This window comes from Xenopus laevis, chromosome 2L (genome assembly GCF_017654675.1).
Source record: "Xenopus laevis strain J_2021 chromosome 2L, Xenopus_laevis_v10.1, whole genome shotgun sequence".
Taxonomy (NCBI): Eukaryota; Metazoa; Chordata; class Amphibia; order Anura; family Pipidae; genus Xenopus; species Xenopus laevis.
The window spans coordinates 3,865,493-3,937,581 of NC_054373.1; the positions used below are offsets into that span (position 1 = coordinate 3,865,493).

A 72,089-nucleotide genomic window follows, 5' to 3' on the forward strand; every position below is an offset into this window, starting at 1 on the left:
AGTCTCTTATTCAAATCGATGCATGGTTGCTGGGGTCATTTGGACCCTAGCAACCAGATTGTTGAAATTGCAAACTGGAGAGCTGCTGAATAAAAAGCTAAATAAGTCAAAAAACACAAATGATAAAAAATGAACACCATTTGCAAATTATCTCAGAATATCACTGTCTACATCCTACTAACAGTTAACTCAAAGGTGAACAATCCCTTTAAATCTGAAGAATGGTAAAACTGGAGAAAACTCCCTAAAGAGTTGAGGGCTATTCCCACAAGCCTTGCTCTTATTATCTATTGCTATAATGCTGACGTACCTTGTCTTGTGTCAACCACTAACAATTTCAGCTAAACCTTCTGTACTACTACAGTACAAGTCCTCTATACATGTATATACTGACCACTATAAGCCAGTTGGACTAGTTGCTATTCCAAAAGCCCCTGTAATCAATACATATTTAATATTTTACCTGTTGAAATAGACAAATATTGACAGTTTAACACTGCGGGAGGTCTGTGCGAGCACTTTAGTATCACAGTTCAAGCAGAATGGATGTAAATCTATTAGCCACAGCCTCGAGGGACAAGGAATGGAAGGGGCTGCCCCAATCACTAAATACTCCAGCTAATTGCAATTAGCACTTGCTTTCTGGTCATTGTGAATATCTATTTGGTATTGTGGGGACACGAGTTAAGAAGTGGCATTGATTTATTGCTCCCCCCCCCCCACAAGTTTATATGAGGGGGTTTTCCAGACAATAGTCAGTGACTTAGTCTAAATTGCCCCTGGCAGATTGCTCTGACTCAGGAAAAAGGGCCCCAGGCAACAGAGGGACCAAGGGGCCCAAATGAGATCTAAACCTGTATGGACTGGCATGATAATTAGCAGTAATTACTGTAGATCTGACCCGGGAGAACACAAGAGTTATAAACCCTCACTGGTCAGTGATCCTCTCTGAGAGCAGCTTTCAGGGACCTCAAAAAGCCCATTAATGAGAAAGTCCACCGAGCCTAAAAGCCCAATTGGCCGTTATGTCCTATACCCACTAATAGAATATTGTCCCTGCTTATGGGGCTCCCAGTTTCCCTCACTAACCATAGTCAGAATTACTGTACCTTCCCCTTGGATCTTTTTGCACATCCAGGTGTGAGGCAGACACATAATTATACATTTTCATCTTCCCTAAGCTCCTATTTAGTAATTTACTTTCTCCTGCCAACTGCCCTCTCCCCATGTCATTCTACTGTACGGACATCCCACCAACTCCTTCATCCACGGACAGATTTCACATTTTCATGTGTGAGCGATAAGAGGCCGTCTTGCTCCTGTCTGGGAGAAATGGACAGACAGACAAATAGATGGATTAGCTAGATAGAAGTTAGATGATAGATAGATAGAGAGATAGATAGATAGATCGATAGATAGATAGATAGAGAGATAGATGATAGATAGATAAATAGATAGATATATAGATAGATAGATAGATAGATAGATAGATAGATAGATAGATAGATAGATAGATAGATAGATAGATAGATTTGATGATAGATAGATGATAGTGACAAACATATATATAAGTTAGTCGATAGATAGATCGGTTAGATGATAGACATAGACAGACAGACATATTTTATATCTAAAAGATTTATCTATCTATCTATCCGTCCGTCCGTCCGTCCGTCTGTCTGTCTGTCTGTCTATCTATCTATCTATCTGTCATCTATCTATCATCTAACAATTATCTCTCTATCTATTGATCTATCATCTATCTATCTATCTATCTATCTATTATCTATCTATCTATCTATCTATCTATCTATCTATCTATCATCTATCTATCTATCTATCTATCTATCTATCTATCTATCTATCTATCTATCTATCTATCTATCATCTATCTATCAATTATCTATCTATCTATCTATCTATCTATCTATCTATCATCTATCTATCAATTATCTATCTATCTATCTATCTATCTATCTATCTATCTATCTATCTATCTATCTATCTATCTATCTATCTATCTATCTATCTATCTATCTATCTATCATCTATCTATCAATTATCTATCTATCTATCTATCTATCTATCTATCTATCTATCTATCTATCTATCTATCTATCTATCATCTATCTATCTAATATATCTGTCTGTCTGTATCATTTTCCTTTCAGATATAGGTCTGTAGTAAGAGAATGAGCTAATGCTTCAGATGTATTGAGGTGCCCAGGGGAATTGATTGGGATGAGGTGGGGTGGGGGGATTTTGTCACCAGCAGCAGCAACGTCTGATCTCTCTCTGTGTGATCTCACTCTCCCGGGCCAGTGTAAGTCTCTATCACCTGAACAATCCATTCCAGGGGCGACCATAGAGCTTCTCTGTGCAGCTGAATATTCCTGGGGGCTATGGGGGGGGGGAATAAATGAAATAAAAATGTAAAAGAAATGTCAAAATTGAGATAAAAATGCCCCTTCCATTTGATCCAGGGAAAGTCGTGGGTAATTGGGTACAGATTGTTGGTGTTTAAATATTCATGAGTGTGACACAGGGGACTGGGAGGAGGAGGAGGAGGAGGAGGAGGAAGATGGTGTGTGTGGGGGGGAGTCATTGAGAGGTAGTGTAAGTGAGGGGAAGATCCTGGCAGAGAGACAGGGCGTGCATATGTGTGTGATGAGCAGCACAGACACAGCTCAGCGTTAGCCCCCCTAGTCTATGAGGCTGAGTGTGTGACTGTGAGTGAGAGAGAGAGGGAGCAGCAAGAAGAGCCGAGAGGGGGGCACCGCACAGAAAGAGGAGGAAGAAAAGAAAAAGAGTGAGAGGAAAAAGAAGAATAAAGAAGAGAAACGGAGAGAAGCAACAATGCTGTGCTGTATGAGAAGAACAAAACAGGTAACGCCGCTCCCAGTCCCCCCCACCTCCTCTCTGGGGTTTGCTTTACATTTATTTGTGGGGTTTGATTTACATTTATTTGTGGGGTTTGCTTTATATTTATTTGTGGGGTTTGCTTTATATTTATTTGTGGGGTTTGCTGGTGGACTTTGGATGCTTGGCTGGGGGTCCCACTGTCCTTTGTGCATTGATGTGACTTGTTCTTGGTGCAGCCTTTGGGGAGACCCAGATGTGGGCAGCAGTTGGGCAGACTCCTCAGTGCGGTGGGGGGGGGAGGTATAATACCATTTGGATGTGATGTAGAATCCTCCTGATCCCAGGCTGAGCCCCCCAAGCCTCTCCTGCTTATGACTGAAATCCTTGCCTTATAGACACATTCATATATTAATGAGGAACTAAACTCTCTTGCAATTAACTGTGCAGAATGAATCCCAATTTTCAGCCATAGGAAAGAGCTGATGGGTATAGAGGGTACCCCGCCCCTGCCCCCGCTGCTTGGAATTCAGGACCTGTTGGATCGCAACCTCCCTGATACCAAAGGCCGCTGCTAGGGGTGTCGCCGGAACCCAAGGGGTGCACCCACTTTCCTAATACTACATTTCATTGAAATCGTCTCTTACAGAAAGGATTCCAATGAGCGTGGAGCAATTCCATTGGGATTGAGTTCTGTGCACTAATTATATAGTAACACGGCAGCTTAGAGGGGAATTTATATACATGCATCATTTTTCACCCTAGAAATGCCCAATAATTTGAGAAAATAATTAATTCCTTCCTATAGCATTGGGCACCACCAGCCTTTTTGTAACCCATCAGATCTGGTTTTAAGCATATATACTGAATCAACCATTTCCACCCCAAATACTGTGAATATGCAGCTAAAAAGGGTGTGACTCGGCACATGTGTGATTGGGCTGATGTGTCCGTGTGTAATTCCTCCCCATATGTGATAATACTGGAAATGGTAAAGCTCAGGGGGTGCCTATGGGTTGGTATAGGGCAGATGGTGCCATGCTTTATTAGTAGGAAAAAGTACTAGGGAAAATGATGAGCTAGACAAGCAATGCTGGTGCTGATTCCTTGGATCAGTCCCATGGCACCGGAGAGGGGGGGCAGGTGCATGTCTTCATAATCTTTTTCCCCCCATTGCAATACCCCAGTGAGATTTCTGGAAAGGAAGGGGTTAAAGGTGCGGTTGGCCGTGTGCTGCACTTGTAGAATGGTGGATGATCATTTTTTGGGTGGGGTTCAGGAGAATGAAAGGGTTAAGAAGCCGGTAATAAAGAACACAAAGCTGACAGTGAGGATTGTGCTGATGTACATGGAGAATTATACAACAGAATTAGGCAAATGTTCCTGCTTGATTTGTGTAATCCGCGACTGTAGATCTTGAAACGTTATCTCAACCCGTCCTGTTCCATATGTCCGTGCCGGATTAGTGGGTCAGGAGAATGCAAATCAACTTCTATTGAGTCAATAATAATTAAAAAATCATTTCATTTAAATTATTTAAAATTCATTTAAATTGTTGAATTTTATTATCTGCCGTATTATTAACCACTGGGAATGACGACTGCTGACCCGTAAAATATTGGGCTTTTCCAATTAACCTATTTGCCTGCTCTTGCTGTTCATGAATATGTTAATAGCATGTCAATAGGCGTGCGTGCATTCAAATAGTGTGGTGTTACACTTGTAAAGAGCAGAATAGGAGGGGAGAAAAAGCAGCGGAATAAAAAAAACCATTATTATCCTGGTCTGTGAGGCTGGAAAGGAAGCAGCTGCCTTATTGAGATGGCAGATAAACCGGTTAAGGGAGAGAATAGAATTAAACATTGGCTGCAGGAAAGCTGACAGCGCCCAGACGCCATGCGGACGCTCTTTGCTGGGGGCGACTGCTGTAGAAAAAGAGTTGACTGGAACAGTATAGACTCCCTTGGGTGGACTCCATGGAATATGATACTGTAGGCACTTCCCAAGACTCTAAAGAGGCAGCTAAGCCTTCGAAGCATGTGTTGCAGAGTTAGGCGCCCAAATCCAACATATCCAATGGCAACCTGTAGCTTTATAGATTTGACTAAACTACAGATCCCAGCATACTCAGATCAGCAGTAGGGTTGGGGGACTCTAAACAGCTGAAGAGCTGCAGGTTGACATCCACCGGTCTACCAATACCGACCCATTCATTCCATGTTCTAAGATGCATGAGTCATGTCTGCCAGTGGCTGGATAAGAATGCTAGATGGCGGCAACCAGCCAAAGGAATGAATGGTTTGCTGATTTCAATGCCATTGCCATTAGGGATCCAGTGTAGACGCCATTGAGACTGGAAAGCTTCAAAAGCAACTCATTGATACCTTAGAATCTGCTATAGATGCCAAAATCGATCACAGGCCAAGTTCAACTTAAGGATAGACATTTATCTCCAAACTGAAATGTTCTTAGCCCCCCCGTCTGTCACCCCCCACCACTGTAAATGTTCAAGCAATGTATCAGATGTTACCCACCAAAGATATGGCATGATGCCACGCCCATGGTTTGCTATGTAAAAGGGCACAGTTGTGCTCCATGAGTGTTTTTGTAAGGCGAGGCTCTACAGAATAGATTAAATTGACTTGTTCTGATATATAGTTTCCCCCATAGCCGTCCCTTGTTTCATCCTTTGTAGAAGAACTCAAAAAACCCAAGTGGTGGAGACTGCGACAGTCTCAATGGAGACCTTTTCTTGTCTTGTGCCATTAAGGATAGGGGAGGAAACTTATATTTGGTTCTTGCTTCATCCCATTGAGTCCTAGAAATGACAACCGTGTCATAGCTAAATGGAACAACCTGCCTGTGGTACACGTGTATGAAAGACAGATTGGGCTCTCGGATCTGTGCATCTTTGTGCAATAGGGAGGCATCATGTGAGTGGGAGCGTCTAGAAGATGGAAAATTTCCCTCAGGATAAAAAGCTCTTTCCTGCTGAGTAGGAGACAGACCCAGAGACAAGAATGAAGATAAATGAGCGCGTAAGAGAGATTATTTTAAGATGTAAAATGACTTTTGGCTCATTGGGAATACAGCAATAATATCATTACTAGTGGCCTCCATACAACTCCAAGCTGGAGGATATGTCTGGGGCTTCTCTTGCCGTGTGAGAGATTTAATGGTCTCAATTGATTATGCTCATGTTTTTATGATTTAAATTCCAGTTTCCTGATTCTCAAATCTCTCTTTGTGCCATGAGAAATTTTGGATAGATATAAAAAAATATTCAACAAAATTAAAATCTGCCCAAGGGCAAGTTGTAGTAGAGCAAGCCAAGATGGCTACCCAGATGGCTTCACCAAAAAGTATCTATCACAAAGGAGAACTTGTTATAACTTTAACCTGAAGATGAATAAATGGTTGACATTTTTGGGTTGAACCTGACTACTTGGGATAGTTCTGGTCACCATCAGTGTTTAGGAACATGCAGTGGCTGGTCTTATCTGGAAACCTAAATGGATGCAAAAAGAAGTATCTATTACAAAGAAGAACTTGAGGAATCCACTGTACCCTCAAAATTACAAAAGAAATGGATGAATAAAGGTGGGTGTTGCATGGGAATATTGCCCATCCATTGAATGTCCTGGGTAGGATAAGTGCAGCCAACAGAAATCCATGTTACCATGAGTCATCAAGTTCACATTATGCCTTTAAGGCCAGTTTGGTCCATTGGTGGAGTAGAGTTATAAGTGTCTGGCGTAGCCTAGGATATCTCTTTGAGATAACTCCAGCTACACTCAGTAAGGCTGGCCAAGAAAGACATTTAGCACAAATGAGGCCAGATTAAACTTTTCACAAAAAAATCATTCCAGAATTTTCCAAAAACCCAGATTTAAGGTTTTTTCATCTGGACCATGATCTGGTGGTCGGATTTGGACTGGGAACCAACAAGAATCAATTAGAAGAAAGGACAACTTGTATATTAAGATTATATAAAGGTCTATAAAGACCCTGGGGAAGTGGAGAAGAGTGATGCCTCGAGTTTGGATTGAGTGTAAATGATTAAAGCCCATGGATTTACTGATATTCCAAAGGGATTTCCAGTGTGTGGGACAGTCTGTGTTACTTTGGAATAATTCTGGTTGCATCTATAGGTTATTGAGAACCTGGGAAAGTGGACATCAAGACCAATATGTGTAGTTGGTGACTACATGCTCTCATTTGTAAATAAGACAAACATCACTATAGCTCAGTGAGAATTGGGGCATTGGGCAGGTGGTAGATCAAAATTAAAGCAGGGTTTCCCCCTATTGATGATTCTCTCAGAACAGCCCCTCCCTGTTGCTGACATCACCATGCCAACCCTGTTTATTTGTGATGTCATCAGAGGATGCCTGGTTGCTAGGGCTCCACTTACTACAGCAACCAGCCAGGAACTGGCGAGGGCCTCAGCAGGAAGATATGTGATAAAATTTTACAATAGCAATCCAATGGTGGATTCAAGAGTAACACGTTTTTTGGTTGCCAGGGTCATTGCATGTTGGAAATTAAATGTAAATTGTTGCTAAGACCTTGAAGGCTAACTAAGCCTTTAAAGCTTCACTGGAAGTAGTAAAAGTTTAGGAGGAACCAGTATTATCTGTGCCAAATCCAGGGTCCCGTGAGCAACTGTGAATGGAAGGAGGGAACATCATTGTGGAATCCATTGGATAAGTGAGGGTGGGAAGTGGGAGTGTCTGCCCTGATATCATCACAACATGATAGGCTGCTTTGAAATGATTGGCAACATCCTATTGTCTTTCTCTAGCCATAAATACTCACTGTGCATTCTGGGAGGAAAGGTTTTTGTGTTCCCTTTATATCGGCAGCCGCCCCTTTATCTCCTTGAGTGACTTGCACATCTTCTATGAGTGATCACATTTAGAATCCGCCAACGAATACAGAACATAATTACCAGGCTCTTCCATTACTATTAATTGGTGCGGCTAATTGTTATGTTTCCCAGAAATATCAGCAGGCTCATAAACAGACTAATTAAATCCGCTCGTTTATTGATTCCTTTCCGTGGGACCCATTATTCCAAATACTTCTGGTGGTGTGTCACAGGTGCATCCAAATCTCTCATAATCCCCCTGAAACCAGAGATGGAACGTTTCCCCTTTACAAAGGAATAGTAATGTGTGCACAGAACATTGCCTCTCACAATATTTGCCTTTGGAATGGGCTGGAGCTGCCATATTGACTACACTAGTCATTACAGTATGAGGTACAGCGTATTCTGTGTATGGATGTATTTATACATATAGAAAGGAGTTGCCATATTGCTTAACTTAGTACAGGTATGCAACCTGTTATCCAGAATGCTCAGGCTTGTGGTTTTCTGGATAAGGGATCTTTCCATAATTTGGATCACCATACCTTAAATCTACTAAAAATTATTTAAAGGGATACTGCCATGGGAAAACATGTTTTTTTCCAAAATGAATCAGTTAATAGTGCTGCTCCAACAGAATTCTGCACTGAAATCCATTTCTCAAAAGAGCAAACAGATTTTTTTATATTCAATTTTGAAATCTGACATGGGGCTAAACATATTGGCAGTTTCCCAGCTGTCCCCAGTCATGTGACTTGTGCTCTGATAAACTTCAGTCACCCTTTACTGCTGTACTGCAAGTGATATCACCCCCTTCCTTTCCCCCCAGCAGCCAAACAACAGAACAATGGGAAGGTAACCAGATAGCAGCTCCCTAACACAAGATAACAGCTGCCTGGTAGATCTAAGAACAGCACTCAATAGTAAAATCCAAGTCCCACTATGACTAATTCAGTTACAGTGGGAGAAATCAGGGTCGGACTGGGGGGCCCGGGGCCCACCGGGACTGGTGTCCAGGGCCCCCCTCTGGCCCCCGCTACCTAGGCGAATCGCCGCTCGGCATAATTTCCTAGGCGGCGCATCACGCAAATGGCGCTAGGCGCGCATGCGCAAACGGCGCTCAGCGCGCATGCGCAAACGGCGCTGCGATGCGCCGAAATTTTATTTATTTATTTTTTTAAAAAACTGTTTGGGAGAGGGGGTCTGGCCCGGCGGGGGCCCACTAGGGTCGGGGCCCACCGGGTATTTTCCCGGTATCCCGCCGGGCCAGTCCGACACTGGGAGAAATAACAGCCTGCCAGAAAGTAGTTTCATCCTAAAGTGCAGGCACATGACTGGGGCAGCTGGGAAATTGACAATATGTCTAGCCCCATGTCAGATTGCAAAATTGAATATAAAAAAATCTATTTGCTCTTTTGAGAAATGGATTTCAGTGCAGAATTCTGCTGGAGCAGCACTATTAACTGACATCTTTTCCGATGACAGTATCCCTTTAAACATTAATTAAACCTAATTCAAATGTTTTGCATCCAGTTATGATTAATTATATCTTAGTTGGGATCAAGTACAAGTTACTGTTTTATTATTACACAGAAAAACACTTTGAAACATTTGAATTATTTGATTATAATGAAGTCTAAGGGAGAAGGCCTTCCCGGAATTCAGAGTTGTTTGGATAATGGATCCCATACCTGTACAGGTTAAGGGTATATTATTGTGTGCAGAGAATATTCCTTCACTGTATCCAGAATTCCCGGAACCTGGGGTTTTCTAGATAACAGATGTTTCTGTAATTTGGATCTTCAAACCTTAAGTCTACTAAAAAATCATTTAAACATGAAATAAAGCCAATAGGCTGATTTTGCTTCCAATAAGGATTAATTATATCTTAGTTGGGATCAAGTACAAGCGACTGTTTTATTACTTGGATAATTTGGATAAAATTGAGTCTATGGTAGACAGCATTTCTGTAATTCTGAGCTTTCTGCATAACGGGTTTTTGAATAACTGATCCCATACCTATCCAGCTTAAGGGTATATGATTGTGTGCAGAGAATATTCCCTCACTGTATATAGGTATGGGACCTGTTATCCAGAATGCTCAGGACCTGGTGTTTTCCAGATTATACAGTTATAGGACCAGTTATTCAAAAAATCCAGGACTTGGGTTTTTATGGATAAGGGATCTGTTTGTAATTTAGATCTTCATACCTTAAGTTTACTAAAAAATCATATAAACATGAAATAAACCCAATAGGCTGGTTTTGCTTCCAATAAGGATTAATTATATCTTAGTTGGGATCAAGTACAAGCGACTGTTTTATTATTACACAGAAAAAAGGAATCATTTTTAAACATTTGGATTATTTGGATTATTTGGATAAAATTGAGTCTATGGGAGATGGCCTTTCCATAATTCAGAGCTTTCTGGATAACGGGTTTCCGGACAACGGATCCCATACCTGTATTTGCATTAATATACTATAAATATGTGGGTGGGAGCTGTTGTACATAATGCTGAGAGACTGGGTTGCAAGAGATTGGTAACAGACGGTTCCTGCTGGATTGTGCTTAGTGTCTACAGGGGGAGTATGAGAATGGGATCAGTATCAAATATTGAGGCTGTGATGGTGCAGTGGCATAAAGTGACTTTATAAAGACCCCTTGATTTTTGGGGTTCCTTCTAGTCATGGGCGAATTTCTCGGGAAACGTCAAAAAATTTGTGAAAAGTTTGCGAAACTCGAAAATTGACGCATCAATTTTGATGCCATTGTTAAATTCAATGGGCTTCCAAATAGTGTTGATGCACGGCAATTTTTAACTTTCCGAACACGCTTCCAAAATTTTTTTGGCGCCCGCGAATTTTAGTTTGCAAATATTTGTGGGTGTTTCGCGAAAATTGACACCTGCGTCAATTTTGGACGGGCGTCCGAAACATCGTTCGCGTCAACGGGCGTCCAAAAAGTGTTGATGCGTGCCGATTTTTACGCGAACAACTTTTCAGACGTGCGTCCAGAATTTTTTGGACTCCGCTGAATTTTCGTTTGCAAATTTTAGTGGGAGTTTTGTGAATTTATTCGCCGCAAATCCGCACCAGGCAAATTTATTCGCCCATCGCTGGTTCTTTCATGTCCCCCATCTATGTGTAGGTGGAGACTGAGATCTTTACTGTGCCCTCCACCCGCTCTCAGTCATGGGGTCGGCAGTAGAGCTGCTACTGATCAGAGGAATGCGAGTGATTGAGACAGACAGTATGTGCAGGGATCACGTTAGGGAAGACGTGACTACATGTGACATGTGTAAGCAACCGGAACATCACGGCTCTAATAAAAGCATCAGCTGATGTGGGGTAGTGTCTTCCCTAATTTCATTACACGGGGCCTCGAGCAGCTTCCAGCCCCCCAGCATGGACGCATAAGTAACTTGTCAGCTGTTGAAAGAAGAAGTATCACTTACCCTTTGTTGCAACCTCTTTGTAAATATGACTCATCAGCCATGCAGCATGTGGGTTTTATTTGTGTCTGGATTTTTAATATTAAAAAGGGTTGTTCACCTTTCATTAAACTGTTAGTATGACGTAGAGAGGGATATTCTGAGACAATTTGCAATTGGTTTTCATTTTTTATTTTTTGTGGTTTTTGAGTTATTTAGCTTTTTATTCAGCAGCTCTTCAGTTTGTTGCTAGGGTTCAAATTCCCCTAGCAACCACACATTGATAGGAATAAGAGACTGGAACACAAAAAGGAGAGGGCCAGAATAGAAATAATAAATACTAATAAATAACAATTTGTAGCCTTACAGAGCATTTGTTTTTTTTTTTAGATGACTCCCCTCCTCCCTTTTGAAAGCTGTAAAGTGCAATAAAAAGAAAGCAAAATGGTTGAAAAACTATAAAAAAGAAAAAAATGAAGACCAGTTGAAAAGTTGCTGAGAATGAGTCATTCTGTTAGCTATTAAAAGTTAACTTAAAGGTGAACTGCCCCTTTAAATCCCTTCTGTGAATGAGATGAACATAATGAGCCCCACTCTGCTAATAAGAAGTCATGCAGTGTGTGGGGTTTTAAAGGGATAGTACATAATTCCTCCCATGAATCTTTATGTTCTCCCCCCACAGTGTAAGTGACTGGAGCAGCCAGACAGTAGGAAACAGTAACACTCGCTTTATTCCCAATGGGATATAAATAAAATACAATTCTCTTCGCCACATCCTGGTTAAATAAAACCCAAACCCACTTTGCGCGGCAGAATCCTGTGATTACTGTGACAGGGCCAGCAAATTACTTACAGGCATTTTCCATTACTCCAATCTTCAATTACTCTGCCATCCACTCCAGGGGCAAATCCCCACTGACCACAGACAATGGAATAATTGATTTCTCAGCTTTATCTACACGTGGCAGCGACTTTAAATTCATAAGGATGAGGCCTGGCAAATGCATTTAATTGTGGATTCCTCATGCCCCTTAGTAAATACTCCAGTAGCTGCCACTAAACTTAACTCTATTTATATGATACTGCAAGTCACACATATGTCACCAATGAAAAGGTAATATATATATATATATATATATATATATATATATATATATATATATATATATATATATACACACATACTTATTTATTGTACTTCTATTCATTGGACAATAACTATGCTGTTCCTGCTGAATTGTGCTTAGTACAGGGAATACCTATGCTGCCATAGTTTTATGGGATCTCTCTGTACAGACTATGAACAAACTTAGGGGCTGTTCCTGCTGAATTGTGCTTAGTACAGGGAATACCTATGCTGTCATAGTTTTATGGGATCTCTCTGTACAGACTATGAACAAACTTAGGGGCTGTTCCTGCTGAATTGTGCTTAGTACAGGGAATACATATGCTGCTATAGTTTTATGGGATCTCTCTGTACAGACTATGAGCAAACTTAGGGGACTGTTCCTGCTGAATTGTGCTTAGTACAGGGAATACCTATGCTGCCATAGTTTTATGGGATCTCTCTGTACAGACTATGAGCAAACTTAGGGACTGTTCCTGCTGAATTGTGCTTAGTACAGGGAATACCTATGCTGGAAGTGATTTATGGTACTACTCAATACATATACTACTCTCCTAGTTACTATATGTCATACCTGCCGCTAGCTTCTTGTTAGGATGATAAGAAAGGTTTTGCCCACACAGACAGTAAACAATGGAGTTTTATGTAAATTTCAAACGTCAAACTTCGTAAAACCTTTGTAAAAAAGTATATAAAGTCCTCTTTTGTGTTCTCCATCAACCATTTTTTCCATTTTTTTACCCAATTTATAGAGATTTCAATACAATTTAAAAAAAAAAAAGCCCTAAATGTTACAAGACATCGAGTCCTAAATTAGGACATATTCCCATGCTAAGGCCATTGGCACAGGTAAGGATTGTGGGTATTTTATAGCCGCAGGTGGGGCAGTGGAACAAACTGCTCACAATCTATTCATGGCTTCAGTGCAAGGTGGTTGCTGAAGTGACAGTTGTGAGTATTTAGTCCGACAGATCCAGTAATGTCTCTACCTGTGCCAGGGCCCCAATCAATAGATTAAGAGTAACATTGTTACTACCAAGTTCCAGCCCTACAGCTAATGATTTCATTTTCTCCCAGGGAAATTAGATTTGGCCGGTGGGATACAATACGAGTCGGCCCATTAATAACCCTGTAATTTTAGTGCCAAATGCCCGTTATCAAGGAAAGTGCTTCTTAATCATTTAAATGCAAAATCATTTCCATGTTCCGCACGTTTCCATAGAAACTGCAGCCCTTTAGCCACTATGAACCCTTCATTATTTGGCTTGTTCTGCTCAGCTTCGGACCCATTAATGGGCTACCCAATGTTCTTTGTACCCACACTGGTTTCTGCACTAATTATCTGAATTCTACATAAATCAGTCATGACACAATCTGCAAACTCCTTTGCTCAAACCAGAGGGTTAGTAGTCTTTTCTGGGTCCAAGTTCCCTTTGGGTTCAGGCCCCTTAACTCATACTGAGGTTTCATATATACAGTTTATATTTACATGGTGTAACAGTCACCCTGCTATAGTTCCAGGGGTACCCAGGGTACAAATAAGCACTCACCCCAAATCTCCCCCTAACTGACCTTCAGGCTGGGCCCCCTTAGCTCATAAGAAGGTTACAGATATATAATACCTGCTATGTGCTATCCCACAGTCACACTCCCTTCCCAGAGACTATTATCCACTGTTACTATAGACACCATCTCTCCCTACTATACCTGCTATCCCACAGTCACACTCCCTTCCCAGAGACTATTATCCACTGTTACTATAGGCACCATCTCTCCCTACTATACCTGCTATCCCACAGTCACACTCCCTTCCCAGAGACTATTATCCACTGTTACTATAGACACCATCTCTCCCTACTATACCTGCTATCCCACAGTCACACTCCCTTCCCAGAGACTATTATCCACTGTTACTATAGACACCATCTCTCCCTACTATACCTGCTATCCCACAGTCACACTCCCTTCCAGAGACTATTATCCACTGTTACTATAGACACCATCTCTCCCTACTATACCTGCTATCCCACAGTCACACTCCCTTCCCAGAGACTATTATCCACTGTTACTATAGCACCATCTCTCCCTACTATACCTGCTATCCCACAGTCACACTCCCTTCCCAGAGACTATTATCCACTGTTACTATAGGCACCATCTCTCCCTACTATACCTGCTATCCCACAGTCACACTCCCTTCCCAGAGACTATTATCCACTGTTACTATAGGCACCATCTCTCCCTACTATACCTGCTATCCCACAGTCACACTCCCTTCCCAGAGACTATTATCCACTGTTACTATAGGCACCATCTCTCCCTACTATACCTGCTATCCCACAGTCACACTCCCTTCCCAGAGACTATTATCCACTGTTACTATAGGCACCATCTCTCCCTACTATACCTGCTATCCCACAGTCACACTCCCTTCCCAGAGACTATTATCCACTGTTACTATAGACACCATCTCTCCCTACTATACCTGCTATCCCACAGTCACACTCCCTTCCCAGAGACTATTATCCACTGTTACTATAGACACCATCTCTCCCTACTATACCTGCTATCCCACAGTCACACTCCTTCCCAGAGACTATTATCCACTGTTACTATAGGCACCATCTCTCCCTACTATACCTGCTATCCCACAGTCACACTCCCTTCCCAGAGACTATTATCCACTGTTACTATAGACACCATCTCTCCCTACTATACCTGCTATCCCACAGTCACACTCCCTTCCCAGAGACTATTATCCACTGTTACTATAGGCACCATCTCTCCTACTATACCTGCTATCCCACAGTCACACTCCCTTCCCAGAGACTATTATCCACTGTTACTATAGGCACCATCTCTCCCTACTATACCTGCTATCCCACAGTCACACTCCCTTCCCAGAGACTATTATCCACTGTTACTATAGGCACCATCTCTCCCTACTATACCTGCTATCCCACAGTCACACTCCCTTCCCAGAGACTATTATCCACTGTTACTATAGGCACCATCTCTCCCTACTATACCTGCTATCCCACAGTCACACTCCCTTCCCAGAGACTATTATCCACTGTTACTATAGGCACCATCTCTCTCTACTATACCTGCTATCCCACAGTCACACTCCCTTCCCAGAGACTATTATCCACTGTTACTATAGACACCATCTCTCCCTACTATACCTGCTATCCCACAGTCACACTCCCTTCCCAGAGACTATTATCCACTGTTACTATAGACACCATCTCTCCCTACTATACCTGCTATCCCACAGTCACACTCCCTTCCCAGAGACTATTATCCACTGTTACTATAGACACCATCTCTCCCTACTATACCTGCTATCCCACAGTCACACTCCCTTCCCAGAGACTATTATCCACTGTTACTATAGACACCATCTCTCCCTACTATACCTGCTATCCCACAGTCACACTCCCTTCCCAGAGACTATTATCCACTGTTACTATAGACACCATCTCTCCCTACTATACCTGCTATCCCACAGTCACACTCCCTTCCCAGAGACTATTATCCACTGTTACTATAGACACCATCTCTCCCTACTATACCTGCTATCCCACAGTCACACTCCCTTCCCAGAGACTATTATAGTATTGCTACTATAGGCACCATTTAGGACTGTGACAGTTATAAGATATTAGAGTGATTTTATTCTGCTGATGCTGATTAAATGAGTAAATATTACTTGCATTATATGATAACTGCATGTAATTTAATCCAGCCCACTCACTGCTTGGTCTAATAATAGCAGCAGACAATTATCCACCTTGATTGCAATTAGTAGATTAAGTCTTTAATTGCTGAACTTTTAATCTACTGCACATGAGAACATTTGAATTTAAAGAAGCATGAAAAATTCAGGGGGATGTAACAGAGGAAGTGCTGGTGCTGCTCATTCACTTGATTAAAGCCTGATACACATAGGCTAAATAAACGTTACATAGGCACTTTGTCTCCAACAAGAGTCTTTCCAAAGGGAATTTATCACATGTATTAATTATTAAATCTATTCCTTTATTGCTGTAGTTACTATAATGGGGTAGATACTAAATGGAGTAAATGTCTATGAGAGAGATCTATGATCTACAAGGACAGATCAAGAATTCCACCAATCATTTTTCTGGATACAAATCTCCCTGATTCAGCACTCTGCAAAACCAAGGGTTTGTTCACCTTTAAATTAACTGTTAGTATGATGTAGAGAGGGATATTCTGAGGCAATTTGCAATTGGTTTTCATTTTTTATTATTTGTGGTTTTTGTGTTATTTAGCTTTTTATTCAGCAGCTCTCCAGTTTGTAGTATCAGCTGTCTGGTTGCCAGGGTCCAAATTACCCTAGTAACCACGCACTGATTTGAATACGGGATTGGAATATGAATAGAAAGATGAGGAATAAAAAGGAGCAATAACAATACATTTGTAGCCTTACAGGGCATTTGTTTTTAGGTGGGGTCAGTGACCCCCATTTGAAAGTTGGAAAGAGTCAGAAGAAAAACCAAAATAATTAAAAAAACTATAAAAAAATAAATAATGTAGACCAATTGTAAAGTTGCTTAAAATTGTCCATTCTATAACATTCTTAAAGTTAACTTAATGGCAAACCAGGCCTCCCCCAAGCCTCCAGTTGGGCTGTCTGAGTTGACCCATACTTTATTTCATATATATTTCATGGTTTATTACTCCCTATATACATCAGTTATATTGAACCCCCAGTATCTCCAGCTCTTGGTGACCGGCACGGCCACTGAATAGGGCCCCCCAGAGGTGAACCATTTCTTTAATGACGTCACACAACCACAAATTGACCCCTTAAATGGGCAGATCCCAGGTTACACCCCTGGCCCCTCTCATTGAATTCTTCACTCAATTTTGATTTATTAAGAAAAACAATGGCAACATCAAGCTTCCCAGTAGATTGAACAGACACCTACAATTTCACTCGGGTCACTGCATCGCCCTAGGACTCCACAACAACCACCTTTACAGGGCACCTCTCTCTTGGGAACTACTAAGGAACATATTTGCTCCTGGTTTACACTGATGGAAACACTCTATCCCTTGTGCCACCAGAGAACCATCATCCATAGGGCCCCATTGTCCCAAATTGCGTTATTGTGAGGCCTCCTGCCCAGGAACACACTTTACACTTGGACCTCCCACCCCGGGCTCTGGGCTGAAACCTCCCTCCTTCATTGAGGGCAACTCCTATCCCTTATAATCACTGGGTGAAGGCATCACCCCCAGGAAGGGATTCACCTCAGGAAAATACTATCCTAGTACGTAGATTCCATACCATTCTCTCTTTGAAGATGTACCATAAAAGCTGTATTAATATGGGATCACATCTGGTTACTAGGGTTAAAGACCTTGGCAACCACAAAGAGGACTGATATGAAAGCCACATGTGTATGAGTATAAGATACCTGTTTGTTCAGTTATTTCTGTACTCCCTACATCATCTCCCATGGGCCCCGCTGTGGGTTAGTAACCAGCTAGAGTTCACTGCCGTCACTGTATGTTTATGGGTGAGCAGATCCACTATCTTACCTAACACTTGGCTGTTATTATGCAAAGTATTGCATTATGTTATATTATGTGTTAAAAATAGACTACTTATATGCAGCATTAGGTTTCCCTAATCAGAGAGTTAATGGTATGGTCATAATTAATGGGATTCTATTGTAACAACTCTTTCATATAAATTCTTAAAACAACTATATTTGAAATTCCTGCCGTAGCCATATCAATGCTGTAATCCTTATACAGCAAGCTGGGCAGACTCATTTTGAAGCTGTGTGACCCTTTATTAACTGCATTCACTGGGCACATACTTGTTGTTTTCCTGCAGTAAAAATAGATTGACAGCACAACTCTAAGCAGAGGTTTCAGCTATGGATATGTTACAACATTATAATAATAATAATCACAGATATACAGAAAGCGAGTCTGCTCAGTCATAGGCTTTATGGCCCAGATAGGGTAACAAGTTACACTTTGCTTAAATGTCACTGGTTCATTTGTGAGCATTTCATTCTGATTATTGTTTCTTTCCTCTTCAAGGTGGAAAAGAATGAGGATGCTGAGCAAAAAATCGATAATGATGGTAACAAACCAGAGGACAAAGCTCACAAGGCAGCTACCAAAATCCAGGCCAGCTTCCGTGGACATATAATCAGGAAAAAAATGAAGGGAGACAAGAAAGACGACAGTAGCGAAGAGGCAGTAGAAAACCACAAAGGAGATGCAAAGGATGAGGCAGCTAAAACAGAGAACGAAACCCCCAAAACAGAGGAGCCCACTGCTGATGGTCCTTTAGAAGACAAGAAGGAGGCAATCAGCTCCCCGGCAGAAGACAAAAAAACATCTTCAGAGAAGTCCCAGAACACCCCCTCAGAAGAGAAGCAAGCTGCAGCAGAGTCAGAGAGTACCACTAAAGGGAGCACTGAAAACTCACCTGGTGTGGATGCTACCCCACTAAAGGAAGAGTCCAAAAAAGCCGACGTGCCTGAAGCTACTCAAGATGCTGCACCCGAAAAAGAACAGGAGAAAGCAGAGAGCAGTCAAGAGGATGTTAAGAAAGGTACAGATTGTGCAGTATGTAGTACAGGAGAAGTACAGTAAATGGTATTTAGGAAGTAAAATTATCTGTACAGCAGATGGAGCAATAGTTTGTACAGTAACAGTAGAGAGGACAGTCAGTAGGAAGAACAGTGGTTTGTACAGTAACAACTGTCAGTCCGTAGGAAATACAGTACTTCAGTAACAGTAGAGTGGGCAGTCAGTAGGAAGTACAGTGGTTTGTACAGTAACAGTAGAGTTTGCAGTCAATATAAAGTACAGTAGTTTGTACAGTAACAGTATAGCGGGCAGTCAGTAGTAAGTACAGTAGTTTGTACAGTAAAAGTAGAGCGGGCAGTCAAGTAGGAAGTACAGTAGTTTGTATAGTAACAGTAAAGTGGGTAGTCAGTAGGAAGTACAGTGGTTTGCACAGTACTAGTATAGTCGGCAATCAGTAGGAGGCACCGTTATTTGTACAGTAACAATAGAGTGGGCAGTTAGTAAAAAGTACAGTAGTTTGTACAGTAACAATAGAGTGGGCAGTTAGTAAAAAGTACAGTAGTTTGTACAGTAACAGTAGAGTGAGAAATCAGTAGAAAGTGCAATTTATGTACAGTAACAGTACAGTGGGCAGTCAGTTGGCAGTACAATTGTTTGTACACTGAGTAGAGTGGGCAATGAGTTGGAAGTACAGTAGTTTGTACAGTAACAGTAGAGTGGGCAGTTAGTAAAAAGTACAGTAGTTTGTACAGTAACAGTAGAGTGAGAAATCAGTAGAAAGTGCAATTTATGTACAGTAACAGTACAGTGGGCAGTCAGTTGGCAGTACAATTGTTTGTACACTGAGTAGAGTGGGCAATGAGTTGGAAGTACAGTAGTTTGTACAGTAACAGTAGAGTGGGCAGTTAGTTGGAAGTACAATTATTTGTACAGTATGAGTAGAGTGGGCAATGAGTTGGAAGTATAGTAGTTTGTAGAGTAACAGTAGAGTGGACAGTCAGTAGGAAGTACAGTAGTTGGTACAGCAAATGACACAATAATTTTAAAAGTAACAGAACAAGAGGTGGTCAGTGGAAGGTACAGAATGTTGAACAGTAGGTGCTATAGTTAGTTGTACAGTAGGTTATCTGGTAGGCAATACTCTAGGAAGTCACTAGAAATGATAAATGTTTAGAGTGGATAGAGTGGAACAGACAGTACAGTAGGTACAGTAGGTACAGTAGATATGTAAGTTATCAGTTAGTACAGTCGGTTCTACAGTTGGTGGTGTCAACAGACAGTTCCCACACACACATTGACTCCTTCATTCTGTGATCCAGTTTCCACTGACCAGAACCAGTGAGGGAAGAATCCTAAATACCAGTAATGTGTCTGCAGAGAGGGGAGGGTTTGTGTATGAGCAGAGTGGTGCAAACGTTGTGTTATTTAAGTTCTTGAGTTTCATGGGTTTTGGAAGATGCTGGGAGTTGTAGGCCAGCCACTGCTGAACCCAGACATAGATTGATTTTTTTATTTCTTTGGATATTTTCCTACTCCATTGAACTCCATTGCTTTGTGGATTTATTTTATTACCCAATCAACAGCCTTTTGGAACCAGGACAGTTGGGCAGTACCAGTAGCTGACGACCCTTCTACATGTGCCTGGGCCCTGATGCTACAGTATTTAATTCTTAGTGGGGCTTCAAGCTCTGTGTGCAAATTGTCAGAATTATTCAAACCACCTTTATTTGTACTTATGTAAATCTCTTAGACCTGAAATCACATTTTTTTAATGATATTGTTTTGTAATACTTCTAGATTCAGCTTATCCAGGTCCTATGTTTTATGGGATCTCTCTGTACAGACTATGAGCAAACTTAGGGGACTGTTCCTGCTGAATTGTGCTTAGTACAGGGAATACCTATACTGCCACAGTTTTATGGGATCTCTCTGTACAGACTATGAGCAAACTTAGGGGACTGTTCCTGCTGAATTGTGCTTAGTACAGGGAATACCTATGCTGCCATAGTTTTATGGGATCTCTCTGTACAGACTATGAGCAAACTTAGGGGCTGTTCCTGCTGAATTGTGCTTAGTACAGGGAATACCTATGCTGTCATAGTTTTATGGGATCTCTCTGTACAGACTATGAGCAAACTTAGGGGACTGTTCCTGCTGAATTGTGCTTACTACAGGGGAATACCTTTGCTGCTTTAGTTTTATGGGATCTCTCTGTACAGACTATGAGCAAACTTAGGGGACTGTTCCTGCTGAATTGTGCTTAGTACAAGGAATACCTATGCTGCCATAGTTTTATGGGATCTCTCTGTACAGACTATGAGCAAACTTAGGGGCTGTTCCTGCTGAATTGTGCTTAGTACAGGGGATACCTATGCTGCCATAGTTTTATGGGATCTCTCTGTACAGACTATGAGCAAACTTAGGGACTGTTCCTGCTGAATTGTGCTTAGTACAGGGAATACCTATGCTGCCATAGTTTTATGGGATCTCTCTGTACAGACTATGAGCAAACTTAGGGGACTGTTCCTGCTGAATTGTGCTTACTACAGGGGAATACCTTTGCTGCTTTAGTTTTATGGGATCTCTCTGTACAGACTATGAGCAAACTTAGGGGCTGTTCCTGCTGAATTGTGCTTAGTACAGGGAATACCTATGCTGCCATCGTTTTATGGGATCTCTCTGTACAGACTATGAGCAAATTTATAGGGTTTTTCCTGTTGAATTGTGCTTAGTATAAGGCAACGCATACTGAGGTATTTTTGCCTGTTTTTCCACAGTGAAAATATAATTCTAGGTAACTTCCCAGTATTCATCCATTATACATTCCCATTGGTTAATTGTTGAAATCAGGGTCTGGCTGTTTACACTCTCTGCATTGCTGGTTCTGACCCCTAAAATATTGTAGCAGATTTATAAATGTTCCTATTTTCTCACAATCTTTTACTGTGATGTATATAAATTGCGACACACGGCGAAGGCAGAAATGACTAAATATGATGCGTCTGGGCATTTACATAGAGATAATGAACATAATGAATGGTCGTGCCCCTTTGTGCTTCCGGCTAATGAATGGGATCCGGCTAATGAATAATAACTAAGGTGAAATGCCTGTGAGCATGGGGTTAATATTGCCTTCAATTAAAGGGGAACTGAGTAGCAGCTCTAGTACTACTATGTCACCTGCAGTACCCCTGTGTAACTGTTGCTGCAGCAAATCCCTTCCATAGAAATCAATAAAACAGCGCCCCCTACAAATAAAAGAGTAGCGCTCAGTTACTTACAAACCATTCATCTTCAATCAACAAAGAGACACTTATAAATGTGTCCATAGGTGACCAATTTATTTAGTTATTTTATTAGTTTTGTCTGATTTGCACATGTTGGAAAATTGTATTTCTGCAGAATGAATAGACTAGACGGCAGTATCCAATTGATCTTTACTTTCCTCTGCACTGCTGGTCCTGACAACGTGTATCATTAAAACAATGAAGCAGCAGTCCATTCCCCTCCGGCTGATACACAGCTACCCACAATCCTTTGCAATTTCTGTGATGTAAAAAAACCTGGAAACAGGAAGCTGGACAGAAGTGTGCAGGGGATTGTGGGAGCTGTAGTCACCAAGAGCTGGAGATGCTGCAGGTCAGATATACCTGATGTCTATAGGAATAATATACAGGTATGGGACCTGTTATCCAGAATGTTCGGGACCTGGGGTTTTCCGGATAACGGATCTTTCCGTAATTTGGGTCTTCATGCCTTATGTCTACTAGAAATTCATTTAAACATTAAATAAACCCAATAGGCTGGTTTTGCTTCCAATAAGGATTAATTATATCTTAGTTGGGATCAAGTACAAGCGACTGTTTTATTGTTACACAGAAATAGGAAATCATTTTTAAAAATTTGGATTATTTGGATAAAATGGAGTCCATGGACGGCAGCCATTCCGTAATTCGGAGCTTTCTGGATATCGGGTTTCCGGATAAGGGATCCTAGACCTGTACCATGAAATATAAATGAAATATAGTATGGGTTAGCTCAGGCAATCCAACTGGAGGCTTGTGGGCCTGATGTGGCCCTTTAAATTGGTGGTTCACCATTAAAGGAGAAGTAAAGTCTAAAATAGAATAAGGCTAGAAATGCTGTATTTTGTATACTAAACATAAACATGAATTTACTGCACCACAAGTCTAATCAAACAAATAATTTATGCTTTCAAAGTTGGCCACAGGGGGTCACCATCTTGTAACTTTGTTATACATCTTTGCAAGACCAAGACTGTGCACATGCTCAGTGTGGTCTGGGCTCCTTAGGGGTCGTCATAAATGATCAAAACAGCACAAGTGAAATAATATCTGCCAGAAGCCGATACAGCAAGACTGATTAATAATCAGAATATACAGACTGCACTGGCTGCTGTGTTGTCATGTAATCTAATGTGGATTTTATAGTTTTTGTATTGTTTAATATAAACTTTCTCCAACTCTGCAGAACCAGTGGCTGCAGCAAAATAATCCTCCAAATAGAATCCCAGTTTATCTGTTTAAATCTGGCTCCATGATCTTTGTCCCTGCAGCTGGAGTTGGAAACAGTAAAGGGGATGTAAAGGCAAAAATAAAATCCAATACAAATCTCTACACAGTCGCCGACTGCTCTACAGGGAAACAAACAAAGCTGCTTGAGTTCCGCATGGCTGGGAAGTAAGGCGGGGGCTCCCCCTGCTGTTCATAAGTATGATTGTTTCCCTGCAGAGCAGTTAGGGATGGTCTGACAATTCCTATCCACAGCAGTAAATGAAGGGAGAATTTCACTGCATACAGTCAGGTTTCTTATAAAAACTGTACATATTTTATAATTAAAGTATATTGGTTTCTTTTTCATTAAAGAAAGTAAAAATGGGATTTAATTTTTTTGCCTTTACATGCCCTTTAAGTTAACTTTTAGTATGTTACAGAATGGCCACGTCTAAGAAACATTTCAATTGGTCTTAATTATTTAATTTTTATAGTTTTTTTTATTATTTGCCTTCTTCTTCCGACTCTTTCCAGCTTTCAAATGGGGGTCACTGACCCCATCTAAAAAACAAATGCTCTTTAAAGCTACAGAGTTATTGTTATTACTACTTTGTATTGCTCATCTTTCTATTCAGGCCTCTCCTATTCATATTCCAGTCTCTTATTCAAATCAGCGCATGGTTGCTAGGGGAATTTGGATCCTAGCAACTAGATGGCTGAAATTGCAAACTGCAGAGCTGCTGAATAAAAAGCGAAATAACTCAAAAACCACAAATAATCAAAGATGAAAACCAATCGTATATTGTGTCAGAATATCTCTCTCTACATCATACTAACAGTTAACTTAATTATGGCCCCACACTGACCACCCCACAGCCATTACATGTAAGAAGTTGGGCAGATAATGACAGTGATGTTAATTCCCACTATCTGACCCACTTTCCTAGGACTGTGCGGGATGCAGATTACTTCATTAAGTACCAGTTTTATTGCCCCTCTGTGTCACCAGTCACAGCACTGAGTAATGGGAATGGAACTGCAGTTTTAGCTCGCTCTGTTGCTGCATTTCCCACTCATCGCCTGTTTGTATCGACTGCAGTGTAGGGAAGGAGCTGCTGGCACCGATATCTGGGATTGAAGCTGATTCCCGGCTTCTTTTCTAACATCTAGGTTTGCTGTAGCCTTTGAAAGCAAAGATTCCCAGCAGGGGGAGAATGTAGGGAAGCTGGGCGACAGATCATACAATAAGCTCTCCTTTTGCTTTGTATATTCATATTTATATATAGCCATTTAGTACTAAGGATGCTGAGCAGGAGAAGGGGAACTACATATAGCATAAGGCCTGCTTTATGGCAGCTGAGATTCTAGCTATCTGTATAACAGAACATTCTGTCCCAGTGGCTGCACAGATCCTATCTGATCCCCATTGTAAGCAGCAGTCCTGTCCTGCTTTATGGCAGCTGAGATTCTAGCTATCTGTATAACAGATCATTCTGTCCCAGTGGCTGCACAGATCCTATCTGATCCCCATTGTAAGCAGCAGTCCTGTCCTGCTTTATGGCAGCTGAGATTCTAGCTATCTGTATAACAGAACATTCTGTCCCAGTGGCTGCACAGATCCTATCTGATCCCCATTGTAAGCAGCAGTCCTGTCCTGCTTTATGGCAGCTGAGATTCTAGCTATCTGTATAACAGATCATTCTGTCCCAGTGGCTGCACAGATCCTATCTGATCCCCATTGTAAGCAGCAGTCCTGTCCTGCTTTATGGCAGCTGAGATTCTAGCTATCTGTATAACAGAACATTCTGTCCCAGTGGCTGCACAGATCCTATCTGATCCCCATTGTAAGCAGCAGTCCTGTCCTGCTTTATGGCAGCTGAGATTCTAGCTATCTGTATAACAGATCATTCTGTCCCAGTGGCTGCACAGATCCTATCTGATCCCCATTGTAAGCAGCAGTCCTGTCCTGCTTTATGGCAGCTGAGATTCTAGCTATCTGTATAACAGAACATTCTGTCCCAGTGGCTGCACAGATCCTATCTGATCCCCATTGTAAGCAGCAGTCCTGTCCTGCTTTATGGCAGCTGAGATTCTAGCTATCTGTATAACAGATCATTCTGTCCCAGTGGCTGCACAGATCCTATCTGATCCCCATTGTAAGCAGCAGTCCTGTCCTGCTTTATGGCAGCTGAGATTCTAGCTATCTGTATAACAGAACATTCTGTCCCAGTGGCTGCACAGATCCTATCTGATCCCCATTGTAAGCAACAGTCCTGTCCTGCTTTATGGCAGCTGAGATTCTAGCTATCTGTATAACAGAACATTCTGTCCCAGTGGCTGCACAGATCCTATCTGATCCCCATTGTAAGCAGCAGTCCTGTCCTGCTTTATGGCAGCTGAGATTCTAGCTATCTGTATAACAGATCATTCTGTCCCAGTGGCTGCACAGATCCTATCTGATCCCCATTGTAAGCAGCAGTCCTGTCCTGCTTTATGGCAGCTGAGATTCTAGCTATCTGTATAACAGAACATTCTGTCCCAGTGGCTGCACAGATCCTATCTGATCCCCATTGTAAGCAACAGTCCTGTCCTGCTTTATGGCAGCTGAGATTCTAGCTATCTGTATAACAGAACATTCTGTCCCAGTGGCTGCACAGATCCTATCTGATCCCCATTGTAAGCAGCAGTCCTGTCCTGCTTTATGGCAGCTGAGATTCTAGCTTTCTGTATAACAGAACATTCTGTCCCAGTGGCTGCACAGATCCTATCTGATCCCCATTGTAAGCAACAGTCCTGTCCTGCTTTATGGCAGCTGAGATTCTAGCTATCTGTATAACAGAACATTCTGTCCCAGTGGCTGCACAGATCTTATCTGATCCCCATTGTAAGCAGCAGTCCTGTCCTGCTTTATGGCAGCTGAGATTCTAGCTATCTGTATAACAGAACATTCTGTCCCAGTGACTGCACAGATCCTATCTGATCCCCATTGTAAGCAGCAGTCCTGTCCTGCTTTATGGCAGCTGAGATTCTAGCTATCTGTATAACAGAACATTCTGTCCCAGTGGCTGCACAGATCCTATCTGATCCCCATTGTAAGCAGCAGTCCTGTCCTGCTTTATGGCAGCTGAGATTCTAGCTATCTGTATAACAGAACATTCTGTCCCAGTGGCTGCACAGATCCTATCTGATCCCCATTGTAAGCAGCAGTCCTGTCCTGCTTTATGGCAGCTGAGATTCTAGCTATCTGTATAACAGAACATTCTGTCCCAGTGGCTGCACAGATCCTATCTGATCCCCATTGTAAGCAGCAGTCCTGTCCTGCTTTATGGCAGCTGGAGATTCTAGCTCTCTGTATAACAGAACATTCTGTCCCAGTGGCTGCACAGATCCTATCTGATCCCCATTGTAAGCAGCAGTCCTGTCCTGCTTTAATGCAGCTGAGATTCTAGCTATCTGTATAACAGAACATTCTGTCCCAGTGGCTGCACAGATCCTATCTGATCCCCATTGTAAGCAGCAGTCCTGTCCTGCTTTATGGCAGCTGAGATTCTAGCTATCTGTATAACAGAACATTCTGTCCCAGTGGCTGCACAGATCCTATCTGATCCCCATTGTAAGCAGCAGTCCTGTCCTGCTTTATGGCAGCTGAGATTCTAGCTATCTGTATAACAGAACATTCTGTCCCAGTGGCTGCACAGATCCTATCTGATCCCCATTGTAAGCAGCAGTCCTGTCCTGCTTTATGGCAGCTGGAGATTCTAGCTATCTGTATAACAGAACATTCTGTCCCCAGTGGCTGCACAGATCCTATCTGATCCCCATTGTAAGCAGCAGTCCTGTCCTGCTTTATGGCAGCTGAGATTCTAGCTATCTGTATAACAGAACATTCTGTCCCAGTGGCTGCACAGATCCTGTCTGATCTCAACTGATACCCCCACTATCCCCTACCTACATTGAATTCTGCGAGTTGGGGTTCAAGTGCACAGAATATAGAGGTGTCTTCAATGAAGACATTTCACTACTCATCCGAGCAGCTTCTTCAGTACAACTGACTGGTGTGGGAAATCCTCGGCATATAAACTCTTCCACTAATCCACTCACAACGGCACATTGTAACTCATCAGAGAGGTGTTGATTCTGTGTAGTTACTGTGATAGTGGAAGAGTTTATATGCCGAGAACTTCCCACACCAGTCAGTTGAACTGAAGAAGCTGCTCGGATGAGTAATGAAACGTCTTCATTGATTACTCAGCAAGTCCAGTTGTTTTTAGATTTACCTATACTAGATATACCTGCACTGATCCCCCCAGGGGTGTAGCCAAGACAACAGAAGTGCCTGGTGCTTCCCAATCCCCCCTGGCTCTCTAGGGGTTCCTAATCTGCTCTACGAGGCCAAAAGTGGCAGGTTTCCATAGCAACCAAGCAGCTGTTGTCTAGACAATGAGAACTGCGGGGTCTCCATTGCCGTCATGGACTTTACTTTCGTAGCCCTCGGTCGACAGCACACGGCTGAGCTATTCCTGTAACAGTGAGAGGGGCTGTGCCCAACCAGGGGGATAACCTGCCAACATCACTGGCTTGTTGCTGGGTAACTAGGTATATGTGTATATATCTATGGGATCTCTTATCCGGAAATCCGTTATCCAGAAAGTTCTGAATTACGAAATGAACATCTCCCATAGACTCCATTATAATCAAATAATCCACATTTTAAAAAGCAAAAGCCGCCCCACAATGTTGTTCTTTTAGAAGGATAAAGTGACGGCGGTGGATTGTTAAGTAAAGGCTGTTATATATTTATGACAATTTTTGCTTTTCTTCATTTCCAATTGGCTGGCTCTGCTCTCAGCTCTATTCATTACAATGGCGTTGGGTATAACCTGAATGCTGCTCCACCTAGTGGTGAGCTCCGGGCATTGCCGCTCCAGTAAAAGCAATAATAGTTATAATGCAATAATTACTTCGATTTGCATATTCCATGAATATAATTGCCCAAATCTTCAACGGGGAGTATTCGTATTTCTCCAAGTGTAGGAAATAGGGTTGTGAAAGGCAGTGAGATGACTATTCGTTAGAGTTGAATGATTGTGAGTGCTTGTAAGTAACCAACAGTGTTTAGGGATATGGAATTAGGGTTTTAATTATATTAACCCTCCTCCCCCCAGCCTAGAGAAAGTCTCATCTTGTTGTTTGGATGAAAGTACAAACGCTGATATGAACAATGTTACAGGTGCCCCATTGTGACATCATGTTCATTATGTTTTATTTGGTGTTAAAGGACAAGGAAAGTGTAAAATTGAATAAGGCTAGAAATGCTGTATTTTGTATACTAAACATAAACATGAATTTACTGCACCACAAGCCTAATCAAACAAATGATTTATGTTTTCAAAGTTGGCCACAGGGGGTCACCATCTTGTAACTTTGTTATACATCTTTGCAAGACCAAGACTGTGCACATGCTCAGTGTGGTCTGGGCTGCTTAGGGATCGTCATAAATGATCAAAACAGCACAAGTCAAATAATATCTGCCAGAAGCCGATACAACAAGACTGATTAATAATCAGAATATACAGACTGCACTGGGTTCTGTGTTGTCATGTAATCTAATGTGGATTTTATAGTTTTTGTATTGTTTAATATAAACTTTCTCCAACTCTGCAGAACCAGTGGCTGCAGCAAAATAATCCTCCAAATAGAATCCCAGTTTATCTGTTTAAATCTGGCTCCATGATCTTTGTCCCTGCAGCTGGAGTTGGAAACAGTAAAGGGGATATAAAGGCAAAAATAAAATCCAATACAAATCTCTACACAGTCGCCGACTGCTCTACAGGGAAACAAACAAAGCTGCTTGAGTTCTGCATGGCTGGGAAGTAAGGCGGGGGCTCCCCCTGCTGTTCATAAGTATGATTGTTTCCCTGCAGAGCAGTTAGGGACGGTCTGACAATTCCTATCCACAGCAGTAAATGAAGGGAGAATTTCACTGCATACAGTCAGGTTTCTTATTAAAACGGTACATATTTTTTTTATTAAAGTATATTGGAGATAGGTTTCTTTTTCATTAAAGAAAGTAAAAATGGGATTATATTTTTTTGCCTTTCCTTGTCCTTTAAATTATTCATTGGAATAATATTGGGTATTGAGCTCCATCTCATTGCACCACATTGTTTTCAGCTTCTAACCATGGGGGAGGATATTATGGGATGTGCCAATAAGACTGTGCCCCTGGCTTGCTAATTAATCATCCATTAACTAATTGCTCTACCTGACTCTCTATTAACTGATAACTGTTTCACACTTTCTTTTTATTGATTTGTGTTCCTAACTGCTCCTAAATCTCTATTTACTGATCACTATACCTCATTCTCTATTTACTGATCACTATACCTGACTCTCTATTTACTGATCACTATACCTGACTCTCTATTTACTGATCACTATACCTGACTCTCTATTTACTGATCACTATACCTGACTCTCTATTTACTGATCACTATACCTGACTCTCTATATACTGATCACTATACCTGACTCTCTATTTACTGATCACTGTTTTCCACTTTCTATTTCATGATTTGTGTTCCTAATTGACCACCAATCCTAACTCTCTATTTACTGATCACGATACAAGTATGGGACCTGTTATCCAGAAAGCTTGGGGGTTGGGGTTTTCCAGATAAGTGGTCTTTCAGTCCATGTCTTAAAGGAGAAGGAAAGGCTGGAGACACTTGGGGGTGCCAAACGTTAGGCACCCCCAAGTGATTGTAGCAGATTACCAAAAACCCAGGGCCGGTGCTCCTATCGGGAGAAATCTGCACCGGCCCCGGGTTATAGGAGCGAGCACCATGAAGAGATCTACTTCCGTCTTCGCGCAGCTGCACACGCGCATTAGAACTAAAAGCCGAACTTTAACTTTAAAGTCGGCTTTTTTGTTCAAATGCGCATGCGTCAGTCCGGGGAAATGCGCAGCTGCGCGAAGACGGAAGTAGATCTCTTCATGGTGCTCGCTCCTATAACCCGGGGCCAGTGCAGATTTCTCCCGATAGGAGCACCGGCCCTGGGTTTTTGGTAAGTTGCTACAATCACTTGGGAGTGCCTAATGTTTGGCACCCCCAAGTGTTTCTCCAGCCTTTCCTTCTCCTTTAAGTCTTCTAAAAAAAAATCATTGAAAAATGTATTTAACACAATAGGATTATTTTGCCTCCAATAAGGATTAATTATATCTTAGTTGGGATCAAGCAGAAGCTACTGTTTTATTACAAAAAAAGATGTAATTTTTAAATATTCAAATTATTCGAGGTCTATGGGAGATGGCCTTCCTGTAATTCAAAGCTTTTTGGATAACAGATCCCATACCTGTACCAGCCTTTCTATTAACTGATCGCTGCTCCTGATTCTCTATTTACTGATCTCTGTACCTTAATCTCTATTTACTGATCACCTTTCATGACTTTTTTTGATTTGCTGATGACTGATCCTGACTATGATGAACTGATCACTGTGCTTGACTCTCTATTAGTGATCACTGTTCCGGAGTCTGTGTTTGGAGCCTTCCCAGTGGGGCTCCCAATGAATGAAGAAATATATAAAAATATACAAGGCTTACGTTTGGGGGTGTTGGCTTGAAGGACACATACGTGTGATCTGATCTTTTGTATCCTCCTCTAGTCTGTACACATAGGACATTAGAATGAGATGGTACACGACTCTGGTACAAAACCTACATTTTGTGCATCACTTTCCCCTACATGTTTCAGAGGTTGTGCAGAGGAACTTATATCCAGTCTTGGGGGATGTGCCCGATTGTCTCAAAACTCTGGACAGAAACCTTCCAATTTGCATTTAATACACAACTAGAACCAGACCCAGAAATGGCTCTACTATTTCTCCCCTCTACGAAACTCACTAAACTCCAGAATGTTCCCAAATACTAGCAGCAACCACTGGACTATAGCCTTGAGTTGGTTATCACCAGTTTTGTCTGTGACCCAAGTAAAAACTAGAGTGGACCACATACACTCAGGGGCAAATTCATCAAGGGTCGAATTTCGAGGGGTTCAATCCCTCGAAATTCGACTGGGGAATAGAATCGAATAGAATGGAATAGGCAATTCGGGCGAATTTACGCGCTGGCGGATAGTCGAATTGGCGAATATTCGCTAGGCGAATAGGCGCTCGATCGAATATTCGCTCGAAGGATTTTCATTCGATCGAATGCCTTTTTATTCGATCAAAAACTTGAAAAACAAGCCTATGGGACTTTCCCATAGGCTTTTAAAGCAATTCGGTAGGTTTTAGGTGGCGAAGTAGGCAGTCAAAGTATTTTTAAAAGAGACGGTACTTCGACTATCGAATGGCGAATAGTCGCAGTGTTTTTGTGCTCGATCCAGTACTTCGACTATCGGATGGCGAATAGTCGCAGCGTTTTTGCGCTCGATCTATTCGAATCATTCTACTCAGGCGAATGTACGCCAATTCGATAGTCGAGGAGCACAAAAATTCGAAGTTTTTTTACTTCGAATCCTTCACTCGAAGTTAGTGAATCGGCCCCTCAATGCCCTACCTTTCAGCACTACTAACAGATACAATAGAAGTTTACAAACAAACTTGGGAACCCGGGGAAAGCCTTATAAGAACCAACGAACCGGTTCCCCCACTCACAACATAAGGAGACACCTCATTTCTTAATCAAATATAACATATAAATAAAACCAGCAGTTATGCTTTACTTAATTGCATTCTGACTTTACAAACTTCAGACAATTTGGCTTGAATCTAGTTACACTCAGATGTTACTTGATGTATTGACACAATTTGTGGGTCGAAATTTCCTGGTCCTTTCCTTCCCCATCCTTTGCTTTCCTCCCTTTTTCGTTTTCCTTTCCTAACCCTCTCCTTCAACCCTTCATTTAGTTTATCCACTGTTTTACTGGTCTGTTATAATTGTCCCTTTTTTTCCTTAAAAATGTTGTTCATTAAACATATAAATAAAGACATATAAAAAAAAATTAAGTGTCGTGCTTCCCCCCAGGGAACCTTTGTACATCTACTCACAGACATTAGGATTCTTGGAGAGATTTTCATTAATCCCGGCAGGGTCCCAACTTTACATGTCAAACACTGTCCCCTTTATCTCTCCTCTTTACCCTTCCTGTATTAATGATGCCAGAACTTTATATGTAGCTGGAAACTGAGGCTCGTTATAGTCCAATACTGTAAACGAATGTGTGTGTTTAATATTCCTGTGTCACATGGTCTGTATTCATCATTACACTTATAAAGGTATGGGATCCATTATCTGGAAACCCTTTATCCAGAAAGCTCTGACTTACAGGAAGGCTGTCTCCCATAGATTCTATTTTATTCAAATAATTCAATTAAAAAAAAAAAAAATGATTTCCTTTTTTCTCTTTTATAATAAAACTGTACCTTGTAGTTGATCCCAACAAAGATATGATTAAAGGGAACCTGTCACCTTAAGAAATAATTCCAAATCCTATTTTATGATGTTATTCAAATCAAATCAACTTCACTTACACTTTATAATTGATTTAAATCGTGTTTCTTTAAGTCTTGGAATTTAAAATCACGTGTAGCAGGCAGGCGCCATTGTTATTAAGGCAGGTCAAAGTCTTGTTTATGCACCAGAATGGGGCGCCTGATGTCCATGTCCTTACACTGGCTAACCAATTAGATGGTGAGGAATTAGGGGTGCAGTGACATCAAGTGCAGAATGGAAAGTGAGAGTTAATGCCTCTGGTATAGAGGAGGGGCAGGCAATATATGATTGACAGCTTAAATATTTAAATGAGTTTATAATGGGGATGGATTTTTTAATAAAAAATTATTTTGGGGTCTCATGCTTTATTTGAAGTACTGCTATTATACAGCTTTTTCTGTCTGGTTGACAGGTCCCCTTTAATCCTTAGTGGAGACAAAACCAGGATTTATTGTTTAAATTATTTTCTAGTAGATCCCTTATCCGGAAAAACCCCAGGACCTGAGTATTCTGGATAAGAGGCAGGGGCGATGGGTGGGCTGATACCGCCTGAGGCAGCAACCGCGATACCGCCCACCTCTTCCACTCCGCACTTAAAAGTTTAGCGTTGGATTGGGTTATAATGTGTTGCATCGCTAGTGCAGTGAGTGCTATAAAGCTTTCTGCCAGCAGAGCCGAATTCCCAGTTTAAAAAAACTGAAATTCTGCTCTTAAAGGGATCCTGTCATCAGAAAACATGTTTTTTTCAAAACACATCAGTTAATAGTGCTACTCCAGCAGAATTCTGCACTGAAATCCATTTCTCAAAAGAGCAAACAGATTTTTTTATATTCAATTTTGAAATCTGACATGGGGCTCGACATTTTGTCAATTTCCCAGCTGCCCCAGGTCATGTGACTTGTGCCTGCACTTTAGGAGAGAAATGCTTTCTGGCAGGCTGCTGTTTTTCCTTCTCAATGTAACTGAATGTGTCTCAGTGGGACATGGGTTTTTACTATTGAGTGTTGTTCTTAGATCTACCAGGCAGCTGTTATCTTGTGTTAGGGAGCTGTTATCTGGTTACCTTCCCATTGTTCTGTTGTTAGGCTGCTGGGGGGGAAAGGGAGGGGGTGATATCACTCTAACTTGCAGTACAGCAGTAAAGAGTGATTGAAGTTTATCAGAGCACAAGTCACATGACTTGGGGCAGCTGGGAAATTGACAATATGTCTAGCCCCATGTCAGATTTCAAAACTGAATATAAAAAAATCTGTTTGCTCTTTTGAGAAATGGATTTCAGTGCAGAATTCTGCTGGAGCAGCACTATTAACTGATTTATTTTGAAAAATGTATTTTTCCCAATGACAGTATCCCTTTAAAGTTACAGGAGGCGGCTTTTTTTGCTGCCCCTTGTAACTGCCGCCTGAAGCAGGTTCTCACCTCATGGCAGGAGCGGCCCTGATAAGAAGTCCCATACCTGTATGTTTAATGCTTCATAGAGACAATCCTTTATCAGCCTCTTCTGAATGTTCTGTTCCTCTCCCCCACAGATGAAGCAGAAGAAACCAAACCTAGTGAAAGTGCCCAACAAGAAGAGGCTGTCAGTGAAGAAGCCAAGCCGGACCAAGAAAATGCCTGAACCCACCGAAATGTCCCCCCTGTTCCTCTCCTCTTGGACTCTTCTTCCCAGCTCCCCCTTTTCTCTTCTTCTCTGAGTCGCGCTCCTCACGTGGGTCCCTCACTCCTCTCCCTTCCAACCTCTCTCTCTCTCTCTCTCTCTCTGTGTGGCAGAACATATAAAGGCAGGGAAGTTGCCGTGTGGCTTAAACATTTTTAAGTGTCTTTCGGTGTTGTTAATGGCGAGTTTTCCAGTACGGTCCAATCCAATTCATTCTGGGCATTCACTTGCACTGTATACGAGTTTTATTCCAACGCCCGCTCTCTTTCTGTTTGACTGTGTGCGATGTTCTGTTTAACCTTCGGATTCCACATTTATCCAGTGAATTTCCAAACAATGTCTTCTTTTATTCCGTTTGTACTTTTATGTTTATTTTATTTTGTTCTTGTTCCTCTTCAGTGTGATGGAATGAACTTATCAAAACAAATAGCCCTCCCGACAGTTTGTTTTCCAAAATAAAGCAATGTGCCAATTAGCGTATACTCAATAGTCCCGCCGCCTCCTTTTCTTCTGTTAATAAAGTTTCACCAGAAAGCAGCGAAACTCAAACTGCACTCAAACTGCACTCAAACTGCACTCAAACTGCACTCAAACTACACTCAAACTGCACTCAAACTACACTAATAGCAAAGAAACTGTCTAATACTAATCTATCCATTCATATATTAAAGGGGTTGTTCACCTTTAAATGAACTGTCAGTAGGATGTAGAGAGGGATATTTTGAGACAATTTGTAATTGGTTTTCATTTTTTATTATTTGTGGTTTTTGAGTAATTGAGCTTTTTATTCAGCAGCTCTCCAGTTTGTAATTTCAACCATCTGGTTGCTAGGGTCCAAATTCCCCTAGCAACCATGCACTGATTTGAATAAGAGACTGGAATATGAATAGGAGAGGCCTGCATAGAAAGATGAGGAATATAAAGGTGCAATAACAATACATTTGTAGCCTTACAGAGCATTAGTTCTTAGATGGGGTCAGTGACCCCCACTGGAAAACTGGAAAGAATCAGAAGAAGGCATATAATTCCAAAACTATACAAAAGAAAACATGAAGACCAATTGAAACTTTGCTTAGAATTAGTCATTCTATAACATACTAATAGTTAACTTAAAGGTGAACAAGCCCCTTAACAGACCTTTATCTTCAATATTTTTTGCCTTTTCTTCTTTCCTTTTGTCATCATTCAAATGTTAATGCTATTTTGTTTCCTTCATCCTCTCTCTCCTCATTCCTGTTCTCTTCTCTCTTCTAATCTAAAACATATTCTCTTTTTCTTTCCTCTCCCACATCACTCCATGAGTTTCTACAGATCCCATTGTCGCTTCTCCTCCTGTCCCATCAGCGGAAACCTCCTCTTTTATTTCTTTCACTAATCTTTGCTGCTTCTTCTATTCCTCCCACTCTCAGTGCAGCTACTCACATGTTGTATCAGATGTTTAATAAGTCCATTTCATGTACAGCTTTTGTTCTTTAGATATAAAATCATTTATAATAAAGCCTCATCACCTTGTTGCTCCTTCTGGCAGATACACTGAACTGAAAGCAGAAACCAAATTAAAATCTAGATCAAAGGAGTGGTTCACCTTTATGTCAACTTTTAGTATTTCATCGAATGACAAATTCAAAGCAAACTTTCAATTGGTCCTTTTATTTTATAGTTTTTGAATTATTTGCCTCCTTCTTCTTCTGACTCTTTCCAGCTTTCCAATGGGGGTCACTGACCCCATCTAAAAACAAATGCTCTGTATGGGGGTTCTCGCCCATTAGGTGGCATTAGTGCCACTTATGAAGATCCAATTCCATTTGAAAAAAGAAGTGGCACATATTGGAAGGCTCAGAGTGTAGCCAACTAGGCAACAGTCAAACATCAATGGCAAATCTAAGCTTGTCATATCTCACTTTGCTCAATGGCTCCGCTTTCAGTTTCAGCCTTACCTAAACTGCCATTGTTTCTCTGGATGGTTGGCCACAACCGTTCCTTGCCATCTCCCATAACCCTCCTGTCCTGTTATAGATAGTTAGTCAGGTTCTTGAATTTACCCGGCATGTTGGTTACTCACAGGCAAACTGCCCGGTTAGGCCAAGAAGGTTCATTGAGAGATGTCCAAAGCATTCTGAAAAGGATTAGTTCAGCCCTCTATTGCCCCTGTTTATATCAAAACCTTTCTGGAATGCTAAGGGTATCCCTATTGGCACAGAAAATGATTCTGAAGCTTTTGTACATGGGAAGAGAAGAACAATTTGCTTTATGAGCCGTGGGAAGGAGGGGGCAGTGTTGATGCCCATGGATGCCCAGAAAATGAGAGAGGAATTAATGGATAATTAGGGAGAGATTGTGCATAAAACATAGGTTTAAATTTGCATTCAGTATTTCAAGGGGTAAATCTCAGAGATGCTACAACATTAGGACCACTCTCTGCAGCCATATAGTGTCACTGAGCATCTGACACAAGGCTGAAAGGTGTAATTAGTGATCCCATAAGGAGGAGAGATGGAATTTGCTGCAACATAGGCTTTTACTGGGAATTGGCTGCTGCTGCCACCCTGGAGTAGACACGTACGACTATAAATCCATCCCCTGACTCTTGTGCTGGGACCTGCCAGATTCATTACTTATTCACATGCCCAGAGCCAATCAGATCTCCAGCTCCGTGTTGCACGTCTATTCTGCTCAACCAAAGCAAGAACCATAAAACAAGTCAATCTGGAAGCAACTTTAAAAGAGAAGGAAAGCTACCAAAGCAGTTTAATGCCAATAGATTAGCCACAATAGTGCAAGCTAGAACACTATATTTATTCTGCTTAACCATACTTTAACCATGCCTAATGCTTAACCATACCTAAGTAAACAGCTCTAGAAACTCTCTCTGATTTTTTAGGATAGCAGCTGCCGTATTAGCTTGGTGTGATATCACTTCCTGCCCAAGTCTCTCCCTGCTCACTCATGGGTCTGGGCTCAAATTACAGCAGGGATGGGAGGAGGGAGGGAGAGAGGAGCAAACTGAGCATGCTCAAGCCCTAGCCCTGGAGGATTAAGCTGAAAACAGGAAGTCTGATACAGAAGCCCATGAGTACACAATAGAAGGAAAGAAATGTGCTGTTTTTTTGACAGAAGACTCAGAGCAGCATTACTTTGAGGGTTTACTGATGTATTTATATAGACCTTTCTGATAAAGCTTACTTACTTTTAGCCTTTCTTTCTCCTTTAAGGTATAAAAGTTTTAAAGGCCAACCATACCATGAAACAGGGATTTTGTCATCGTTATTTTGCCCGTTCTATTGCAGTGTTACCATATTATAATACAAAAAACTGGATATCTTTAGAAACAGAACCCCCCCAGTTATAATTAGAAGAGCATGACAATGATATGGCAATATCCTAAAAAGGGAAATATTAAGCTGTTAATATCAGTAGGAGTGTGTGTCTGTATCCCAGTGTCTGTGCTAATTAATACACATAATTATGGAGCAGATTGTGTCACGTTGGAGCACAAGACTGCAAGTGATAATGACGACTCCGTATGGAGCAGCACCTTATCCCTCAGCCTCTCCGGGCAGATAAATAATGATTCTGTTCTAATAAAGGCACCGTTATCTCAATTAAATCTGTGACCAGCGGGATATTCTCCATATAAATGTATCTCATACACAGGCAGAACTGTGTTCCTATAATGAGGTTTGTTACATATATTTGAATCCACAAATCTGGAATGCACTGAGTGGCTACTCCTGTCCTCTTCTGCTTAAAGGGGAACACCACTTTATATTGAAAAGTGCTTTATTTTGGTCATCTGCCATCCTGATCACTGTATATGATAATATAAAGGTATTAAATGCTCTGGTGCTTTAATCTCCAGTAGGGTGTCTCAAGGGCATCTAATGAGATTGGAACAGTTGCCAGTGGCCATGTCCTAATGTGACTATCCAGGCCTGCTAATGGCATCCCCAGGAGGAAAGAAGCAGGTAAGTTAGTGAAGAAGCACCAAAAAGAGCTTTAACTACCTGGTCATAGCAGGAAAAAAGTTCCCTTGTTGTGCCATCTGTTGAGTCAATGGCATCTTGGGCCTTGGGCCGCAGAAGCCTGGGCACTGGGTACCAATCTAAAGGTCAAATTAGAAAAGAAGGTAGGAAGGTAGAAAGAAGGAAAAGAAGAGAGTGGTGTGCGTTTAGGTTTCCTGGGGGCTCCCAGCCCCCCATTTAAACACTGGATTTGCTGATAGATTCCCTTTGCTCCAAAACCCACAGGGTTAATGATAATCCCTCAAACACGAGGAATGAAGAAAAGGCGAGAATAAAGGATATAAAGGAGGAATCTCATAAAGATGAATGGAAGAGATGAAAGGCCACACTCAACTCCAGATACGGGCGACTTATTTATTATGTATCGGGGTAAGGAAAATGTTCAGTTCTGAGACTTTCATCCAACGAGCAAAACTGGCAAATGAGTTAACAACATGCCGTTTATTCCAGCAAGGAGTTAATTTATTTCATAGCAATGCAGAATGTGCCTATTGGTGTTAGACAAAGTCACAGCTTCTCCCCTTTATCTTTTGCTTCTCATCTTATTAGTAACCCAGCAGTAATAATTCCAAATAACTTGCAGATTAATGCTCCAAGCAGCCTTACAGTTGGTCTTCATTTTCTTTTAATTATTTGATTTTTTATTGTACCCCCCTATCCCAAGTGACTAATGGCAATGGGGATCAGATAGGATCTGTGCAGCCACTGGGACAGAATGTTCTGTTATACAGATAGCTAGAATCTCAGCTGCCATAAAGCAGGATAGGACTGCTGCTTACAATGGGGATCAGATAGGATCTGTGCAGCCACTGGGACAGAATGTTCTGTTATACAGATAGCTAGAATCTCAGCTGCCATAAAGCAGGACAGGACTGTTGCTTACAATGGGGATCAGATAGGATCGGTGCAGCCACTGGGACAGAATGTTCTGTTATACAGATAGCTAGAATCTCAGCTGCCATAAAGCAGGACAGGACTGTTGCTTACAATGGGGATCAGATAGGATCTGTGCAGCCACTGGGACAGAATGTTCTGTTATACAGATAGCTAGAATCTCAGCTGCCATAAAGCAGGACAGGACTGTTGCTTACAATGGGGATCAGATAGGATCTGTGCAGCCACTGGGACAGAATGTTCTGTTATACAGATAGCTAGAATCTCAGCTGCCATAAAGCAGGACAGGACTGTTGCTTACAATGGGGATCAGATAGGATCTGTGCAGCCACTGGGACAGAATGTTCTGTTATACAGATAGCTAGAATCTCAGCTGCCATAAAGCAGGACAGGACTGCTGCTTACAATGGGGATCAGATAGGATCTGTGCAGCCACTGGGACAGAATGTTCTGTTATACAGATAGCTAGAATCTCAGCTGCCATAAAGCAGGACAGGACTGCTGCTTACAATGGCGATCAGATAGGATCTGTGCAGCCACTGGGACAGAATGTTCTGTTATACAGATAGCTAGAATCTCAGCTGCCATAAAGCAGGACAGGACTGTTGCTTACAATGGGGATCAGATAGGATCTGTGCAGCCACTGGGACAGAATGTTCTGTTATACAGATAGCTAGAATCTCAGCTGCCATAAAGCAGGACAGGACTGCTGCTTACAATGGGGATCAGATAGGATCTGTGCAGCCACTGGGACAGAATGTTCTGTTATACAGATAGCTAGAATCTCAGCTGCCATAAAGCAGGACAGGACTGCTGCTTACAATGGGATCAGATAGGATCTGTGCAGCCACTGGGACAGAATGTTCTGTTATACAGATAGCTAGAATCTCAGCTGCCATAAAGCAGGACAGGACTGCTGCTTACAATGGGGATCAGATAGGATCTGTGCAGCCACTGGGACAGAATGTTCTGTTATACAGATAGCTAGAATCTCAGCTGCCATAAAGCAGGACAGGACTGCTGCTTACAATGGGATCAGATAGGATCTGTGCAGCCACTGGGACAGAATGTTCTGTTATACAGATAGCTAGAATCTCAGCTGCCATAAAGCAGGACAGGACTGTTGCTTACAATGGGGATCAGATAGGATCTGTGCAGCCACTGGGACAGAATGTTCTGTTATACAGATAGCTAGAATCTCAGCTGCCATAAAGCAGGACAAGACTGCTGCTTACAATGGGATCAGATAGGATCTGTGCAGCCACTGGGACAGAGTGTTCTGTTATACAGATAGCTAGAATCTCAGCTGCCATAAAGCAGGACAGGACTGCTGCTTACAATGGGGATCAGATAGGATCTGTGCAGCCACTGGGACAGAATGTTCTGTTATACAGATAGCTAGAATCTCAGCTGCCATAAAGCAGGACAGGACTGCTGCTTACAATGGGGATCAGATAGGATCTGTGCAGCCACTGGGACAGAATGTTCTGTTATACAGATAGCTAGAATCTCAGCTGCCATAAAGCAGGACAGGACTGCTGCTTACAATGGGGATCAGATAGGATCTGTGCAGCCACTGGGACAGAATGCTCTGTTATACAGATAGCTAGAATCTCAGCTGCCATAAAGCAGGACAGGACTGCTGCTTACAATGGGGATCAGATAGGATCTGTGCAGCCACTGGGACAGAATGTTCTGTTATACAGATAGCTAGAATCTCAGCTGCCATAAAGCAGGACAGGACTGCTGCTTACAATGGGGATCAGATAGGATCTGTGCAGCCACTGGGACAGAATGTTCTGTTATACAGATAGCTAGAATCTCAGCTGCCATAAAGCAGGACAGGACTGCTGCTTACAATGGGGATCAGATAGGATCTGTGCAGCCACTGGGACAGAATGTTCTGTTATACAGATAGCTAGAATCTCAGCTGCCATAAAGCAGGACAGGACTGCTGCTTACAATGGGGATCAGATAGGATCTGTGCAGCCACTGGGACAGAATGCTCTGTTATACAGATAGCTAGAATCTCAGCTGCCATAAAGCAGGACAGGACTGCTGCTTACAATGGGGATCAGATAGGATCTGTGCAGCCACTGGGACAGAATGTTCTGTTATACAGATAGCTAGAATCTCAGCTGCCATAAAGCAGGACAGGACTGCTGCTTACAATGGGGATCAGATAGGATCTGTGCAGCCACTGGGACAGAATGCTGTTATACAGAATCTCAGCCGTAAAGCAGGGTATATAAATAAATATTTTATAGAATTTCAGCAGCGCAACACAATCCTGAAACCTTTCCGTCCCCTGCTGCTATACCCGATATAACTGGTATAACTGGTATAACATATAGTGAGCCTAACATTCATTTTCTCGTAATTCGATGTATTTAATAGAGTCAGATGCCCCAAAGGGTATCTGTACTGTATGAATAATATACACAGCAAGATTCAGTGGCATTTCTTAAGAATTTAGAAAAGCTTTAAATCTTTTGAGAACTGTAGACTGTTACTTTTCTAATAAAGTGTTGGATTTGTTGCAATAATAGCCATTTTCCTACTAAATCACATGCAATATATTGTTTGAAATGCTAAATGTATAATTTTCTCCTTTGAATAAGAAATGTGACCCAAAATTTGCAATTCCCAAAAACTCGCCATTCTATTGTAGCAAGCATTGCAACCAATGGGCAGGTAGTGTTTTCTAGTTGGCTGGCTTTCTGAAAGCAAGGATCTGATTGGTTGCTATGGCTCACTAGAACTAGAAAGTGGCCTAATTGTGTTTGGGTTCTGTCCTTCTGGGTCAGAGAGAAACATTGAGGCTGGTGTTGTCACTGTAGGCTAATACACAGGTAATCACTATATTTGTCAGTATCTGTCTGAAAAGTAGGTTTATCAATGGGTTAATGAAGAAATCAACACCCTTGGCAATCAATAATACAGAATGGTGTGCGGAGAGAGCAGAAGGGGTTCACCCTACAACCCAAACAGACGACCCAATGGAGAACATCAGTTCAGCACCTGGGACAGCACCAGTATAATATCATGTACAGACAATATTTACAGTAAATGCCACTGTCACTGGATAAACTACATTTCCTCCAAGTGATATATTCTGAAGAAGGCCCCATCAGCCCACTAAGAAACTACAACTCCCAGCATCCTCGGTGAGAACCCTTCCTTAGGGCATCTCCCTATTCTAATCATTACTTTGCCTTTCTGATCTTGTTGCTTCCAGCTCAAAGCAGTTCAGTAAAGAGGAGTCTGCCAGTGGGATAGAACTATAAATCCATGAATAATACAAGGCAGGACAAGCGAGTGCTTCCAGCTGGATTCACACTGATATCCTGATATTGTTACAGACTTACCAGGGTGTTGCTTTTCCTCCCGGCTTTGCAGCTGGAACTTAATTACAGCCGGTTGGTCGTTCCCAGTGCAAGTGGCTATGGTTCTATTCCAGCAGCAAATAGAAAATAACCTTTGTTTTACTGGCATTTGGGTATTTATTGTGTGTCACGTGGTATAACTGAACAAACGAATGTAAAACAAACCTAGCCTCCTATAAGTTGCTTAATGGAACCTAGCTGCTAAGCTTTGGTTGGAAAACCCATGGATCGGACAGGTTCTGGCTGATTAAACATTTTTTAATGGTTCTCGGGTGGGTTGGATTTAGCAGCGACATCAGAGGTGGGCAGGACGGGCATGAGTATATGAATAATAACAGCTTACTGGGTCTGGTTGGATTTGATTAGGGTCAGGAAAGCATAAATTAATGTGGGCAAAGGTTGGTGACTTTTATCATGTATTATATTCAGCAGTCACCAACATGACCCTTGTGGGCAGTCAGGGGCAACATACAAGGCCTTTGAAACCAAACATCTTACCTATTTCTGATATAAATATAAGGACATGTTGGGATGATCTATGTGTAGAGGTACCAGCTTTCTTAATGTCATTTGCTTTCATGTAGCTGGTGATCAGGTTGGTTATGGGCATACCGGGATAAAAGTATCCACAAAAAAACAGCATTGTGGGTAATTGCATACGGAGAGTTTCACAGGCAATCTAACAAGCTATTCAGTATTCTTTTTTTTAATATCATGGTGAAGGGAAAAGCTCTCACTTTACTTCAGTTAAATAAATAAAGATGTCCCCCAAAATCATCTCCCAACCTTTCCGAGGCTACAGCAAGGAATTTGACCAATGAATGCAGCCAGACTCTTGGACTCATTTCAGTCTCCAACGCCGACAAAAGCAGCACTGGTGTAGCCAAGACAAACATTCAGAATACTGTTCTTTCCCTCTGTGTATGACTCGCTTTATGTTCTGGCAACTGCAAATGGTGCTGAAGCTGCTGCATTTAGAATATATATAGAGAGAGAATAAGTGGGTGTAGAGATGAATTTCCTATTATTGAAGTAGTAGTAGTATGATCATGGTGCAAATTAGAATACCTTTAGACAAGCACTCGGGATAACACATTGTAGCAAATGTTTCCTTCTTTTTGTATTTAAAAAAGATCATCGATAGACGGAGGCCAGACATGAGCATCGGGGCACCGGAGGTAACACTTGGCATGTGCACTGGCTCTTTATTTCTCTTCAAACACAAATAAAATGTCTCAATGTGGTAGTGAACGATATACCTTTGTTTAATGTTCATTGCATACAATACACACTAATTGCTAAAAGCCCCAATGGGTCACATTGAATGATATACACAGCACCAAAAAGTCTACAGCACTGGAAGCCTCCACTGGATAAGGGGCCCTGTTTGATGGCCGGTGGGATCTGAATGTGGTGAGAGTGATGATCGCCATCAAGCAGGAACCCAACTGTAATAGTGACTCTTAATAATGCTCCACAAAATAATAGGACATTAATGATTCTTCACTCAACTTAGAACCCAAGAGATGTTTTACAATCAAGGATTGAATTATTCTATAAAAAAAAAACCCAAGTTGGTTGACATTCTCAGGTGACCACATGAAGCGGAACTTATATTTTTGTTTATATATATATATGTATGTTCATGTATATATGTGAGTGATTGAAGTCATTGGCATTATAAGGTAGTTTGTTTCTCTCTTCTGTAAATAATACAGATATCTCTGTTATGGCGGATACGGATGCACAACGCAACGGCCGTTCCCAGAAAGCAAAGCCTAGATCCAACAAATAGACACACAATGAGATCATTATATATACAGATCAGATCATTTTAGACTGCTTAAAGGTGAAATAATAGGAAAAGAAGTGCCAACTGGTTTTTATAGCATATAGGACATGGGTCTTTGAAACAAAACTCCCCCAACACACACCCTAACTCTGCCCCAAACCAATCCCCCTTTTTCTACTGGTTCTTTGGGGTGTTGGAACTCCCACTTTTCCATAGTCACTTTAGGTGGTCAACACCTTCTCTGGCCAATTGGAGTCTTGCAGGAGGCCATACCTTTAATGAATGCTCAACGCATATGCATTTCTCTCATTTCAGTTTGGGTACTTTCTTTTAGAGCACTGTGCCGCCATCTTGGATCCAATTACCCAAGTATCCAGAGCACCCAATGGGCAAGAGCACATGTATTATATAGGTAGGTTTACTATACTGTTCATGTTCCTGCAATGTGGTTGCAGGGGACTCCTGGGCAATCTGATCCAACATGGCAATTTCAGTGACTTTCAAGGAGGTACCTTGTACTGGTATGATTTTGATAGAAGATGTGCATTATTACCAACAACATATCAGAACATTTACATCTCTTTAGACATTTTTATGGATGTAAATTGCACCTGTATTTTGCGCCTTTCATCCCAAAGCCAACAAAAAGTGTTAAAATAATACATTTTATAAAACCATGAATCTTACATACAACTTGGGGCATTTTCCACACAAATATAAAGATATTCGCTCAGTCAACAACATCCACTCAGGGACCTGGAGAATTAGCATGAACATCCACAGGAGCAATGTAGTCAGTGTCTGGAGTAGAGGAAGGCCTTTATTGTTTGTACATTAAATGTTCTTCAGTTTAACAAAACACACTTTGTCTGGTGTCCCCATTTAGCTTCTAAAACTTGGATTCAAGGGGTTTATCATTAGGATTTAGTAAGAAACAGAGAGAGGTGGAGAGTGAAGACAAAGGTTCCTTGAACAATTTCCAACTTTGCTACATTTTTTAGAATGACCACAGTTATTCAGAACAACACAGACAGAATGGCCAAGAAGGTTAAATTTCAGACTATAGAGAAATACACTGCAAATCTTACCCACCCAAACCCCCCCAAACACTACCAAGCAATTATATTTCACTCCCACCCAAAATTGTAGCTTCCGCTGCATCTTAAACCAAATGACAAAAAATTTAATAAATCAACCAATTCTTACAAATTTCTAAAAATATAGACAAAAATTAAAAAAAACGGACCAAGGGAAAAGGTTATTAAAATGTGCACTGGGGTTCCTTAGGGATTCCCAGCAGTTTCCATTAAACCAAGCCTGTTGGTGAGTTTTGTTGGTGAAACTTCTTTTCCATGCTACGTCGATTCAATGTGATGGAATCAGTATTTGTAACCATCGTTATGTCTCTGTATAAAAATGGCTGATATTCCGTATCAGTCTCTTCCTGTTGTCATTGTAATGTCATTTTTAACTGGAATTTTTCATGAATGTTGTATACAGAAAATATTGGCAAAATTCTATCTAGAATCATTGGCCAAGTTTTTCTTCAAATCAATGATCTCATACAATCCCTCCTTGTCCTTATCCACTTGGCATTATGATTTTTTTGTTTGTTTTTGGCCAGTATAAGAATTTAATTTTATGAAATATTATGATTCACACATAAATCATTTTTTTTTATATTTACAGTTTGACAAAATAATTTTTCTATTTAAAACAAATTTCATATACTATTTTCTTTTTAAATTAAAAAATATATAATTGGATTGTGAGCAAAGTCATCTCTAGGTGCCCAAGAAGGGGTGACTTCACTAAGCAATAATTTTAGGTAGATAGAGTATATACAATGGCATGCCAGCTTTACATCCTAAAGGGGTGACGGCACCTTAGTAGGGCAAGAAGGTAAATGTTGATTTTTCTGTGTCCTATTGTTTACAAACCAAAAGCAGAATCTGTAATGCAGAGCCCTTACTGGACATGCTAAGCCAAATTTACTCAAGAAAGACAGAATTTCTGAGGAATTCAAGATTTATGACCTGTGAGTTTTGATAACTCAAAAAGTTTATTGTTTAAAATTTTAATTTTTATCTCACAAACTCATCTAGACTACATTTATATTAATTCTATAGATTGGAGTCTGAATTCTAGAAGGGGTAAAGATTTACTAACTCAAGCTGTGGCCTAGATTAGGATGAGCCTAATGAGTCAAGTCAAGTGATAAATCATAAAGTTATAGTAAAATTATAAATTCAATAGATATTAGTATTATTAAAGAATTTAATGATTAATTTATATGCTTTTTTAAATTGTTTTTTGCTCTTTTTTCCCGCTTCAATGTGGATGTGATACTGTACCCTCCTTTCTAGTGCCACTAACCATAAAAATCATACTAGGGTATAAGAGATAGATCTGAAATGAATGAGAGAAAAAAAAATATCAATAGAAATCTCAATCATGTCTTGGCTTTTTGAATGTTGGGACCAATGCCTTGAGCCGCCATATTTAAATTACCAGCTGCAGAATTAAAAATATAATAAATTAAAATTAGAAATAAAATAATTTTAACTTATAAAATTTATAAAAATAATAAAAAAAAACACTAAAAAAGAAATAAAAAATAACATTATGAATTGCTTAGTTGCTTTACACATGACTATCTGCAAAATGAGTTCAATTTTGGTTTGGATTTTAGTGATTATATCTGTAACCCAAAAAATCCAAAGCCAATGAATTAAAATATGATTATACAATTAAAAAATATATATATATATATTAAAGTTAAATTAAAATAAAACATTATGAATCTCTTAGTTGATTTTAGCATGTTTATCTACAAAACAAGTTCATTTTTGGTTTTGTATTTTAGTGATTATTTCTGTGTCCAAAAACAAAAAAAAATCCATAGGCACAGACAGTGTCTGAGCTGACATGATTAAATTGCCAATTGGAGAATGGAAGTATAAAATATATATACTTTTTTATATATATATATATATATATATATATATATATATATATATATATATATATATATATATATATATATATATATATATATATATATAAAAATATTAATTAAATAAAATACTGAACCAATAAGAATAAAAATGAATAAAAAATAATTGCTTAGTTACCTTAAGCATGTTTATCTGCAAAACCAGTTTATTTGTGATTTTAGTCGTTATTTTTGTCCAAAAAAAAAAAATTCCATTGGCATGGCCCAAGCATTCAGTATAATAACAGCCTTGTCCCAGCATTTTGCAGCGCCATTTTATAATTATAAAGTTGTTTCAATAAAAGTTATTGTTTCACAGCCTACATGAAATCCAATTAAATATTGGCAGGAGCCTCACAACAGTTGTGCCGTTATCTCTGATTTATACAATTCATTTAATTCTTACCCCAGCGATTCTATGGGGAACATTAATTGCAGCCTTTAGGGTCAGCATGTGTGGCATCTGTTTAGTGCTAAGAATTTTTTGTAACCCTGTCAAATATTTATTGGAAAATATTCAACCAATAAATGACAAAGGCAAAGTAAAAACAAGATATACTAAAAAATAATAATTACTATGCAGGGGCGAATTAATCACCCGTGGGCGAAGATGGAACATGCCATTTGGAGAATATGTGCTTCTCAGAATAAAGCCTTAGGGAAAAGTTCATCAATCTATAGAAATTTTTGCCTCCTTTCTCTATTTTTTTCAGAGGATGTAAATTCGCCAAAATGATTGATTTCAATGTAAATAATTTCAAATTTAAATTAAATATACATTTTAAAAAATCCAAGGGATTTGAAGTTATTTGTAAATGTATTTGCAATTGAAAGAATTCATGGAAAAATAAATGAAAAATGTTCAATGGATTTTTAGTTATTTATAAACGTATTTGAAATTGAAAAGATTTATGGAAATATAAATTAAAAATGTTCAATGGATTTTAAGTTGTTTGTTAATGTATTTGCAATGGAAAAAAGTTAGTGGAAATATAAATTAAACATTTTCAATGGATTTAAAGTTGAATTGGCAAGGAAAAAAATAATAAATTAAATATTAATTGAAAGTTTTCAAAGGATTTTAAGTTATTTGTAAATGTGTTTGCAATTGAAAAAAATGAATGGAAATATAAATTAAACATTTTCAATGGATTTAAAGTTGAATTGGCAATCAAAATAATAAATGAAATATTAATTGAAAGTTTTAAAAGGATTTTAAGATATTTTTAAATGTGTTTGCAATTGAAAAAAATTAATGGAAATATAAATTAAATATTTTCAATGGATTTTAAGTTATTTGTAAACCTGTTTGCGATTGAAAAAAATGAATGGAAATATAAATGAAAATTTTTCAATGGATTGAAATGGTTGTATTGGCAATGAAAAAAATAATAAATTAAATATTAATTGAAAGTTTTCAAAGGATTTTAAGTTATTTGTAAATGTATTTGCAATAGAAAAAAAAAAGAAATTAAATATTTCTTGAATGTTGATTGGAAAGCTGCTTTTAATAATATTTTATCTATTTTATCTCATTATGCAACATTTTAGTTTTTGAATTCAGAATCCCTTTAAACTCAGTTTTGACTTTTTTCTAAAATGTAAGCTGTTATTTAATGAGCAAATTTATGAAAGGGGTTCATTTTTTAAATTATTGTTAATTTGTTAATTTAATTTCAGTTCAGACCCTCTCCGATTTCTTTTCTAGTTTGTTGTTCCACTTGCTGCATTAGAGCATTGAGTTGGCTGGAACCAACCTGTAGCCAATCAGAGCATTAGATATTTCATATGACGCAACCAACTTGTAGCTAATTAGAACATCAAACATTCATGGGGATAGACCAATCTGCCTCCATTAGAACATCATAGTAGTGGCGTCAAGACTTTTTGTTCAACCCCCTCTTGGATGTCTAATGTTTGGTCTGGGACCCCCTTTGTGCACTACAAGGTTATATATATATATATATCAAATTATTCAGACATGTGTCTAAGAATATTTAGGACAGCAAATACGTGTTCATCCTAAATCTCACACTAACTGGTCATCAAGTTGTGCATTTCAGGGTATCCAGGAGAGTAAAAAAGCTTTCACCCCAAATTCTGCTGTAGAGACTAAAATTATCATCAAGGATGATTCTGTTGCAGATCAAACATGCCCCATCTTATGTCGTTCCTACCTTCGATACAGGGTAAAAAATGAAGTTTAACCTACAGATTTACAATCGCAAGTAATGTTCCCATGAAGCTCCCATGAGTTGCCCTCACTAGGAGAGACTACCCTTGAAATATTTCAAAGAGAATTCCTACTACTAATACAAATGAATGGAGGGCTTGTACAGAATAGAGAAGGTCTTATTGCAGACTGTTGGTATTCAAATAACACCATGGCAGAGCAGTTGGATAATCTACAGCTTCATCTGACCCACAGCAATGTATTCCATCTGCTCAGAAAGTCTCCACTCTACACCTATGAGTGAGTCACGTCTCTCATTGGCTCTGATACTTTAATATCACCCTGAATATAGACCCTGCCTTAGAATTCCATTGAGAGCTCACTACCCACAGTGATACAGAGAATATAAAAAGAGAGGTCTGTGGGGGGTGCAATGGGATCCGTTATGGTCACACAGTTTCCTCATCCCCAACAGCACTTATAGGTCCATCACCACCCTATGTAGGCCACATAAGGTGTTGGTGGGGCCATAAAGGATGGAATGTTGCACCCCATATAGGGGGCATTCTAACCAATAAAAGTTTTTGAGAAGGACAGATGTATTCTAATACTTAACAAGAGTGCATCTATATCAAGGCTGTTGTATAGAATAACTTGGAGACTTTTATCCGTTTTATAAATGCATTCTTAGCTGAATTCAAAAAGTTATTTCATAAAAAAGGTGAACAATCTCTCTATAGAAGAGGAAACAACTGTTTTGAGATCCTGGGACTTGTAGTTTAGCTCGAAAGCCTCAAGTTGGCCATCACTTAATAGTTTGTGCTAGTGTAGTGGCCTGAAATGCTCCTAGCCAAGACATCGTCCAACCAGCTTCTGTTTCTTGAACCGCCCAATTACTGCTTGGTTTTTTAATAAAAGATACAATAATCTTTTTCTTGTTGATTTTGCATTCAAACCCCAAACGTGGTCACCAGTCCTATGTCTTCAAATATGGCCATGAATAGGTACAAATTGCAAGCATGGGTTGGATACACTGTAGCATCTGCTTTATTTTAGGTCTCTATTTGAATCTAGGGTTCTTTTATGTCTCTCCTTTAACCCTGTATTTAAGGACAAATCATAATATATAATAAAAAAAAAATATATATATATATTTGTATTACTGGATTAAATCCCATTCTAATTTCTGTAAAGGTTGTCCAATTGGCTTGTTTTATAATCAGTGAGACCATGATCGATCCATTTGGGCTTCCACTGTAGGTGTTTTGGAGGAGCATTGCATTGCAGTTGATTAAGAGGGAAGACATCTGGTTGACTGGTGCCTATTCAGTGTAGTGGCCAACATCAAACACCCTACCTTTTCCAAAGGACCTATGGACAGTTCAAATATTTTTGTACCTCTGTGGCATACTGGGTAATATTTCTGTTTCATTTTCTGGACCGCAGGAATTACTGCCCTGCATATAAAGCAACAACTGATGGTTTGACTGTATAAGACCAACCTGGTGGCAGGTAGGGTATATATGTAATAATTGGAATGATGGTCTCCTGGACCAATCAAATATACCAAAGTCCAATAGGTATTTGGCTACCTCAATCACTTTCTCATCTCTCAGGCTTTATGATGATTGTGGTTGGTCATACTGATAGCAAAGACACTGAGTAACATCAAGTTAATATGGTATGAATAATATACCTGGGATCCACAGATATTAGTGAGTAGGGGCAGACTGATACACATCAATGAATTTAATGTATTATGATAAATGGAACAATTCAAATATCAAATACTCCAAAAAAGAAAGAAAAAAAAGGAAAAGAAACACATTTTGTAGCCAAAGTTATGCCAAGGGGTATCTCAAGCTTTGCAGCAAGAACAACTCAGATTATGATAGCATGATCTCCTTTTGGGACAACAGTGTCTATAAACATTTGGATCATGCACCGTAGAGCATACATGTGGTGTATAGGAGAATGCTCTCTAGGGTGGTGCCTTTAGTTGGTGGGTCTCCAAGATCGATGAAGGACACCAGAGATCCCCTACTATTATGAGATATTTCCATTCCTACTTCAGGAGATAAAGAAGAAGAAAGGAGAAGAGTCGTCTTTACAGGTATAGCACAAATTTAGTTCTTGAGATTATTTATAATATACATAAATAACTGCTTTAATGGAGGGCTATTGCCTAATCACAAAAAGTGGTACCTTATCATAGACCATAGAAAAGCAAGTCAACTGAGGTTGAAATCCTTTTTTTTTTTTTTATCTGTCGGGTCTTTAAAGTTCTAGGACCCTCCAACCCAATGATAACTCTATTTTGATTGACTCATATTCAGAACAAAAACAGCCATGCATGCCTCCTCTTTGTATTCATGATAACATACTACAGTTAGAGGAACAATGTTAAGAAGAGGTGAAGGCCTATGCAGTAATTATTATATAATTAACACCACAATAAGACATAATACCTTATCCACTCTATATACTTGTATTTTATACCCTAAATCAGTGATTTCCACGTACTCAAACTGTGCGTCACGGAGATTCATACAAGCCCATGGGTGGATTGGTACTATAGGTATCTCGATCTGAGTTTTGGTGTGATCTATCAGTGTTCCTGTAGGGATATTCCATGGCTTGCTGAAGCTGAGATTAGAAACCCTCGCTAGTGGTCCTCCCAAACTGCCCAGCTAAGGATTCTTGTAGAACACCATCATCCAGTTGGGTTTGACATGGAAAATTTCAGATAGTCGGATGTATTAAGCCAACTTGAAGGTAAGAAATGATGGTTTGCCCACTGAGAACTCTGATTGGAGTGAGTCAATGTAAATCACGTGACCAAGTTCCTTATGGCTATTTCTGTGATTGGTCACTTAGTGCCTATAACAGTGTTCACCACTGCTTCATGCAAAAATGGTTGCAGCATGAACAAAACCCTGTTGGTTGTGATATGTGTTAGTCCCTACGGCAAGCCTTGCACACACTCACACGCACACAAAAGCAGGCAAAGAAAGCAATCCCTGTAAAAGTTTGAGCCCCGAAACCTTTTGATCCCTTTGCCCCTCGCTTTACCCTGGGTGTGCTGGTGTTTTTTTGTTGTATGATACATAGCGAATTGCCTGTCTTTCTCTAGAATACATAGATCAAGCATGTTAAGTGGTATGAAACCCATTGTGACATCATACGACCTCATACAATCTGAAGGCCATGTGCTGTGAAGGTGGCGGGGAGGGGCAAAGGGTTTAAAGTAGAAAATAACCTCTAGACGCAAGAGGAAAAGTAGGTGTCACATGGAGGAAAGCCAACTCAACGGACGTTACTCACAGATGTGATACCAGTCCAACGTTATCTGAAGCCAGACAGGTATTCAGTTAGCAAAAGACCTCATTTCTACAAGTGTTGGCCCAATTTGTTAGATTCATTAAGAGAAAATGCGCTGATGGTTCATAGGGTGTCCTCCAGTTATGACACTTACTTTACCTATTGACGAGGAAATGCCCAAAGCTACAAGAAGGGTTGTCTATTGACTCGTCTCCTACACCACGGGGCAAAGGGACACCAGAAACCAGGGTTAGCATTGAGTCCGTTGGGAACGAGCGAGAGAGAGTCTTGGAACGACAAAATTAGACTATTACGTGAAAAGAACCGAGAGGGAAAAAAAAAATAGACAAGGAAAAATAAACTGATTTTTTACAGCTTTTCAATGTTCTCAGCATTTTGTGTTTCTTCAAACAGAATTCAGTCCTTTCTTCTCGAACGTTGATCTGATTCCTTATCGAATGAAACAATTTCTGGTCTTCTCGTATTGTTATATATATATATTTTTTCCCATTTTGTGACACTTTATTAAAGGAAACAGTTCAGTCTCTCTCTCTCTCTCCTTCTCTCCCATATTACTTTTTTTGTGTTTTCTTTTTTTTTTCTTTTTTCTTGTATATATTTATTATATTAACATGTGCAGAATAAGCAGAGGAGGATGTTTGCCATTAGCCAAAGAGATGCAGCCAGGCTCGTAGCATTGTCTATCGGCGTCCCGGGTCCTACTGAGACAAAAAACAGTGAATAAGAGAAGATTTAGGGGCTAAAGTATCATAAGCCAACATACTATAATGGAATTAAATATTGAATGGTTACCATTTTGCCATAACCTTTGTTAAAATGGTCCCAAGAGCCATGACTTCTAATATCCTTATCATTTACAGTAGGGGGTACATTATCCCTTATAATACATGAGTGATACTCAGAGTTCCCTGTATAACTCAGCCTGCAGCCTTGTGCCTTTATATGGTCACAGAAAACCCCTCAGTGACTTCTAATATCCTTATCATTTACAGTAGGGGGTACATTATCCCTTATAATACATGAGTGATACTCAGAGTTCCCTGTATAACTCAGCCTGCAGCCTTGTGCCTTTATATGGTCACAGAACAACCCCTCAGTGACTTCTAATATCCTTATCATTTACAGTAGGGGGTACATTATCCCTTATAATACATGAGTGATACTCAGAGTTCCCTGTATAACTCAGTCTGCAGCCTTGTGTCTTTATATGGTCACAGAACAACCACTCAGTGACTTCTAATATCCTTATCATTTACAGTAGGGGGTACATTATCCCTTATAATACATGAGTGATACTCAGAGTTCCCTGTATAACTCAGCCTGCAGCCTTGTGCCTTTATATGGTCACAGAACAACCCCTCAGTGACTTCTAATATCCTTATCATTTACAGTAGGGGGTACATTATCCCTTATAATACATGAGTGATACTCAGAGTTCCCTGTATAACTCAGTCTGCAGCCTTGTGTCTTTATATGGTCACAGAACAACCCCTCAGTGACTTCTAATATCCTTATCATTTACAGTAGGGGGTACATTATCCCTTATAATACATGAGTGATACTCAGAGTTCCCTGTATAACTCAGTCTGCAGCCTTGTGCCTTTATATGGTCACAGAACAACCCCTCAGTGACTTCTAATATCCTTATCATTTACAGTAGGGGGTACATTATCCCTTATAATACATGAGTGATACTCAGAGTTCCCTGTATAACTCAGCCTGCAGCCTTGTGCCTTTATATGGTCACAGAACAACCCCTCAGTGACTTCTAATATCCTTATCATTTACAGTAGGTGGTACATTATCCCTTATAATACATGAGTGATACTCAGAGTTCCCTGTATAACTGAGCCTGCAGACTTGTGTCTTTATATGGTCACAGAACAAACCCTCAGTGACTTCTAATATCCTTATCATTTACAGTAGGGGGTACATTATCCCTTATAATACATGAGTGATACTCAGAGTTCCCTGTATAACTCAGCCTGCAGCCTTGTGCCTTTATATGGTCACAGAACAACCCCTCAGTGACTTCTAATATCCTTATCATTTACAGTAGGGGGTACATTATCCCTTATAATACATGAGTGATACTCAGAGTTCCCTGTATAACTCAGCCTGCAGCCTTGTGCCTTTATATGGTCACAGAACAACTCCTCAGTGACTTCTAATATCCTTATCATTTACAGTAGGGGGTACATTATCCCTTATAATACATGAGTGATACTCAGAGTTCCCTGTATAACTCAGCCTGCAGACTTGTGCCTTTATATGATCACAGAACAACCCCTCAGTGACTTCTAATATCCTTATCATTTACAGAAGGGGGTACATTATCCTATAAAATATGAGTGATACTCCCAGCCCAGTTTATAAGGTGTTATTTATGGTTATTGAGTACTAAAGAATGATTTATTTATTGTGTTTCATGGAAAGGAATCTATTAAACAAAGAGAAAAGAAAAGGAAAGTGGAAGCTCAGGAATATGTTATGTATAACTATAAACTGATACAAAGTAAAGCTTTTCATGTTTTGGTATTACTTGTCCTTTACCTGTCAAGAGCCCAATCATATATTTCTGAACATCGCTAATAAGTAGAACAATCCAGGGGATCATGGGAGTTACAGTGTAATAGGACGGTGAGATCTGTAGGTTGGATTAGAAATAACAGAAGCTCTTTCAGCCCCTGATCCTTATATGGTATAGGGTGGGGAGCTCAGACCCTGCAGTGGCAGCAGATGATCATGAAGGATCTTTCCCACATTCTCCCCCTACTGTAAAACCTGCTCCATTTTTCATTCGGCCTAATCCAGGAATAAGGCGCCATCTACAAAGTGACAAACCGCATCGCTGGGTTCTCTCTTCCCCTCCCCTCTGATAGGTGCAAAGTATCGGGGTGCAGACTAGGGATTATGCACATTTGGCATCTATAGGGACCTTATACTGGTATGGGACCTGTTAACCTAGAATGCTCAGGACCTGGGGATTTCCAGATAACAGATCTTTCTGTAATTTGGATCTTCAAACCTTAAGTCTACTAGAAAATCATATAAACATGAAATAAACCCAATAGCCTGCTTTTGCTTCCAATAAGGATTAATTATATCTTAGTTGGGATCAAGTGCAAGCGACTGTTTTATTATTACATAGAAAAAGGAAATCATTTTTAAAAATATGAATGATTTGGATATTATTGAGTCTATGGGAGACGGCCTTTTACGTAATACCTGTACTTTTTGTGTGCATTTTAATGTAAAACTTTAATAAGCAGTTGTCTGCTGCCCCCTGGTGGCCCTTCACTGTCATCACAGAGCAGATCAGTTTGGTCAGTGATCCAATCAGTTGGTACGTAGCAGTTCAGGTAGATACAAGTCCATAAAGTTCAACCTTTACATACAGATCAATATTAGATTGTAAGCTCTACAGCGCCTCTCTCCTGTGTCTCCTAAATTTTCTTACCATATAATATATACATATGGTACTATATTATATTTTTACTACTGCTTTTGTATTATTACAATATATATATATATATATATATATATATATATATATATATATATATATATATATATATATATATATATATATATATATATATATATATATACACTAAAAAAGACTGGCAACACCAAAAGGGGTCTTGAGAAAAGTCCCGGTAGGGGCAGAAACATCATGTTGACTATTAAAAATCTATCTATACGTACAGTATATATATACTGTATATATATATGTACAGTATATACAGTATATATATATATATATATATATATATATATATATATATATATATATATATATATATACACATGGGTCATAAAAACTTGTAATTTATTCTTGGGATTCAAGTAGAAGGCAACATAATTCAAGACCCTTTTTATCTCCTTTAAAGTTTAAGTAGTGCAGTGGCAGAAATCAATAAGACATCTTTAATTAGCTATATTTAAATGTAACTTATCTGCCTTTTAGACTGCACTTCAATGCACCATATGTCCTAACAATTGCCTTGGGCACCCTTACCAGAATAATAGGAGTTAAAGGGAAAGTGTGCCTTTAACTATCCTCTAGTTGCCAGAAGCAGAGCAAGCAGCAACTTCATTTTATGGTGAATGTGTCTTTAAAATTCATTCAACTCTCCAATATTAAAGTTAAACTACCAGTTCATACTGACAATCACACAAATGTCTGGTTGCTAGGGACAGTAAGCCTAACAACCAGATAACAGGTTAAAGGCTACACTCAAGAGCTGCAGAATTAAAAGAATACAAAGGTGGAAAGTGAATAGGAATTCCCGGGTTGTGTTAGTGTGCGACTGCCTGAGAGATGTTATCGCACAGGGAACCTTCTCGGCACAGAAACACGTCTCATACTGTACCTTTAAACTTGTAATGCACGTTGCTGCCTCTCTCTAGAAAGGAAATATTGATGAAAAGACCATTAATATGTGACAGTAGAAGAGCAGTGGTGCTAATGATGGAGCTGTGGGACTTCTATGTTAGCTGAGAAATGGAGAACGTGCTCTACGGGTTGTTACGTGAGTCGGTGCAACAGTCTGAACTACTGGTTCACCCACGAATAAAACTAAGAATTAGTACATCAGACGCCATGTTCTGTTTAGCAGCAATAGCAAAGGATTGGGGGGCTCAGAAGCAAATAAATTGCTTCCTGTCTGAGCCCATTTACTTCCTCTCCACTATCTTTTTTATGCAAATCAATTGCTTCCTGTCTGAGCCCGTTTACTTCCTCTCCACTCTCTTTTTTATGCAAATCAATTGCTTCCTGTCTGAGCCCGTTTACTTCCTCTCCACTATCTTTTTTATGCAAATCAATTGCTTCCTGTCTGAGCCCGTTTACTTCCTCTCCACTATCTTTTTTATGCAAATCAATTGCTTCCTGTCTGAGCCCGTTTACTTCCTCTCCACTCTCTTTTTTATGCAAATCAATTGCTTCCCGCCCGTTTACTTCCTCTCCACTCTCTTTTTTATGCAAATCAATTGCTTCCCGCCCGTTTACTTCCTCTCCACTCTCTTTTTTATGCAAATCAATTGCTTCCTGTCTGAGCCCGTTTACTTCCTCTCCACTATCTTTTTTATGCAAATCAATTGCTTCCTGTCTGAGCCCGTTTACTTCCTCTCCACTCTCTTTTTTATGCAAATCAATTGCTTCCTGTCTGAGCCCATTTACTTCCTCTCCACCTTCCGTTATGATGCAAATGAACTACATACCGAGTTTGTAAAGGGACCACCCGTAGCTGCTGGGCAGCCATTACAGTTGTTATGGAACTGCAACAATCGGACACCACTTGAGTTGAAAAGATAACGTTTATTTGATGCGAGCTACGTGGATTCTGAACTCACAAAGTGTCAGCACCCCGAACAAAGAAATGACAGAGTTTTTATAAACTTGGGAATCTATGAGATAAGAGCTTATGGCATAAAAGGGTGTTACTATTGCAAGAGCGTAGAGATATCTATTCACGGCACAGAAGAACTGCTCATATAACCAATGAGATGGTTCATCCTCAAGGCCAAGGTGATATGACCAAGACTGGCTTGAGAACAGAATCCATTAAAGTCAGGGGGCTCCTGGGGAAACTGCACACACAGAATTGTATTCTCTCTCTCTCACCTTCATATGTGCGTGCGCTTGGCCTTTACTGTAATAATTAGGCATATTCCCAACACTACAATGAACAGAGGCACTTTATTAGTAGCTTCTTGCAGGGAAGCAGGTTACAGACCGAAGCACTGGTTGGCAACAAGGATTGGCGAATTTGTCCGGTTTGCTTCATGAAAAAAATCACGAAATTCGATTTTGGACGCCCGTGTCAATTTGGACGATTGCGCCGATTTTGACGCCCTTGTTAAAGTCAATGAGCGTCCGAATAATACTGAGGGGCATACAGTTTTGGTGCTAGCAACTATTCAGAAGCGTGTCCAGATTTTTTTGACACCGGCAAATTTTTGCTGCAGTTTCGCGAATATATTCACTGACAGCGAAATGCTGTTTTTGTAATATTTAAGTGTAAAGTGTCATTTTTCACCTTCTAAAGCAGCTCCGGGAGGGGGGGTCGCCGACCCTGTAAACTGTTCTAAATTGATACATTTAGTTGATCCATCTGTTTGTCCCTGCTGAGCAGAACCCCCGCATTTCATTACAGGCAGCTGTTAGAATTGATATAATAGTTGATAATACTCCAGAGATGTTGCTGAGAAATTTATCAACTCAATATTTTTGGTTCTTGGTTGCTGGGGCGAATCTGTAAATCTGTGTTTATTCATGTCAGTGGGACTGGCCCTGGTGGAACCTCATTCACAATCCCTAGGTTTGGGAATAAATATATAAGAGCATGGTGCTTTTATTTTATGAACTACAACTCCCATAATACTCTGTTTCCGATGAAACAATTAAATGATCAAGCAAAGCAGAAGCTGAAAAACCCCAAATCTTGATCCATGATATAATTGTGTCATATTAACATTCAAACACATTATATATATTTGCAAAAGTCTCATTTCTGATTGACATTCCTTTATTATTGTGGCACAGCGATGGGAAACTGCAAGGTTGCAACATCAGCATCACATGGGCGTGTGCTGGGGAGCGACATCTAGTGGACTATAATGGGTACTGACACACCGAAACACATACACGCACTAGAGCCCCTAATTAAACAATAAATAACCCACAACAGCACAATTCGCTTGAGATTAAAACATATAAAATATAATGGATACAAATCTCTCCAAGGGAAGCTTATACCGAAGCCTAATATGGGTCACAGGCTTAATAGTAATTAGCATTTCTATGTGTTATAGCCTAATGCAGAAGGAGGTTTGGACTTTTGTTATTATAAAATATATCTGGAACGGTCTATTTCCTATGACGGACGAATGGCTAGTGTCAGAGGGTTGATATTTGTCACCCCCGCCCTCTATGACGCCATAACGCTATAGGGCCCAAGGCAGGATGGACTATAAGGGCTAATGGTCAACTGTGGACAATGGTCACTCATATAACTTATACTAGGCAAATACAAATATACAAATAAATGATCTCCACTCTGTTACTTAGAAGAGTGTCAGTATAGTGTCAGCATGTCTCTTATGGCCTTTTGCAGAGGTGTTGCTCAATTACTGTCTGTACCACAATGACTATGTTTAGCCAACAGATGTCTACGAGGCTGTGGACAGTTGGAACCAGGAAACTCTTATGTTGCAAAACTGCACATCTTACAGGAATGTATAAATATATGTCAGTAAGTCTCCTCACCAGACCATGTATGGTATTTCCTTGTACCCCTTGTCACAATTACTATAAATGCCTTCTGAAAGTTATATAACGCCTGGACCAAGAGGTGGGTCTTTGGTAAGTCCTTGGGTGACATTCTGTGTGTTACTCCAACAGCTTACCCAGACAAAACTGTTATGTTGTATTATGTATGAATAAATTGCCTGACTATTACTAAAGGTTTTCCTTTACTGAGTTTTGTCTTACACGAGGTCAAAATGGTACTACTAAAAATACCATCACTTTTTAAACATTTCTTTTGAGAGTGATATCCCAGATTGTACCCAAATAGCCAGAGTTATCCCAATGTGATATCCCAGTCTATCCCCGGCAGTTATACAACGAAACCTCAATTTTACATCCCCTGATTTTAGGTTTCCCCTCATATTCCCCTTAGGTAACATCGGTGTTGCCAGGTACCCCCAGGACTCAGGAGTAACTAGAGAAGTCAAATAGGAACGTGTGCTCAATAATAATAACAATAACAGGAGTTGGACTTATTTGCTGCTCTTGAAAGAGTTGGACTTTTTGTTTGCAACCCCTCACTATAAGGTTTGGTCTTTGTAAAATATGAATAAATCTGTGGTTACTCTGAGACAAGACTCTTTTTCTCCTGGCTTTCCTCTAATAAAGGATTTACACTTATTGAGTGATATTCCGGAGACCCTTCTCCTTTACTCTCCTCTGTCTGGTCCATATACAGTACAGACACTTCTCTTGGCTGTCTCACTACAACTCCCATTGGTTCTCTGTAACCAAAACCTGAACACTCTAATTCCCTAACTGGCCGGGGGCTCTACCCCAATCTACTCACTCCTTGTCTGGACAACAGGCTGTCCTTGTTATCTAGTCTCTCTCCTCCTTACAAGTCATTTTACTCCTTCTGTATCTTCTTTATAATAAAAGTCACTTCCATGATCCAAATGCAAATTGCTGGTGGAGAAACATACGCAGTGAGGTTACAAAATGTCCCATGTGCCATAAGCCTACAAATCCCAGGATTCCCTGTTAATCTCTAGTGAAGTGCAACTTATTAACTCTGATTTGGTTCATTTGGACCTTTATGTGGCCTGTCATTCCAGACAGCGTGGTTCTGTGTTAGATTTACTTACATATATATCTGGTTGGTACATACAGACCTGTAGAGCTGATACTTAGTGGAAATATAAATAATATAGCCTATTTATACTTGTGTAGGTGCAATACAATCCACCAGAGGGCGCTCTTTCAATTTATTTTCATATCTTACTGGTAGAGTGTGAGCAGAAGAATCTGCAGGGTTTTTAAGGTTTGATGTGAACCTGATCAGTAAGAGCATTGGTGCCAGTTGCCATTGACATGTGGGTGGCACCAAACCTGAATGCAATTGAGCTATTCCCCTATAGCACGTGTGTGAGCAGGGCCACCTCCATAAATGATAGAGCCACATAGTGATTAGTAAATTGCCTGGGCCCCTCACTGCCGGCTACGAGCTCACTGCTTGCCTGGGTCCCTGGGAAAATAAACACACAACTAGGCTACAGACTTGGGCACTAGTGATGGGCAAATAAATTTGGCTGGCACTAATTCGCAGCAAATCTCTGCGTTTCGCCGCCGGCAAATAAACTCCAGCAAAAATTCACCGGCGTCATCGCTAATCGGACGCCCATAGACTTTAACTCCGGCATCAAAATGGACACGAGTGACAAATTTTTCGGGTTTCCTGAATTTCGCCGGAAATACGCAAATTGTTCGGCGAAGTGAAACGGGATATATTCACCCATCACTACTGGCAACACCCCATTCCACTCAAAACACACCCATAATCCACCCAATCCCCTCCTCTTCTCCTAACAAGCCACACCCCCTTTGCAGCCCTTAAACCAGACCTTGATAATTAATAAGCAGCACCCACCTCTGGGGTCCCCCAGGGTCCCTCACCACCTTCCAGGGGCCTCTGGGTGCTGAATGCTGCTGGATGAGGACAACGAGGCCCTGATTCTACTCAACCAGCAGCCCAAACCATTATGCCCAAAACCCCACACATGAACCACCCACACTGGGGCTCTACCAATTAGATCACAGGAGCAGGGAGGATGCTGGGAACTGTAGTTTCTGAGCGGTTGATATGCTGCAGTCATGAAACACAATCAAATGCCATTTTTTTTTTTACTTCTGTTAATTCAGATGAAAATAATCACTTTCTTATCTTCTAATTAGTTGAATCCCCGATAACTCCTCCTCCCATCGTTGCCTGTTAACGCCCCGAACGGATTAATGTCTCAGAAGCAATGGGCGAGTGAGAAGTCAGGGGGTCGGCCGGGAAACATGTTCAGCTCTTGTTTAATTTCTCACGGCTCTAAATGAAGTTGCCATGACAATGACATTTAACGAGGAGAGAAGTTGAAAACGATCAAACGCTGGGAAATGTATCATTGTCTTTGTCTGTGGGGTCAGCGAAGGGTTGAGTTGCGTTGGCTTTTGTAGCCCTTAAAGAAGTTTAAAGTCACAGAACAAAAAAAAATTTGGATTGTAAATGGCATTGCCAAATGTCTAGCAGCAAATGGTTTCTGCTGCGGAACAAGATAGATATCCCAAGTATTGCATTCTGTTTGGCAGCCCGAAGCCCCAGCCCCCTCTCTGTAACTGTAGGAAGAAGATGACGTCACAATAACAAGAGATGCATTTTTATTCCAGGGAAACAACTGTTTAGGCTGCTAAGAGGTTTTGGGATCAAGACCATAGGACTTGGCTTATCTAAGGGAAAAATAGCTGCCCCTAGATCCGACTGTCTGACCCCAAGAAAAAGGGGAATAACCATTGTTGATGTCACAATCACCAGAGGTGAATGCTCTGCAACTGCAAAACTGTTTCAGATACAAAACAGGTTGGAGATTGAGCCTATTCAACACGGAAACCTGCTCAAACACAACATTAGAATCAGAAGGAACCAATTTCTATTATCTTCTGCCCAAATTCTTCTTCTTGATTTCACCACTCGCAGAGCAGGTACATCAATTAAATCCAATTATTCGCTAATTAACTTTCCTGCGCCGGAGAAGAAATATCAGAAAATTCCAGCCTGCGAGACACCCTGGAGAAATGACGAGACGTATCTATAAATGTTCAAACGTGACCAGCCCTGTAACAACCGCTTCCTCGATTTTCCCTTAAAAACACGAGCTGGGAGGATTAAAGCAACAGCAAATGAAAAATTCTCAAATTTCATAATTATTTCATCCTCTTTTCAGGCACATTTATGTACTGTATTTTGACATTTCAGATTCAGAAATTTAGAGACTTTGGTTAAAATTAATACAAAACTGAGGACTTTATGCAAATTATATTTACATTTGTTGCTTTTCTTTCTAGATTTTGAAGACAGCAGTTTTTCCCATAAAACTATGGCAGTATAGGTATTCCCTGTACTAAGCACAATTCAGCAGGAACAGTCCCTAAGTTTGCTCATAGTCTGTACAGAGAGATCCCATAAAACTATGACAGCATAGGTATTCCCTGTACTAAGCACAATTCAGCAGGAACAGTCCCTAAGTTTGCTCATAGTCTGTACAGAGAGATCCCATAAAACTATGGCAGCATAGGTATTCCCCTGTACTAAGCACAATTCAGCAGGAACAGCCCCTAAGTTTGCTCATAGTCTGTACAGAGAGATCCCATAAAACTATGGCAGTATAGGTATTCCCTGTACTAAGCACAATTCAGCAGGAACAGCCCCTAAGTTTGCTCATAGACTGTACAGAGAGATCCCATAAAACTATGGCAGCAAATGAATTCCCCTGTACTAAGCACAATTCAGAGAGATCCCATAGCTCTATATCACCATTCCCTTGCACTAACATAATTCAGCAGGAACAGCCTCATATATCTGCTGAGTGTAGAAAGATTAAAAATCGATTCCAGCCCAGATATCACCACGACTTGGCCTCTGTTCAGACGCCCTCCTTGATTACACTTCACATTACTATGATCACTTGGACATAACAAGGCTCCTCCTAAAAATCCAACTGCACCAAAACTTGATCAGACTTTAAGTTTGTCAAGTCAAATGAATAATTATACATTTTTGATGTTTGCTGACACAGTGTCGGTTAATTCAGTCGACTAGATGGTAGATTGCTCGTAAGCTTTACTTTCCCTTTAAATGTGTCATCAAGAGCTTCCAGATATTCAGCGTTGCAGTGGGGGGTGCGAGGCTCTGCGGGGCTTCTACTCCAGGGACCCCCACACCCACTCAGGGACCCCTGAGGGACTAAAACTAAAGAAAGTAAAAACCATAAAAGCAAATGAATGCAGAAAAATGTTTCGTGTGCTCTTACGACCCCTTTTGCAATTGACTTCTATTGCTGTTTATTAACAGTTTTTACTCGGCTGATAGAATGAATGAGAAACAACAGCGCCACCTGCTGGTCATTTCAGCCAACTGGTCAGAACTGGTAGAAAACTTGGATTGAAAAGGTGAAAGTTCGGTGAGTTTCAGATTTTCCTCTGTGTCCAGTTGGCTGAAATGACCAGCAGGTGGCGCTGTTGTTTCTCATTCATTATATCAGCCGAGTAAAAACTGCTCATAACTTGAAATCTGGAAAATTAATCTAAGTTGCAATTTTTACATGAAATTTTATTTTTCTAAGATTGAAATTGCCTTTCATCGTTTGAGGTGGATGAAAACGTTGATTTTTCCCTCTGAACCAGAAACTTGGTGTGTTAGTAGTGATGGAATCTACAGTGGCTACATCTATTGTACTCTACTGAGCAGCGCTAAGCCAAGGCCATTCTCCAGAACCCCCCAGAACTTGATGTCATTCGCTGCATTTCATTGGTGGGTGCAAATTTTCTGGCATCTGATTGGCCCAATTAAACCAATTTTCTCCCTTTAAAGGATAAGTAAACCTTTAAAATAAGTGAATGTAAAATGAATGAGGGGGCTATTCTTTAATATTTTTCAGTGTATATTCATTATTTATTTTGCTTTTATTCCAAGATATTAAGGGATACATGTACTGTTAATAGGAATGAATTGTGTTACAACAGCGCCACCTGCTGGTCATTTTCCCACCAGTCTGACCAGCAAGTAGTCAAGGAAGTTGTTGTCAGGAGAAAGAAAGAGGCTGATGTTCTTCTGCTTAGGAATAAAATTAGAAACCTTTCTCACATCTTTCCTAAGCAGAAGAACATCAGCCTCTTTCTTTCTCCTGACAACTTCCTTGACTACTTGCTGGTCAGACTGGTGGGAAACTGACCAGCAGGTGGCGCTGTTGTAACACAATTCATTCCTATTAACAGTACATGTATCCCTTAATATCTTGGAATAAAAACAAAATAAATAATGAATGTACATTGCAAAATCTCTTAGAATAGCCCCCTGATCAGTTTTGCATTCACTTATTTTAAAGGTTTACTTATCCTTTAAACATTGTCTCAATGCAGTTGATTGCATATCGTCTCTGACCTTAATTCCATTTGTCGATGTGTTTGTTCAGATTAATGGGAGTGAAATTAGTTACAGGAGGCAGGTACAACCCCCCGTCATATTAATGGGGCGCCGGAGCATTAGGGCGACTACTTTCGGCTGTCACGGTGAAGATCTACTGATTTATCCTGTTGGCGACAAGACAAGTCTCCAGCTCTCTAATTAAACTAATTAACCAACTGGAAATATAAAAGAGAACAACTTGCTTTATACAAAGGAGCCGAGGGACTTTAAAGAGGAGCCGAATTCTCCGTCCCACCCCGACCCCCCGAATTACTAAACAGTCCCCCCATTGCTGAAACTGATAGAAATTCCCTAATAGTTTATTGTGTCTCTAAAGGTCTCGGGAAAGAGAGGGTTTCATTCTGCCTCTCACGCCCCAATGAATGTCTTAATTAAACCCAATTTCTTTATTGTGTTAATGAGCTGCACATTTGGTCTATACAGGGGCCCTGGGAATGGGCAGTAGGGGGCACCACATGAAAGACGATGGTTGAAATGATTTAATTTTGCTTGGGATAAATTCAACTTCTGTATTACAGAACAGCAGGAGATTTATCAGTGTTGTAAAGCCTATCTGTTAAGCTGACCAGGCTCCATTTATGTCTGTCTGTAACATCCCTGTAGCAGCTAAGGGATGTGCTCACATTACTTTGGTTTCAGAGAAATAAATTATTGGTTATTGATTATTGGTTATTGCCGTTCTACCCTTTTAAATGGGTAGTTCACTTTAAGAGGATAAGTAAACCTTTAAAATAAGTGAATGTAAAATAGACGAGGGGGCTATTCTATAATATTTTTCAGTGTATATTCATTATTTATTTTGTTTTAATTCCAAGATATTAAGGGATACATGTGCTGTTAATATGAATGAATTTTGTTACAACAGCGCCACCTGCTGGTCAGTTTCCCACCAGTCTGACCAGCAAGTAGTCAAGGAAGTTGTCAGGAGAAAGAAAGAGGCTGATGTTCTTCTGCTTAGGAATAAAATTAGAAACCTTTCTCACATCTTTCCTAAGCAGAAGAACATCAGCCTCTTTCTTTCTCCTGACAACTTCCTTGACTACTTGCTGGTCAGACTGGTGGGAAACTGACCAGCAGGTGGCGCTGTTGTAACACAATTCATTCATATTAACAGTACATGTATCCCTTAATATCTTGGAATTAAAACAAAATAAATAATGAATATACACTGAAAAATATTATAGAATAGCCCCCTCATTCATTTTACATTCCCTTATTTTAAAGGTTTACTTTTCCTTTAAGTTAACCTTTAATATGGCTACTTTTCAATTGGTCTTCATTATTTTTTTTTTTATAGTTTTTGAATTATTTGCCTTCTTCTTCTGACACTTTCCACCTTTAAATGGGGGTCACTGACCCCATCTAAAAAACAAATGCTCTGTAAGGCTACAAATGTATTGTTATTGTTACTTTTTATTCCTCATCTTTCTATTCAGGCCACTCCTATTCATATTCCAGTCTCTTATTCAAATCAATGCATGGTTGCTAGGGGAATTTAGACCCTAGCAACCAGATGGCAAACTGGAGAGCTGCTGAATAAAAAGTTAAATAACTCAAAAACCACAAATAATAAAAAATTCAAATTGTCTCAGAATATCACTCCCTATGTCATACTAAAAGTTAATTTAAAGGAGAACAACCCCATTTTTAAATCATCATCAGCTAAAAGGGAGCCTCATCAACTTTCTGAAGGGCAGGCGTGATGAGAAAAGCTCAGTTTTAAAGGGAAAGCTGCAGATATGGGACTACATTTGCCTCCTCTCAGTGTCTCACTCATCCAGGCCATGTTTTATTCCCATGTGTGTCCAGATTGCACAGATCCCAAACAATCAGATCCCCTAGAGGTCATTGGAAGAGGATCATCTTAATTGTGACGTTTGAACCCCAATAATCAGTTGTTTTCTTTGCTCCCGTTCTGGAGAATGACCTTGGCCATACACTAGACTTCTAGAAAACATGGTGGGATACTGACCTGAGGAGGACATGGGTTTTGTGGGCGAGACCCGCTCTGGAAGAAAACAAAATCATAAGCAAAAAATGGGGTGAAAAAGTGGAAAAAGAAAAGAAAAAAGAAGGTCACTGAGGCCCAGTTGTCTACTTACCTGACTGTCCCAGTCTATAAATATTAATATTAAACACAAAGCTGAAGTCACTGATTTAACTTGCCCTTTAGAGGGGAAATAAAACATTAAGTCAAGGGAGAAGGGTTCTGTTCATGGGAATTGCCCCTCTACTGACTTGTATGGTACAAAGTGGGGCCGGCAATTCTCCTTCCAAGTGATAACCCTACAAGTCATTGTAATGTTAGTCTAAATTATATTAAATTATATTCATATTCGGTTGTAAAGTTTTCAATTAAAACATAAAAACCCTATTTCTGCCATTTGCTGGTGCAGAACCCCAATGCCCCATCAGATGGTGCTGTTGACTCAGTATATATAAATATATATATATTCAACAGCACCATCTATATATACTATATACCAACTATATATACGATATACTACATCTATATATACTATATACTACCCTATACTACATCTATATATACGATATACCAACTATATATACTGTATACTACCCTATCTATATATACTATATACTACCCTATACTACATCTATATATACGATATACCAACTATATATACTGTATACTACCCTATCTATATATACTATATACTACCCTATACTACATCTATATATACGATATACTACCCTATACTACATCTATATATACTATATACTACCCTATACTACATCTATATATACTATATACTACCCTATACTACATCTATATATACTATATACTACCCTATACTACATCTATATATACTCTATACCAACTATATATACTGTATACTACCCTATACTACATCTATAAATACTATATACTACCCTATACTACATCTATATATATATATATACGAAATACTATAAACTATACATCTATATATATATATACGATATACTATAAACTATACTATATGACTATTAATTCCTCCTCATCTGCACCCAGAAGAGTTGATATTTATGGCACCCCCAAATATATACATACATATATACAGGTATGGGACCTGTTATCCAGAATGCTCGGGACCTGGGGTTTTCCTGATAAGGGATCTTACCATAATTTGGATCTTCATACCTTAAGTCTACTAGAAAATCATGTAAACATTGAATAAACCCAATAGGCTGGTTTTGCTTCCAATAAGGATTAATTATATCTTAGTTGGGATCAAGTACAAGCGACTGTTTTATTATTACACAGAAAAAGGAAATCATTTTTAAACATTTGGATTATTTGGATAAATTAGAGTCTATGGGAGACGGATTTTGTGTAATTCAGAGCTTTCTGTATAACGGGTTTCCGGATAATGGATCCCATACCTGTATATATTTAAATGAGGAACATTTCATTTAAAGTACTTGGTGCATTGACTCCATATAATATATTCACTTCATTCTATTGGTATATTTTCTTTTTTTTTATAGAAGTGAAAGTTACAAAACAGAGTGGAGCTGACTTTGCCTTTATGTCTGTGCCAATCAGTCTGGCAGGAGGATGTTTGTGTCTGACCCTGACAAGTAGATTTTTATGCCCCTTAGGCAGTAACTGCTAAAACTGAATTTACACCTGAAATATATTCCTTCTCCTGAGCATAATCTACTCCCTGTTCTCTAAGTACTGCGACTCCTCTCTGGGCTACTCACTGCTCTGCACTTTGTACATTAACAATGAATTCTTCTTCTACTGTTTGGCACAAAATAATTCAGCTCTTCTGTCCTTATATATTAGGTACCTATCTAGTACTACCAATCCCTATTTCTGTAGGGAAATGAGAGAGAGCAGACAGTAACTCTTCCAACACTTTCCTCTTGTCTCTCTATATATTAGGTACCTATCTAGTGCTACCAATCCCTATTTCTGTAGGGAAATGAGAGAGAGCAGACAGTAACCCTTCCAACACTTTCCTCTTGTCTCTATATATTAGGTACCTATCTAGTGTTACCAATCCCTATTTCTGTAGGGAAATGAGAGAGAGCAGACAGTAACCCTTCCAACACTTTCCTCTTGTCTCTCTATATATTAGGTACCTATCTAGTGCTACCAATCCCTATTTCTGTAGGGAAATGAGAGAGAGCAGACAGTAACCCTTCCAACACTTTCCTCTTGTCTCTATATATTAGGTACCTATCTAGTGTTACCAATCCCTATTTATGTAGGGAAATGAGAGAGAGCAGACAGTAACCCTTCCAACACTTTCCTCTTGTCTCTATATATTAGGTACCTATCTAGTGTTACCAATCCCTATTTCTGTAGGGAAATGAGAGAGAGCAGACAGTAACCCTTCCAACACTTTCCTCTTGTCTCTATATATTAGGTACCTATCTAGTGTTATCATTATTACGAAGGGAATGTGAGTCGTTTAGCAAACGCCAGTAATGTGTTTGAATGACAGATTAATGATCTCATTACCAGAGAAACCTACAATTTCCAGGTTATGATACACTGAAATTTAACGGCATTTAAAAGCACGTCAGTCTCCGGTTGCAGTTGGTCGGTAACAGGAGTCGCTCCCAGCTCAGTGCAAAGGGCATAGAAACGTCGCTGAGGTCAACTCCATCAAGGAGATTTGCAGGACTGAGACAGAAAAGCTGTTTTGCATTTTCTTTTTTGGGAGAAATCAGCCGAAAATGACAAGATTCACGCCCCTCTGTCAGACAGAATGTGACCTACATTGCTGGAAATACCCCCCTTGTGTAGAGCACAGAGACGTGTGACAGGCACCACAATACATATCATTCAGCTCAGGCCACTGAAGTACAACTGACTTCTATGTGAGGCCCTGGGACATGAATGATATTATCTTAAAGGAGCACTTGTTCTAGTACTTACATAGAATACAATTAGGCAGGGCTCAGCCCACAAGCAGAAATTAGAAAGAAAAAAGGTAAGGAAACAGGTAGCTTCTGCAGTCAGACTGTACACGTTTTATATTAGGTTTAAGGTGTATTAGAAGCCACAAAACTTGCACCAGGTCTAGTAACCTATAGCAACCAGACGGTTCGATATACCCAACCCAACCATATCCAATACGCTAACGTTTACTCTAGGTTCTTGATAGACAACGGAGACTGGAATAAATTAAAGCAACATATAAAGGGCCTCCATTTTCAAAAGTCAAATATTTAGGGATGATGCTCCTCCGGTCAGTGACCAGCTAATGTCTCCTTTGTAGTACCCAGAACATTAATGAAATACAGTAATGAACATCACCCCCTACACTGGCTTCGTTTTTAATTGCATAGGGAAAATATTATTTTTCAGATAATTAGGAAGTTTAGTATATTGATAATGAGATTAAAGGGAAAGTATATCCTGTTTTCTATTCTGGTTGTGTTATATTTTCTTCCCTATGGACTTGTAGACCTTTTGGATGATCATAATCACAGTCCAATGTCCTATTGATCAAATCAAAAAGGGGACACTTCTAGACCCCATGGAAGACCACAACCAGGGCTCAATGTCACACTGATAAAATGAAAAAAGGGGCCCCTGTAGACACAATGAAAAATCACATTCATGGCCCATGTCATATGGATCTGATCAAAAGGAGGCTCTTGTAGACCCCATGCAAGACCACAATCACTGCCCAATGTCACATTGATCACATCAAAAAAGGGGGCACTTGTAGACCCCATGGAAGACCACAATCAGGGCCCAATGTCACATTGATCAGATCAAAAAGGGGTCCTTGTAGACCCCATGAAATATCACATTCATGGCCCAATGTGACATTGATCAGATCTAAAAGGGGCCCTTGTAGACCCCATGGAAGACCACAATCAGGGCCCAATGTCACACTGATAAGATGAAAAAAGGGGCCCCTGTAGACCCAATGAAAGATCACATTCATGGCCCATGTCATATGGATCGGATCAAACGGAGGCCCTTGTAGATCACATGCAAGACCACAATCACTGCCCAATGTAACATTGATCACATCAAAAAAGGGGGCACTTGTAGACCCCATGGAAGACCACAATCAGGGCCCAATGTCACATTGATCGGATCAAAAAGGGGTCCTTGTAGACCCCATGAAAGATCACATTCATGGCCAAATTTCATTTGTCCGTGTGCCATCAGCATTGAAGTGGG

The 72,089-nt window shown here is 40.2% G+C and overlaps 2 protein-coding genes across 10 annotated transcripts in view; one reads left to right on the forward strand and one right to left on the reverse strand.

The window, feature by feature from the left end:
- The first annotated feature begins 2,856 nt into the window (after positions 1-2,856).
- On the forward strand, positions 2,857-34,504 carry gap43.L (growth associated protein 43 L homeolog). The gene is given in 3 exon segments (NM_001086333.3): positions 2,857-2,886; positions 18,376-18,895; positions 34,416-34,504. Coding segments are annotated over 3 exon segments (639 nt in total).
- A 17,035-nt stretch (positions 34,505-51,539) lies between these two features.
- lsamp.L (limbic system associated membrane protein L homeolog) overlaps positions 51,540-72,089 on the reverse strand; it is a 1,234,661-nt gene continuing 1,214,111 nt past the window's right edge. For 3 of the 9 annotated variants that reach the window (XM_041581004.1, XM_041581001.1, XM_041581003.1), the window contains 3 exons: positions 67,902-67,937; positions 57,524-57,556; positions 51,540-53,848 (listed from right to left, as the gene is read on the reverse strand). In XM_041581004.1, the coding sequence (XP_041436938.1) occupies positions 53,754-53,848; positions 57,524-57,556; positions 67,902-67,937 (164 nt within the window). In that variant the 3' untranslated portion in view covers positions 51,540-53,753. 9 annotated transcript variants of the gene reach the window in all.